Genomic DNA, 70,531 nt, shown 5'->3' on the forward strand with positions numbered 1-70,531 from the left:
ATTTAGATTCTCAGGCTTTTTCCCTGTAACAACCTTTTTCAAGCCATTTTGAACTAGAATTGCCATCATCCGAACTTGCCACAGATTGAAATTTGTCTCACCATCGAACTTCTCAATTTCAAACCTTGTTGCTGCCATCTCTGACCGGGCTGATCTATGAAAGTTAAACTAGCTCTGATACCACTTGTTAGGATCGTCCCGAATAAGCAACGAACAAGTAAAAATAGTAGAAGAAATTGAGAAGATGAACACACAAATTTAACATGGAAAACCCCTCAAAAGAGGATAAAAAACTACGGGCAAAGATAATTTTACTATAATGGCAAAAGAATGAATAGTACAAAAGATGGAGATAAAAACTAAACCCCGAAAACCCGAAAAACAAAGAACCCTCAAACGTAAACACAAAATTCTCTGAATGTGTTATGAGTTCTAATCTAATGGGTGTCTCTTAATTCTAAGATTGTAAAGGAGCCTATTTATAGGCTAAATTAGTAAGTCAAATAAACTATACTAATAAATGCTAAATATATTATACTAATAAATACTAAATCTTCTAGAAAGAATATATATCTTTGTTTAACTTGACTTGCAAGCAATCTCTTAGAATTTGGGTCACACAATTCTAACAGTAATTAAAAGTCCTTATAAAATTACAAGTTGTGCAATAAATAATTTTTTTTGGACAACTCCTACTTCTTCTTAGACTTCTCTTGTTTTTCTCAATATTTTTTTGAATTAATTGTATTTTATTATTTGATTTTAGTTTAATTTTTTAAAATCTAAATTATTATATTTTTTAAGAAATAATAAAATCAAAAAAATGTTATCTCACTTAGGGGTAAGCAAAATCTGATTCGATTCGAAAAATTCGATAAATTTTTCAAATTTTGAATTAAATAGTTCGAGTTATTTGAGTTAATCAAGTTATTTTGATCAACTAGAATAAAAAATTAAATTTTTTGGTTTAACTTGAATTGTGATATAAATTACACAATTCGAGCTATCCAAAAATTCAAATAAGAAAAGACAAAATTACGCCGTTTTGATAAATGTTTACATTTTTTAAAGTTAAAAGTCAAATCATTAAGTTAAAAGGTAAAACTACGTTGTTTTGATAAATGTTTACTCATTAAATTAAAAGGCAAAACCATTATATTGTTTATATAGTTAAATAACTTTGTACTCCGTTTATTAGTTAAATAATCAGTTTATGTAAACGCAACATTGAGTACAAATAATAGAATTCGTTAACTCGACTCGACTTGACTCGAACTTTTTTGACTCGATTCGATCTGATTAAAAAAAAAATCAAATTGAGTTCGGTTGCTAAAATAGGATTCGTTAACTCGACTAATTCAAAATTTTTTGATTCAATTCATTTCGACTCGACTCAATCAAATACATAACCTTAATTTTCACTCTTAAAAAAAGAGAGCTTATTGGCAGAGAATTTGTGATGTTCGGGTTGTGTTTGCCCAAAATGTAGTCACATGCATATTTGAAACTTTAATGTGAGAAATTAGTATTGTGTGAAAGAACAATGCATATCTTTCTCCCCCGCACTGCTATTAATACACGATGCTGACAAAGAGTGTGACATACAATTAATGCTCCCCTTTTACTATTAATTTCTTTACTATAAAATATATTAAGCATAGTGGGTATTGTCGAAGTCCTTTTGGATAGGGATAACTATAGAGTTAAACAATGTTTGAATTTTGTTACCCCTTTTTTATTAAATGTTGAAAGCGTTGCTTTCATAACCATATCACTTCACCTCTGTTCTTTTATTAACTATACACTACAATTTGTGTATATTTGTGATCTATGTGAGAAATTTATGTAACAATTATTTTTACTAAAATTTTATATACAACTTAATTGATGCTTTGATTATAATTAGACTTGGTTTTGAATCGAGTCACCCATAGATCTAATGGTCTGTTTAAAATGGAGAAGGGTTTGGATAAAATTATAGACTTGAAAAATGAGTTTGGACAAAAAATAATATCCGTTTTTATTTGGCTCGGGTTTGGGCCTAAAATTTTGTATTGACCTAGTCCAAACCCGACCCAAGCCATGATCAGGTCTAATTGTAATGGTAAAATTAATTGTTTATCATGCATAGTGTTTGCAGTTTAAATCTCATTATGATTAAATTGTTTATTTATTTATTATATATAAAGACAAAAACACCCTATAAAAATATAACTTAATTGTACTAAATATAGCTTTTTAGTAATTTCATAACTGAGTTGGTACTCAATTGGTTCATGATGCCAATTCAGTAGAACACTTAAAATAAATATAAAGTATATATAATATACCCCCTCACACACATATATGTTAATATATATTTAGTATTATACTCTGAAACTATATAAGATACAAATAAAATATTTTAATTTAAAATAAACTATACAATCAAATCACTTAACTATTAGCATGTTCTTGTTTCGAGCACAGAACTACGAAAATTTTCATTATTGTTATTAACATTATCGTTTGTTTATATTTTGGTCACCCTTCGTTAAATCATTAGCGAAAATGATGACAGTTTTTTAATTAGTATAATTACACATTTAGTCCTCAATACTTACATATTGTATCAATTTAATTCTAATTCTAAATAAATCGATAAATTTAACCTTCCATATTTACAAATTTAATCAATTTGTAAGATGGGAAGGCAAAGACTACATACTTATTCATCTTTAGACCTTTGAATTTAGACACATGTTGAGACTATAAATAATACTTTATAAATCAAACAAGGAGAAGAAAGAGAATATAATAAAGGGATAGAAGAGTAAATTCGATCTTTGAGGGTTTTCCTTGTGGGTGATGAGAATCAAGGGAAAAGAAGAACAAACGATTGCGAATGAAGTACGAAAGCTGTTTGTGGCGCAAACTAGGTGACGACAAAGGGCAATAGAGAAGGCGCTCATAGCAACAATGGCACTGAAAAAGGATAACAACGGCAACAATGAGAACAAGAATAAGAAACGATGAGCATAGGGGGTCAATAAGAAGTTAGCTGTCATGGTGGCTAGTGAAGCAACAAATAGGGAGGAGGAGAATAGAACCAAATTGGTAAAAATTGTAAATATGAAAGATTAAATTGGTTGAATTATTTAGAATTATGATTAAATTAATAGAATGTGTTAAGTGTTAAGAATTAAACGTGTAATTATATCAATTAAAAAAATTACGTCATTATTTTTATTAATTCTTAATAGAAGATGACCAAAATAAAAACAAATGATAACATATTAGTGATGAAAATGAAAATTTTTATAGTTTAACGACTAAAATATAGATATACTGATAATTAAGTGACTAATTATACTATTTACAGATAATTTTAAAAGTGAATTTGGTAATGTTCCTTAATACACAAGCTAAAATTTGCCGAATTTTGGGTACCCTACCCTAATCTGGAGATAGGGTTGGGAGTTGGGTTATGGAGATAGAAAGGCAACACATTAATGTCCACAACTAATCAAATGTCAACAAACACTTTGTTAAAGGGTTCAACCACTTTTCCTCCCCCAAAATGTGGACAAACTTTCACTTTCCCAGCCTCAAATAAATATGGCCTTTCAAATGTTGTAATAGTTCCACGAGATTTCATGGCTCTCAAAGCTTCCGTATGCCTTCCGAGCATCACTAATATATAAATGAAAAAAAATACATCATTCCACTGCTTTTTATATCATTAATCGACAAATTTTCACTTTCGATGATTAAAAAATATCTCCTTAGTTAAAGATTATTCCAAGCTTGAGGAGGTCAGCTTACTGTCGGCAATTAAAAATCCAGGCGGCTCAGCCTGGGCAAGATATGAACTGCCAAGGGTTCCAACTCCGCCGGCCTTTGGACTGTCCAGAATTTGGGTGGCGCCGCCACCACATCGATGACTAGAATCTCCCCATCGCCACAAATAACGCATAATCTTCCTCCAGCGGCGGCCATTTGGCATGCCCCTCTAAGATTCTCTACCTCCATTATCACCTCCCAATTATCGCTGTCTTGGTTATACCTCGTGAGTAATCCCTTATCTTCGTCCACAGCATATAGAACTTCCTCATCCATGGCGGCAACGGGTCCTCTCCAACCACCCACCATCCCCTCCGGCATCTGTTCCCATATGTCATTAGTGACGTCGTAAAGAGTCCCTTGTTTAGCCACGTTCACCATACAAAGCTTCTGTCGCCAACCAACGGCGTGGATGGCGTCTGTGCTGAATCTCCCATCTTTCAGTTGTCTCATCTTCTTCCATCTGAAATCATCCATTTCATCCTCCTCCCACAAGTCCCACTTCTCCAAAGATCTCGCCACGTCGGTGGAGAAGTTAGACCCAATCCCACTGGCAACGTAAACGGTTGGACCCGATGCCCCCGCTGCACACCAGCGGCGCGGAGTCGCCATTGGAGGACCCAAACTCCATGAACAAGATAGTGGAGAGAATATGAGGGGGCGAGAAATGGCTGGATTGAAATTGGGGGCAGTTCCTGCTAAAAGAACAAGATTACCCGACACGGAAATGGATTGAACAGGGAGATTCCGGCATAAAAAAGAGGGGTGATGAACAAGGAGACGAAGAGGGTTAGGGGGCGGAGGAACCGTTTCCCACCTAGACGACATCGGATCGAAGCTCAACAACTGGATTTCATTATCTGACGATGAAAAGAATAGAGCGTAGAAAGAGCGGAAAGGAGGGAAAAAGGGACAGTAGATTAAGCGACGCCATGAACGGCAAACGGAGTAAAGCAAAGAAGGGTGAACACGAGAGAGGCAGAGCTCTGCCACGTGGTCCGGCAGGCCTGGTATTAGAGGCTGTTCTTGGAGGTGGCGGTGGTCGTAGTGGGCTATCAGCTTTTGACGTTTGCTGGGGTTGAGGGATTTGCCCATGTATGAATGGTAGAGCTTGAAAGCAAGGGGAAGTAATTGGGTACAAATTTGGGAACTTAAAATGGGAGGGGTTTTATTATTATTACTCATTACATTATTATTATCCTGTTGGGGAAGTCTCTTTTTATTTTTAGTTTTTATTTTAATATTCTAATCCTAGAAACATTAAGATAAGAGTCATCAATCGGGAAGTTGTCAATTTGTCGTTTTATATTCCTCATTGTCCACCTCTAATAAACTTTAAAAGTTGGGTTTTGGCCATTTGGACTTTTTCCTTTTTATGTTTGAAAGGTGACATAATTTTAAATTTTTATTAATCATCATTAAAACAATATATATTTTTATGTTTAGTTGGATTGATATAAAAATTATTATTAATATAAAAATGTATATGAATTCGAGTAGATTAAAACGTATATTTTTCTTATTTATGCCTATGAGAATATTAATACAATTTATGAGTTTAAAAAGAAATTCACCTATCAATTACATATATATTTTATAAAAAATTCAGCACAAACTTTTGTAATGGACCATCTATTTAAATCTTAGCTTTTAAACTTTCTTGACTTGTAAACTTGACAACATCAACTACATAGGTAGGTTTTTCTCTTTAACTTTTGGTTCACTCTTGGGGTATCACGTGGGAATATAAAGACATACTAAAATTAACAAATATAAAGCATTTACCCAACTGATAATTAAACTATATATATCCACTTATCCTATTTTAATTTTTAATTTTAATATTGTCATCATTGAAAAATTAATATATTATTTTAATTAATGTCAACTCTTATAATTCGTTTTTTTATGTATATTTTTATATCACGTTTTTTTATTTCTCTTTTATTTATAAATCAATTTTCATGAAATAATCTTTAACTATTAATGATGGTGAAGATGAAGCTTGACAAATCAATTTAGGTGAAATCGTTTTGACATTTACGAATAAAAATTGTTTAGCTAATTGTTTTTGACACTTAATATTACAATTTACTCGCGAGTGTTCGATATCATATCAATAGTGTGACAATAAAAACTTTAAACAAAACGCTTTATTATTCAATATTACCATATGAGGAGAGGATTGTTGACGGTAAATCATGAACCTTTAGCAACCACTTATTATTGATACATAGGTTAGAAGTGGGGCAAGATGCAATGCTAATCCCTCTTTATTTTGCCTATTTTTGGTTGCAAATACATGAACCACTAAGCGGCCCCATGTTTGAGGCTATGGAAACGCAAGTCGACAACTTCGTAGGTGCTTCTGTAGGATATGATGCAAAATCAGTGTCTAATGACTTTAAAGGTTATACGAGGGTCATAGTATGGTTGGATGTGAGAAATTCTTTAAAGCAGGAAAAGAATATTGTTGTTACAAAATAATCATGTTTATGCTTGCTTTAATTATGAACGTCTTACACTATTTTGTTTTTTATGTGAACATCTTATCTACTTGAAAAACATTTGTCCGATTCGAGCAATTCCTACAATTAATGGGAAAAAGGAATTGCCGATGAATTAGGGAATTAAATTATTAAACCGAAGGTTGTTGATCAGCGTTCAACTTCCACGACTAGCCATTGGCTCAGGGAAGGAAGTGAGTTTGCGATTTCACAATTGAAGGGGATAAGGATGGAAGGTGAGGATGTTCAAAGGATACTGTTGAATTTGCATTTTGTTAACCAAATTAGGGCTATTCTTTGCGTTAATTTGGAAGGAAATTCAAATAAAGAAGGTTGGCAACATAGGCTAAAGTAGTGGGTTGATGGACTCAGGAGAGGGCAAAGAGAATGAGGAGTGGTCGATTGAGATAGTAGACAGTAAGAAGAGGCCTGTAACAGTTTTTTCTCTACTTCTAAAGTTTGTGCATGTTAGTAAGGTGAAATTGGTTTGATGGAAGTGCCAGTTTTTGCATGTTACTGAGCTTAGTGTTAGTGATACTTGTGGTGGGTGATCAATGATCTAGAGACAAAATTGTGTTGTTGATTTATGAAGCTTTTCAGCTAGCCACATCCACGTTGATGTTCTAGATGGAAATAGATGGCGACTAGCGGAATTTTATGGCAATCTTGAAAAAAGAAGATGACATAATCGAAATGAACAAAATTGAAAATGTGGTTTAGGTATGAGATTGGTTATAGTATCCACCAATTGCATTTGCGTTGGTAAGACAGTATTTGTTGTATGTAATGTAAACTTGTACTAATAATTTTAAAGGATAAAACATCCTTAATGAACATGTGGTGGCTTTAATTTTGGGATTGATTGGAAGATTCTCTTTAGATAGGCGATGTGTTTATTTATGATTAGCATAAAAATAATAATAACGATGATATTACATATTATAATAATAAGATAAAAAAATTAAAACATTCCCTAAAAAATAAATGTCTATAAAAAAATCTTAAAATATAAAGTAGTGGATCACTTTAATTTTAGATTTGGGTTTTAATTGGATAGAGGACATATGACTAAGTGAAAATGATTGAAACAATTGAAATGATGTATGGTTTTGATTTGAATGATGCAAATGTAAAAAGAAGAAGAAGCAGGGGCGTAGCTAAGGGGCGGTTGCATGGGCCTCGACCCCCTCAAAATGTAAAATTACATTTTAAGCCCTTAAATTTTTTTAAAAATTTTAAATTAGTAAAGGTAAAATTATACTTTGGCCCCCTTAAAATTATAAAAATTTAATTTAATCTTTTACAAATTATAAAGATATAAACTATAAAAAATTAAAATTTCTTCCATCCCTCTAAAAAAAATTTTTTGGGTTCACGCTTGAGAAGAAGAAGAAGTTGGAATAAATAATGGCTAACTGCTTATGCTATTGAATAATGCAGTGCAATGATCCACAGGAATGCCATTTGGCAAATGATGAAGATGCATATGCATACAATGACGGGATGTATAATAATAGTTATAATAATAATTTCTATCAAAATAGCTTACAAAGGCCGATCACAGCCGGTGGCCCACTATAAACTGGATCCAGCCTAATGCTAAGACAGACAACATTACAGTAATCGAAAAGAGAAAAAAAGTAAAAATTCTCGAACAAAGAATAGAACAGCCAACAAAAATAAATTTCCAGTGTGCTCTTGCAATTTCAAGCTTTAGAGGTAGAAAAGAGATATTTGGAAATTCTATTTCACCCTTTAATTTTATGAAATTATTATTTTAGTTTTTTACTTAATTTTTAGTTTCTTTTTTTTAAAATTTGTATTATCTATCAAATCGTTCAAAATGGATAAAAATTAATGTTTATTAATTTTACTGACGTGACATTCACGGAGTAATCTACGTGTATGTCATGTTAACAAATAATTAATCTTTTAAAAATTAAAAATATATATTTAAAAATTAAAAAAATAATTAATTATTAATATGACATTCACATGACAATCCAAGTCAATATTAATAAACATTAATTTTTCATTCATTTTGAGGTGATTTGACAAACAACACAAGTTTAAAGGTTAATAATAAGAGAAAAATTAAATAAAAAACCAAAATACTTTTTTTTGTAAAAATTAGAAAACTAAATAAATCATCATATCTTTTAAAATAAAATTTATTTTGTTCAACCCACAATATTATTTAAAAATAATAAAATATAATTTATATAAATGTTTATATGTATTGTAATTAAATTTAAATAAAATATTTTAAAAAAAATCAAATTGTTTAAATGTAGATCAATGCACAATAATTCGATACCAGATCTGATCTGGTCAACTTATGATAATTCAAATTAGCGTGTTAAACTTAGAAAAATATTTGTAAACCCTTAGAGAGTAGGGCACAATATTTCCAACATTTTGTATACATAAATATAAAAATAATGGTTCAATCGTTTTAGAGATCCCATGGTTTGTGAGCTCCTTATTTTAGGATTTATATGCCTTTATTGGTTTTTTGCGGAGATCGTGCCCTCAGTTTCTCATGTCCATGGGCTTCGCCGCGTTGGGTTCCTACATAACTCCTTTTTGCTTCCTCTCATTAATCAGGCGCATCTCTTTTATTATTAAAAATAGGTTAAAATATGGAAATAGTCCTTATATTTTTGAAACTATGGAATTTAGTCTCTATATTTATATTTTTAGATTTTAAATTTAGGTCTAATTATTAATATTTTTATTTTTATTTTGTTAAGTTTAGGTTAATTATATCATATTTTTTAATTACACGACTATCAAGTGGATAGTTTTTTTAATTTTAAAATATCATTGCAACAAATTTAATAAAAAAATAACACTGTTAATAATTGAATTTAAATTTTAAAATTTGAAAAGCGAAAAGATTAAATTCTTAGAATTTAAAAAGTATACGAAACATTTTATGTTTAAAAAAATAAATAGATATCTGTAATAATAATTCAACTAAAAGATGATTCCAAATTACAATCTTATAGGGAATTAAATTAAGGATGAGGAAATGGATGAAGCAATACGTATCTTCATAATTAACTCAAAAGTTATTATATATTATTATTTTATTTAATCCTATTTTTACCAAATTTATACTATGGATGGAATGATGTCGGTTTTATCTTATTTCAGACAAGACCACAATGTCAATGCCAATGAATTATCAAATCAAAAGTCAAAAGTTAGCTTCATGTATGGAACCGGAATTATAATTTATTTGGATAGCGGATATTTTCTTTCTTTTTTAATATAGTAATAAATTAATGTGGGTTTTCGCAGTTGATTTTGGTAAGCTTCCCACAGCAAAAAGAGAAAACCTTTAGTTTATAAATAACCATGTTCCCTTTCCTTCATTTTCTCCTTTAGTAAGCTAACACGCCATTAGAAAACAGCGATTGTTTTATCTTTTTGATGGGTGGGAAAATGGAGTTAGAGCAACCCGTGGTTATAGAAACAAGTGAAGCAGCCACTAAAGTGAAGCCTGCAAATGATCATAGTAAGAATATGTCGTCGTCACCATCAGCATCAGCATGGTCCCATGTTTCAAGCAGATTGTGCCATGGCTCGGAATCATTCAGGAACCTAGAGATGGGGGTACCTAAAGTTAACTCAAATGACAAGAAGCTGTCATGGTTACGATCCCAAATCATTGGTGGCGATGCCGAGTTTGAATCTCCTTTTGGAACCAGGAAACTCACTTACGCTGATAACACTGCATCGGGTCGTTGTCTTCACTATATCGAAAATTTCATCATTAACAATGTTCTTCCCTTTTACGGTAATAAAGAGATCTCTCCAGTTTTTGTTTTTTTTTTTTTTTAGTGATTTGATGATAAGTGATGGAAGCTTTTGTCGTGTGTTTTTAGGCAATATCCATACGTGTGACAGCTATGTGGGGCAAAGGACGACTAAAATGGTGCATGAAGCATCGAACTACATAAAAAGATGCATGGGAGGCGGCGAAGATGATGCAATCCTGTTTTGTGGGTCAGGAACTACGGCGGCCATTAAGAAGCTACAAGAAGTTATGGGCATCACAGTGCCATCAATTATGAGGGACAAAGTAATAAAGTGCTTAAGCAATGAGGAGAGATGGGTGGTTTTCGTTGGGCCATATGAACACCACTCCAACTTGCTCTCATGGCGTCAAAGCCTTGCTGAAGTTGTGGAGATTGGTTTAAACGAGGATGGGTTGATCGATATTGAATCACTAAAACAACAGCTCGAGTTGTTTAAATACAGGAATAGGCCTTTGCTTGGTACCTTTTCAGCTTGCAGTAATGTCACTGGGATTCAATCAAATACACGAGAGATTGCTAAACTTATGCACCAATATGGAGGTTTTGTTTGCTTTGATTTTGCCGCAAGGTGACTACAACTCGCCATTAATTTTTATAAATTAATCAATTGAATTAAATTTTGAATATTTGGTTATTTATGAATAGTGGTCCATACGTGGCAATGGATATGAAGTCGGGGGAGATTGATGGATATGATGGTATGTTCCTAGGCCCACATAAGTTTATAGGTGGACCTGGATCACCCGGCATCCTTTTAATGAGCAAAGCTCTGTACCAGCTGGGAAATTCTCCTCCATCAACTTGTGGGGGTGGAACTGTTGATTATGTCAATGGTTTTGATGAAAAGGTACTTGATTGATTACTCTTCTATTGCCTTTTAAATTCATGTTTAATTATATATATCCATTGAAGGAGATGAGGAGGGTTTGGCAGGCTAATCCATTAGGCATTTTTCTTGGCTCATAATTTAGAGGTACACTGCTGGTTTACATCTTTGATACTGACTACCGAGTGAATGGAAAAGTGTCTTTAAAATGGACAGATTTTTATGTATTTATGCCACGTGCTATATGATAAAATTTTATTTATGGGATATCGATGTGAACCAACCGAGAGCAGACCATTTTTATTCCTTTAAAAATAATTTTTAATTTATATACAGTTCTAGACATTTATATAGTCTTGATTTAAAAAAGAAAAAAGAAAAGGTAATTTAATATAATGTTTTTCATTATTAAGTGCAGGTTTGATGACATGATCAAATTTAATGTTTAGAATGTGAATTTTAAAGATAATATTTTCATAAATTTAATGTTTAGAAAGTGAAAGTTATTTAAAATGATTATAAAATCAAATTTTAATATTTATAAAAAAATAAAAATCTTGTATTTAATACTTGGAATGTATTTAGCAACATTGCCATCAAATGAAGACAAAAGCTTTTTGAAACAGTTAAGTTTAGAGTTTATTTTATTATTATAAAACGAAAAGGGAATGACGGCGTTTGAATTTGTATTATCTAGATGAGAATTCTAATAATTCTTTCAAATAATTTTGACTATTATAAGAATTATTAATAAATTGTTGAAATTAATATTCATCATTTAGTTATTACATGTAATGCGTGTAATAAATAGATCTCTTTTTTACTAAATATGATTAAGTTATTAAGTATGTGACAAATGCAGGACACATTATATTTAAGTGACATAGAAGAAAGGGAAAATGGAGGGACTCCTCAAATAATACAGATGATAAGAGCAGCCTTGGCATTTTGGGTGAAAGAATATATTGGTTATCAAGTGATTGCAAAGCAAGAGAAGTCATACATACAACAAGCTTTAAACAGGCTTCTCCCCAATCAAAACATAAAGGTTTTAGGGAATACAAGCAGCCACACAAAGAGACAAGCCATTTTGTCTTTCCTCATTTACTCCACAACCAACTCTGCCCCCATTAGTAACCAAGAAGATGAGCTTTTCATGTGGGGTGAGACTGGGAATAAGAGGGATAAGCCCCTCCATGGACCATTTGTTGCCACTCTCCTAAATGACCTTTTTGGCATCCAAGCTCGAGGTGGGTGTGCTTGTGCTGGACCTTATGGTCACTGCTTGCTTGGTATCGACCAGACTCAGTCCCTTGCCATTAGAGAAGCTATTAAAAAGGTATTTCTACTCTGCACTCAACACCCCCCATTGGGGTTTAAGTACTATAACATTGATTAGGTTCATAATCACTATAAATACGATGCAACTGAAAATGCGTTGACTTTTTCTAAGAGACTGCGATATTTGATTTTGCAGGGCTATGTTGGAGCAAAACCTGGGCATACAAGAGTTGGGTTTCCTTACTACATGTCAAATGAGGAGTTTGAATACATTGTAGCTGCATTGGAGTTTGTCGCCTTGTATGGGCAACGATTTCTTCCTCTTTACCATTTTGACCTAAGAACAGGCAACTGGACATTCAAGAACAAGGCACTCATCAAGGACACCTGTGATGATGGCATCCCTGTCCTAGATTTGGCTACTGCTTTTCAGGCGATAAACACGGATCGTGAGAGAGACAAAATCGATGCCAGAAAAAAGGACAATTCTTCTATCGTTCTCAAGTATGCATCGTATTTGGAAAGTGCTAAAAGGATTGCTGCTTTACTTCCCAAGTTTCCATCTCAACGGAGGTTTCACGAAGACTTTGACGTTGAACTCTATTTCAGGGTTTAGTATGTAAACCCTGAACCATACTAATTAAAGAATTCATTCCACTTCATAATCATATACTATTATTTAATTTTTATCTCACGATGGAATGGAATGTTCTCACAACGCATATGCAGAAAATAAAATTAAATTATTGCTCAAACATGGTATGTTAGGTACACAAGGAAGATGGCAGAAGCTATACCTGGTGAGATGCAACTTGAATACCCTATGAAAAATATTAAAACACACGCAAATACAACAAGATCATTCAGGTATATACGAATATATTAAAATTGGTATAAGTTGAATTATTTACATGTCAAAATCTTTATGCTAAGTATATCACATGCTAATACTTTAAAAGCGATTATGGTAGAACATGACATGTACTCATGAAATGCCATGTTAGCAGACATTCCAATTACGCGAAATCCAGAAACTCAATTTGTTTAAACCAGTCTAACAATGGCCTCACTGTGTGAAAATAAAGGCGAGCGACAGGATATGAATGGCAAAAACAATACCAGTAAACTTTCAGTTACTTTTATAACTAAACAGATACAAAATAAAAGAATTTCCATTTGGATCACTCACAAAATTCATTTAGAATTCTACAGCTAGCAGCAATGATTCTATTTTGAATGCTTTGAAAGGTCAGGCCAGCTCTACATGCAATGGTGTGCTGTATATCTCTCTTGTAATAAAAGTATACAAACGACTGAGCTCGGGAAAAAATCTGCCCATTGACCAGATATCTAGCAGATGTAGAAAATGAGGATGGCTCAATTGATTAACAGTATGCAATCAAGGGATTTTGCAGAGAAGCAAAATTTGCCTTCACTGAGCATAGATCATGCAGAAACGTTAACTCTCTAGCAGATAATGTAAGACCAGGATAAAGCCCATTGTAACTTTTCAGCAAAACTGTTTGGTATTCCCCAAAAAGAAAAGGATCTACAGTTAAATTCAACATATAAGAATGCTTTACAACATAGACTAATACCATTTATGTTGCAAAAGAATTTCGAGAGAGAGAGAGAAAAAAGAAAAGGAACAACTCAAATTGAAATATTACTCATGACTAAGAAGAAAAACATTACCATGATTTCAAAGGAAATGACTGGCCATCAAAAGTTGTGGCTTTTCCTTCTCTTCTTCAACCTCCATTGAAGCTTCAGCTTTTATTTCTTCAACCCTCTTATCCCAAATATTATCTATAAGCTTCCACGTTTCATCACTAACCGTTTGAGTCTGTACAAATAAAATCAAAAAGCATTTTTGTCAGAACTCAGAAATGAGATATATGATAAAACTAAGTCTTGTCCAACTTGCCTCCTTGGGACGTGGTGCGCCAAAAGTTGAAAACCCAGAATTTCCAGGTGCAAACGTTACCCTCCCTGGGAGTGTGATCCCATGGATTCCCCATCGCCCAGCATAAATTAGGGCTCCATATTCGTCAACTGGATTGACAGTAGGCTGCACAATGGGCAAAAGCATCAATCATGCATTTCATTAAAAATAATGAACTAGTAGTCATTAATCAATAAGCATTCCACCATTTAAAACTGCACCTCTATAGCTTAAACATACAACTCTGACATGTAATGCTCAAATAGCAAATCAAAACAATCATACAAAACCAGAATCAGAGTCATATCAATACCCAGGTACAGTTATTTCAAAGGTCGGCTCATATTCAAGAAAATTATTATGGATTCTCTTATGTATTTTCTTAATGTAACTTGATTTTCCCTAAAACGACTGCCATGAGATATTATCAAGAGACTATCATATGTTAACCTTTCGGACTCCCACAAGATATACAGTCAATTGTGATACTAGTTCTAAAACTAGTCTCATGCAAAGTAATTATGCCCAGAACGGTTAAAAAGAATGGTTCAAGATGGAATATCCTAATTGAGAGAATATTTTGGTGCTTTATACTAATTATTATTTTACTTCTTTTCCAAGTATTAGGGTTTTAACAGTTATAATTTGGTATTTGCATTTTATTAGGTTTCAGGTTTAGTTATAAACATTTATGCTATTTTAGTATTAAGGTTTTGAATCATGAATTTAGATAGTTTGGTATACTGACATATTGATTATTGAGATTTTCTCCACATTGCTTCTGTGGTTTTCTCCCTCTAGTTTCTATGTTTCTCCCCTAGTTTCCTCTATTCCTTCCTAATTGCTCCTGTCTTATCCTGCTTTTCTCTTTGTAGTTATATCATTTCCCCATACTTGCTCTTATATCAAACAAGCAGTATATCAGTGGGGAAAAAGGTTATATTTTAATTGAAAACAACCAGATCAAAGAGAATGTGTATAGAATATCTGTCAATAAATAATTGCAAATGTTCATAAATTTCCACATTAGATTCATCTAAGAAAGCATAGCACCTTTTCACAAAAAAGAATGTACAAACCGAAGCTAGGACAACCATAATAGAATAATAATTATTGAATCCTAAGCTATAGAGCCTTTTTGCATTTAGATTTTCTCTAAACATGCCATTCCTTGAATCAAAAACTACCTGAGGTATTCGAGGTGCTCTATTGTATATATCCCAGATTTCCTCTGCTTTAATCTCTCCCTTTTCAAGTAAAATATCTGCAAAATGTAAAACATAGAATCAAGCATTTAAGTACTTTGTTGTACATGGTCCATTTGTTTCAAAAATTCAAAATTTCTCAGTACAATTAAGATAACTGAAATAATTGTGTTAGCCCAAAAATTTTATGCAATATAGGAATTAGTTTAAAGAATAATGAATGGACTATGTATAAAAACAATTAACCTGTGATTGTCTCTACAGCTGAATAGAACTCCCTCAGCACAGATGCACATTTTTCCACAGAAAAACGCATGTATTCGTCACGAAGTGCTTCAAGTTTCGCCGCAAGCTAAACATGAAGTTAATAATGCAATCTATGTCAATTCATAAAACATCTTCATGAAGTGCTATAAAGATTTAACAGCTACATACTGCAAACATACATTCGGCACAAGATCATTTTGATTTCTGTAGTAAGCTTTTCCAAAAGCTGTCATCCCTGTCTGCAAAATTAAAAACTCTGCAAGCCTAGAAGCTTCTAATGTAGCTTTTGCTGAGATCCAACACATGTTATCAACCCCAAACATCTCCTCCTCAATTACTCTAGCTGCAAATTTCAGCTACCAGTCAGCCAGACTGTACTTATTGTCGGAGGGGAGAAATAACAAAGTACTGTAAGGGAAGTTATCGAGATTAGCATTTGATAACATGTAAGACCAGACAGGATTAGGGACCAACATACAGCAGCAAGGAACCTTACTTAAGCAGGTTGAGGAGGGTGGGAGACTTAACCATCTTGTTTTCAAATATAAACTATAAAGAGCTCTATTCTTAGAGTCAAGCTTACTACCATGGAATTGGAAACTACATGACACAGAGTTCAATTACAATCTTCACTTTCTAGGGCAGATTTACTTTCCCCTTATTTTTACACAACAAGGTGGAAAGTGGACATTTCAACTTCAAATGCACTTAACTTCATGGAAATCAAAGACACGAATAATACACAAAATTCAGCTAGTAAACTAATAAAAAACTCAATTATGATGATAATGGATAAAAGTTTTCATTACTTACGAGCACATGCACGCACTATAGAGCTTATGTAATCTGATTTTCTCAAGAAAACCTTGCCCGAAAATTCAGCATAGCGCATATTTGGCTGGCTACGGATGGACTTTATATCCGTCTGTAGGAGATAAACATGAAGATTTGATCAATAACTGTCAAAACACGCTGAGCAAAAGAATAAAAACTGTGAAAACAGTAAATATCACAGAAGCAAATGGTACTACAAATATATGAACAGGTGATGTTATCTTAACGCAGTGACCTCTGTGAATGGGCGGTAGGGATCTGGAAAGTAGCATGCGAGAACAGCAACAGCTGCTTCTCGATATGCTAATCTCAACTTCAACTCCTCTGGAATTTCTGTACTATCTTCTTGGCCTGTTTCAAATGTGCCCTTTTGCTGGAAAGTAAAATTATGAACAAAGTGAGAAAGTGACAATCAATATGTTGAATCAATAGCCATATGTAAGGAATGTAGCCTAACCCTCTTCAAAGCCTCTAGAAGTTCTTCACGTCCAATGTAATCAAGATCTTTTCTGGCAGTCAAAATTCCAGCCTCATTCCTATCATCCCAGTTTGGAAAACATTAGTCCTCCCAAATGTTAAGTGGTATAATTAAAAAGTAATGAGATATATAGTTATGTACAATATATTTTGAAGCTCAGCCCCAGTGAAATCTTCTGTAAGCATTGCAATTTCCTCCAGGAGAGCCTCTTTATCCTCTTCAGACCGAAAAAATTTATTTCTAGCATGGACCTGTGGGATACAAAAATGAAATAATATAATAAGACACAAAAGCATACATGAGAACATAAAGGCTTTTATTACAATCACATTAAACAAATACCTTCAATATGGCCAATCTGCCATCTTTAGATGGCAACCCAACTCTTATTATCTTGTCAAACCGACCCTTTCTCAGGAGAGCAGGATCAAGAATATCCAGTCTATTTGTTGCACCTATGACCAACACCTGACAAGCCCAAATTTAGGATTGCATCAGAAAAGTCCACTTGAAATCCAAGTAAATACAAAATTTAATACCTGTGATGTAGAAACTTTAAATCCATCCATCTCAGTCAGTATCTGAAGCAGACCCTGTTCCCTTTCTGCACCACCCTATATAGAAAAATTACATTCACAAAACCATAGAGCAAAGTCAGACATTAATACGAGAGCCAATAGGTGATAATACAAGGCTAAGTTAGGACATTGCTATGACAAAAGAGCTTTATAGCCACATCTATCCCAACAATATTTTATACTAATATGGCAACAAAAAGATCAAAGGTTCAAAAAGCAATTTGTGTGGCAATCCATTTGAATTAAGAAGCCTAGCATGAGCTCTTTAGTTGGCTGTCGAGAATATGTGGATAGAAAAGATCCCATTGCAAAGTTTTATGATAATGTTACATGCATTGTCTGACATCAAAATCAAGAAGCTAATTTCCAAGGATACATGCAAAGTTTTTTTGTGTGTATGCTATACTCAAGCTAAAACTTTTCATTGAAAATGGAAGTAAAGGAAACACTAGCAAGTGAAAGATTAATTATGATAATATTTGATATCCGGACCAAACTAGACAATGCAATGAAGCAAACTCAATAATAAAATCATCTACTTTAAGATTATCAGCTATGATGAGAGAATTTTCTTTGCTTTATGTTATTTAACATACTTTAGGAAATAGTGCTTTACTTCACTACCTTTTTCTTTCTTGGATCTTCACCCTCAAGAAAAGTACAGATTCAATATACTTTCAGAAACTATTGTGATTATGATGATTAATAAGGAAAAAGTGATCTTAGTTTTGTCATCTTAACATTACATCTTTATCACACTACAGCTAAAAGTAAAAGGATTGGCCTTTTAATGTTATTAGCACTTAAGGGTGCCAGTTGCTCAAGTAGGAAATAGCACACCTCTGGCTGACCTTTAAGCTTTTCCCCAATAGATAAGAGAAAGAAGATAATAAAAGTGAGTTATCCATTGACAACAACAACAAATAAAAGGTAAATTGTCTTACACCACCGATATCAGGCCCCCCACGCTTACTACCGATAGCATCAATCTCATCAATAAAAATTATGGAAGGTGCAAATGATCTTGCATTGGCAAACAGGTCCTTCACACGTGATGCAGCGACTCCAACAAACATCTGGCAAGTTATATCACTATATCAGCCAGATTTCCAGTTCCAACAATTTCAGATAGGCGACAATAAAAAAGAAATAAATTACAACATGAAAATAAAATTCAATGATATACCCTGACTATGAGACTTTAAAAAATTCAGGGCCATTAGGGAGGCAACATGAAAAAAGTTACTAAACGATGCATGAACATTGAGATTTTAAAGTAGCAGAACTCGAGGCACATTGCATTAAACAGACTAGAGGAATTGTGCGGTTAAACAAGGCTTCAACAGATGAACATTTATATATGTGTAAAGGTTAAAACAAAAGAATAAACAAGAGAAATTACCCAGAGTCAGTGCAAAAAGTAGTGGGATGACACAATTAAGGTATGGATTAAAGTAAAGAGAACAGCTATAGACAAGATGAATGATCAGACCCATTCAAGATTTCCCTATCTATGACCCTTTAAAATAAATATAGCAACCGGATTTAAAAGCAACCAAGAATGAAGAAGTAAACGAACAGAAAAAGAAAGAGTAAACAGTTTCAGGGGGGAAAGGCAATTAAAATTTCTCTTCCAATTTCACTAGATTTAAGGCCATAATTTTCCAAAGATGTTTAGGATAAAGCCTAAATATAAAGCATCTGAAAAATCCAAAAGATAACTCAGATAAATTAAAAGAAATGAATTTTTTGTGAAGAAACCAGCCTTCACCTCTACGAAATCAGTGCCATTTGCTGCAAAGAATGGTAGTCCTGCTTCACCAGCAATAGCTTTGGCCAGCAGTGTTTTACCAGTCCCAGGAGGCCCATGAAGCAAAACACCTTTAGGGCAGTAAATACCTTTGTTTTGGAACTCCTCATCATTTTTTAAAATTCGTACAATCTCTTGTAATTCTCTCTTGATATATTCTTGGCCAGCGAAATCGTCAAAAGTAACACCAGTTCTTTCCTCTGCTGATATAAATTTTGCACTGGTTAAAGGCAGTAAAGTTAGAGCCTGGTAGAATGATTTTGTTATACACCACCCAAAACTACATTCACAACATAATCACCTAAAACTCATTCTAACCCAACAATAAAAAACCTTATGGAAAGAATGTAGGCATTACTAAATATTCGTGAAACAATTGAATGTGAAGTGGAAAATATATCTTTTGAAGGACTAAACAAATTAAAATCTTAAAATTCAGCAGTTTTCAACCATCATTTAAATTGTAGTTTAGAGTGATTACACTATTTATCTAGATTATAACAATGCCTCCTTACCTGGAACATTAAAGATGCAGACAAAGCAACTTCAGAAAAAGATAGTTCAATAGTATTAATATGCAAAAAAGCAGGTTTCTTGCTATAATGTATAGACAAACAAAAATAATGCAATAACTCTAGAAATTCAAAACTTTGATAAAATTCCCACGATGAAACAACAATTATAACAACTAGAGAGCAATGAAGAAAAGACACATGCATTTAATATTATAAAACAGAGGGAAATAAAATAAAGAGAACAGAATATATAAAAGGAACGGAGAACTGCAAAAACAAGATTCTATCCAGCACTCAAGGGACACTTTGAATATTACGGGTATCATACTGTTTGATACTAGATCCCAAGTCAAAGTTAACATTTAACAAGCACAAGAATATGGACACAGGTGGAAAGGTATCTTGAGTCAGAATCAAGTAAATAGCGAGGCTGACAACCTTTCCTTGCCCAACTAAATATCTTTCTTCATGCAACACTACCTCAACATTTTAATCTAGGTAAAAGAGTGAAGAACATATTCTAAAGATTGAGCAAGCGGCATGACTAAAACCATTGAGCTGAACATTGGTAAAAAAGGTCACTGGCCTCGAAAATGTAGCCAGGTTTCACTCAATCTACTAATGACTTGAAAAACACAAAGCAGTTAATTAACTAAATAAAACCAAACTTCAATTAGGGGGCACTTTAGAAAGAGAGCACCTAATGTTCATCTGTCATGAATTAATAGAAACAGTAAACAAGCTAGGTGATATCATAGGCTACCATACAGCAGAATAAAAAATAACTTATCAACAACTAACCCAATGAAATCATTGTTTGCTTACCGACTCTGGCCTAATGATCCAAGGGCACGGCGCTTGAGTGGTTGTCTAATTTTTTTGTTAGGAGCTCCCAAATCACAAGGTATTAGCTTTGCATAAATGGGCCTCATCATATTATCAATCCAGAGATATAGTGCAATTGACAAGGCAAGTCGCATAGACCATATTACTGCAGTTGCAACAGACGAGTAGACCTCTGCAGGTACAGTATCAACATTCAAGACATCAACATTCACAATTTGTTGGTGAAGCTTCTGCCAAACATCATTCCAACAATCAATAGGCATGCGATCCACCACATGGCGCCGAAAAACTATTTCATTCTTTGAATTCCCCCCTGTTCCGTCCACTTTATTATCTTTGTAGTATGGCAAAATCACTGCAGGAAGCTCAACAGAGTTCATGAAAAAGAAAAAGAACAAGTAACTATAGACTTTGGCAATCTGCAGGATGATGCAACAATGGTTCAATCAGGCCAACCCAAGTCAATCCAGTGAAAGCTCCAGTGAATGGTTAATGAATGACATAACTAACATACATATACACAACCACCATGTGGATCAACCAAATTAACAAATAACATTTAGTTCAAGCCATTGAGAGTAAGAAAGCAAGTGGTTCAAATCAAATATCATATAACCAAACATGCCTGAGATATGCAATAGAACATGAAAAGATGATCTATGTCACTCAGACTCGGGGGATAAATGTAAGATAAAACTATGCGTTTGGCACAGGGACATTCAGTTTTAATTTTTATTATACTTTGGGAGGGTCAGACCTCCATACCCATGTCTATCAAATATGTGTTTGACATGATTACTTGAAGAAAAATGGAGATATGGATCACTTAGGCTACAATGTTATTGAATGAAGTAAGCAAAAGAAAACCTTTAGGATGTAAAAATATGAAACAAGCTTAACAAATACCCAACAGAAAGATCAATGTCTCAGTCCAAAACCATATACCCAGAACTCATGATGATACCTAAGGGTACTGATCTAGAATCATAGGGTACAAATTGAGTATACAATATTTAGATCACTTCATTCCAGTTATTCAATAGGCATCCTAAACTTCAGGTACCAATAGCAATCCCAGGGTCAGTAAAATAGAAAAACTTTGTTAGCTTTGATAACTGAGATAAAAAGCAGTATACCTAAGTCTACAGTTTGCTTCCATCATTTGGTTCACAATAAATAAAATGATATCCAAGTTCTTTGAAAGGCTTTAGATCTGATGGTTGTTACTCAAGTTCATTTTGGATTTAGGACAATGCGATTCTTCAATCTGATTTACTGATGTGCTACAATCTTAAAATTGAAGAAATGAACAACAATAGTTTAAGTGAGGAGCAGAGTTCTAAAGGTTCAATGTAAACAACAAAACTTCATTACCTGAAACTGTCTGACCATAATTCGAATACTCCATAAATTGGACATTGTTTGAGTTAAGAAGTCCCATAAAGTCACTGAAGTCAATTCTGTGTGAATTCTCAGGATCCCACTCTGTCCCCTTCAACTTTCCACGCAAGGTCAACAGGGCTCTGCTCCAACAGGAAGCCATGACAAGCTGTCTTTCTAACTGCAAGTCAGCCTTCCTCTCAAGCTCTTCCAGTTTATTTATTCTTTGCCTCTCTGCATCTTTTAATTTCTGGAGTATTGTTGAAATCAACAAAAGTTAATAATAGATAAGGGCAATGTAATTCTACAGTCCATGGCCCTAGCTCCTTAAAGTGTAAATTCTGGAGGGAAAAATGCCAACACATTAAGTATTTGATTCAAGCAAGTTTGAACTATACTTTTGCGAGAACAAAATTCTATGAGATAGAGAGTGGTTTTACTTGCAATGTTCAGATACCACATTGTAGCATCATATTTATACATAACAAAAGGGAAGCACCCATATCAACTCGGATATACCATTTTACTGTTCCAACGAATAGATGTAATAATTAAAGAACTTAATTCTTATTCCATTTGAAGAAAAAGGTTCCCATATAATTAGGAAATTTTGTCCATCAGTGCAAAAACATAGAGCTGATAAGATGTAATACTGGCTATTCTTAGATTAATAATTACAGAAGTATCCATGTTAACATAGGATGAAACTTCATATATATCCACTGTAATAATTAAAAACCATACAAATAGATGAAGTATCCCACATATACGAAATCAAAAAGCATTTCATAATCCTGAACAAACTACACAACCTATTCAGATTCTTTAATTTGCATTAAATATCATTAGACTTATGTCGCTAAATATAAGGTAAAGAACTTAAATTCTTTTTCCATTCAAAGAAAACCATTACTATATGATTAGGAAATAATATTTTGTTCATTAGTGTGAAAACATAGAGCCGTAAAAGTGTTCCATATGAAAGTAACACATGTTGTTGCATTTCCTACTTGCTCTTAATTGCTCTCTCACCTCCAGACCTAAGTGTCCCATATGAAAGCAAAACGAAGCCTATCATCATAAACAAAATCTAAACTTTTAACTTCTAATCTTTCAAAATTACGTTTTGATTTCCACTTTCCGCACCCAACATTATTTTCTCATTGAGAAAACGGACTATATCGTTAGTAAACAAAGAAAACTGGAAATGAGGAAATTTTAAAAAGAGAAAAAGAAACCTCGAATAATTGAGTGGACTCAGCATCTTCTTCCTCGACAATGTTGGAAGCGACAGCTGAGTCGGAACTCGAACAGGAAGTGGAATGGTTGGAAACATCAATAGTGATGTTTTCGCGTTTAATAAAGCTTAATTTAGGTTTGAGAGTGTTCTTACGGAGTGGTTTATTGCGAGAAGAGGAATAATAGGGGAATTTATCGAGAAGAGGTTTAGATGAGTTGCAGAAGACTGTTGGAGCTTCGACGAAAGTAATTGGTTTAGAAAGATAAGAATTCATTTCCTTTTCTAAAAAAAGGAAAATTATGCTTCACTTTCTCTCACTTTCTAGTGCGGGAAAATGCGGGAGAAAATGTTGGGACTTTATCTTTGCCTCGTCAAAGCATGCTGGGAACTGGAGTTGATTTTTTGGGTTTTGGGAGAAGATCAAAACGCTGAGTTTTCTATATAGGCCTCTTTTAAAATAAAAATAAGAATCATTAAGAAACTCATGATTCAGTTGGGTAATATTTGGGGCGGGGCCCAAACATACTGGTACTTATTTTGCTTCTTGTTTATCTTTTACTTTTTACTCTAAGGTGAATAATTTTACTAATTTTCTATATACAATAAATTTTATTTATTCTTGAATAATTTCACTAATATTCTATTCACCCCCAGAACTTCTTCGTAGTGGCTCCGTTCCATGCCTCATTTCATAGGGAACCTCAAAGTGGCTCTATTTCATTATATTTCATCCAGATCCCAATTCTATTTTTATATTTTCATTGACATGACATAAGAGATATCGGTTGTCGAAACCATTTTTAACCGTGTGAAAAAAAAGGGGATCGACTTTAAAATAAGGTATGGAGTTGCCACCGACCTTTTTTGAGGTGTAATCGGATCACCTTGAGACTGATCATTTTAATAAAACATTTGACTTATTAAAATAATAATTTTAGGTCTACGAAAATTGAGAAAAAGGGTTCGGGGGTCGATTACGCACGAGGAAGGATTAGCACCCTCGTGACGCTCAAAATTGGTACCGATTGATTATTGAATGTCCTACCGTTGAAAATTTGAAGGGGAAAAAAATTAAAATACGATTCCTTTAAAAATGTATGAACAATTCGAATCGGATTTTAAAATTCACTCGTTCCAAAGAAATAAAATACCACATCCAGCACGTTAGGACACGATATCTTAAACCTCCAAAACTGAGATCACCTCACGCAATGAAACCTTAAAAGGGTATTCCATTATTTGGCCAAACGGAAAAAATGAAACCCAACACGTTAGGGCACGATTTCTCGAATTTCTAAACACAAAACATTGCCTTGTTTTGAGGAGTTTCTAAATAAGCAATTATATAAAACCAGCACAAAGTACATTTGTTGGGTTTGATTAAAGGTAAAAAACAATTGATATTGGGAAAAATTTTGAAATTTAAAGTCTGATAAAAAAAATCATACAAGCGTTGATAATAATAAAAAATGTAACCATAATATTACATGAATAATAAAAAGAAAATACAAAGAAACAAGTTACATGCAATAGCAACATATCATATACTAAATAAATACAAACACTAATATCCAAAGGCTAAATTTAGAAGAAATTCCAAGTAAATTATACAAATGAAATATCGAGTTTTAAAACAATAAAAAGAATAATAGAGAGGAAAGTAAATTTAAAAACATTACTATACGACAATACAAAGATTTTAAAACAAATCATAAATACAAGAAATTAAAATAAGGAGGGAAAAATATAAATAAGTAATATATTAAATAGTAATATGCAAGTGAATTTCTAAAATAAATGTCATAAAGTAAATAATTTACATGAGAATTTGAGATGTATCAAAAAAAAATAATATAATAATGCATACATGAAATTTCAAAATGAATGATATATAAAAGGTTAAGTAATATGCAAAGTAATATATATACAACATTTAAATAAATAATATACGAAATGGAAAAACCTAATATAGATAATATATATATAGAGAGAGAGAGAAATATAATAGTATATGAAAGTGTTTGAGACAAATAAATATGCACATGAAAATTAAAATAAAAAAAAAGATGAAATCAACTAAATAATACAAAATAATATGTTAAAATAATATGCTCCTTTTTTAAAAAAAATGAATAAAAACTTAATTGAAAAAAGTTAAAATCAAAAGAATAATTTGTAAACCAAAAAAACCTAAGACCAAAACGCGAGGCGCGTAAATAAATAGGGACCAAAAAACAAATAAACCAAACGTCCAAAATAAAATATTTAAGTGCGGACTGATTTGTAATGGCGCGCAAATTTCAGAGATAATTTAAAAACAAAAAAAATATAAAAAAAGCTTAATCAAAAGTCAGCGCGAAAGGGAAGGGACCAAACGTGCAAATCTACCATTCAAAGTGAAAAGGCGCACATCCCCCCTTTCCCAAACAGTACCGTTTTATTATGCATAAAAAAACAAAAGAAACAATTGAAGTCCATTTGCCCTTTTTCTGAAAAGATTAAAACAAATCCCTAACCCCCATGTTCTCTCATTTAGGGATTCAGCCGCACCTATGCTAGAAGTTTAGAGGGAATTTCTCCATCCGAAGGCCAACTTCGACGACAAAAGGAGAGTTGCCGACAATGGAGGAGCGAGTCAACTCAGGTATTCCTCTCTCTCTTTTTTTTTTTTACACACAAATAAAATGAATAAAAAAATTAAAAGAACAAAGCAATCGAAAAGAAAAACTAAAAACACCTTCAAGATTTGATTTATATTTGTATATTTGCCTTTGTTTTCGTGTGTATTCCTTTTGCTAATGTATTTGTAAAAAAAAAAAAGAAAACGACCCCCCATACAATGCAAAATTGACAGCTTTTATAGCCAAATACAAGTGGTTTCCTGTCGTTTTCTTGCTCAAAATGCAGGTTGTGAAGACATGGGAGCGAAGCACACGAACGTGGGGTGTACAACGCGTAAACCAGGGTCGTGCGTGGAGCGTGAGTGGGGCTGCTGCGCAAAAGGGAAACTTAGGGTTTCTGAAACCCTAAAAATTTAGGCTTATCGGGCCGTTGTAAAATTTTGGGCTTGTAAACCAAACTTATCTGGTGGACTGTTTAATTTTTGTATTTGATTTTGGTTTCCCTATGGGCCGGGCAAAATTCGGGTCTTACAGCTGCCCCTCTTTGCTCGTTCTCGTGTAACGAGAATGAAGCAAAAACCACAAAAAGGCCAATTTTGCCCAGTCTTGCCACATATCGATTCCTTTATGCTCACCTTCTTCAAGTATCCCCATTCCAACCCATTGCATCTTCAGGGGTATAAGAATTGTACTCGCTTCACTCTGCTCCACTCTATGTAACACCCTTTGCCCGCATCTGACGCCGGGACGGGGTTCGAGGTGCTATCTGACTTTTACTAACACTTTCATACTAAACAAGGCCATGAAATCTTAAATAATTAAAAACTTTTCTTTTCACATGCAATCTGTCCCTTATGCGAGCTTACGAGGCCCAATACATGCATTCGGGGCGGTTCGGGACCCAATCGAGAACTCATGAAAAACTTAGAAAAATCTCTTGCGTTAAGGCTTCACATGCCCATGTGTTCAGGCTGTGTGGCCAGAAATAGGCTAATTATCAAGCCTTTTGTCACTCTCACACCACATGCATAGATACATACTTATCCAATAACATACAACGTGGCATAAATGAGCTCTTAAACATCTACAAACATGTTATGCTCAAGTTATTTTCTTATGCAATAAATATTATAGAATTTGCCCATATCATTACCACATACTAGACATAATTATCATACATCACAAACCATTCATGAAGCATTATTAACTATTTACCAATCACTTAATCTTGCATTAGTTACTAGCTCATCAATGAATCTCAATTCAATCTCTACGCATACATGTTGTAAGCCACATCACAAGAGATAATAACATACATGCATAAGAATAATCATATGGGCCCATAGCGTCATTAGTCGACATAGGCCAATTTACATGACTAATACTACCTTAATAACAAGCCAATGTCTTTGGCTAAATCATAATATTACATACTCACATTAAAACCCTATACATGCCATAGACTCGAATAACTTGAGTTTACTTACTCCGATAACGTTAACTCGATAGGGTGATAATATCTCTAACGACCTCCAACCTGAGCTAACCTGGAAACTCTAGAAAACATGGGAAAGAAGGGGGGTACGCTTTCGCTTAGTAAGTTCATATGAAAACAATAAGCAACTCATTAACTTGTTTTATCAATGTTTACAACATATTCTCAAGTTCACTACAAGCTGTCTTCCTGAGCAACAGTCACTAAATTATTTATATCTGGAGCTACGAAACTCCAAATTAAGTTCCGTTAATTTTACCTGAAACTAGACTCATTTATATTTATTTCATAAAATTTCCAGAATTTTTTACTTAGCCAGTTAGTACAGTTTATTCCTCAAGTTTGCTCCTGATTCACTGTCTGACAGTTTCAACCCTTCTGCACTAAAGTTCAATTATCTCATAGTACAGGATTCGAATAATGTTCTCGTCTATTTCTCCTGAAACTAGACTTATATGTCTACTAATTAATTTTTTTCTAGAATTTTTGGTCAAACCATTTAGTACATTTTATTAGTTAAAGTTTCCCCTGTTTCAGGGTATGACTACTCTGACCCCTGTGCACTACGAATCGAATTTCTCCATGTACAGAATTCCAATGACCATGCCGTTTGTTTCCTTTAAAAATAGACTCAATAAGGAATCTATGTAGGTAAGGTATGACTCTTAATAATTTTTTTACAATTTACGGTGAATTTGTAAAATCAGAACAGGGGATCTCAAATTCATCAGACCCTATTTCACAAGAACTTAAATATCACACAATATAGAATTCTTTTTCTTCCTATATTTCTTTCATGTGAAAATAGACTCATTAAGCTTTAATCCCATATTTTATTCTGCCTCTAACTTATTTTTCACTATTTTTAGTGTATTTTCAAAGTTACACTACTGCAATAACTCAAATCTGTCAAGGCTAAGTTACTCATTCATGGTCATTGTTCATAATATTAATACAACACCATTTTATCCATCATGGTAAGAACACATATTATGCATCATAGATCATCACATATCAAGGCATTCTCATAGGATTAGTATACATACTTGCACGACTCGTAACATAACTCGAGTGCATAATCACCAATGACTTACCTCTTTGGGACCATCATCAACTCTTTCCTTGGATTGCCCGTTGAACACTTGGAATACTAATTGGATACTCGGAAAAGCCTTTGCACATAAGTGCCTCAATTGTAGCTAAAGCTACCTCATATCTCATTACATTTCAATGCTCACTCTCGAGCTAGTCATCTAGACTCATAATTCCTAGTGACATGTCACTCGTATCCTATTCTATTCCTAAGGTTCAAACGGGATTTTTTCTCGTCTATTAAGGCTTTGTCTTATCATATTTCTATTAATCACATACACATTAATATATGTACAATTCATGTAATGATAACATTTAAATACATGTATAGCATGGTATTGTTTACATACGAACTTACCTCGATACCACAAAGGTGAAAAGGGCATACTCGTCCATAAATCGATTTCTTTCCATTCTAGGTCCAAGTCTCAATTTTCATCATCTATAACATCACATTTAGCCTACCAATCAGTCACAATATTCATATGGGTCTAAAAATCATATTTTTACAAATTTTCATTTTGACCCCTAAACTTTACATATTTGCACTTTTGCCCCAATGCTCGTAAATTAATTTTTATCACATTTATTTACTCAGTGAGTCTAGATGAACCATTTTCATAACTATAGCAACTCATAATTTCAACTATTTTACACATTTACAACTCATTTTACAACTTAGCAATTTACCCATTTTTAAGGTATTTTCATGCAATTTCTTTCACAAAAGTTGTTTATTAGACAACTAGGACTCATAATCTTCCATAAAAACACAGCAAACAACACATTTACTCTCATGGTAAAACCCTAGACTCTTCATCATTTTGCAAAATAATCCCCCCTTATGAAAACTTATGCTTTAGGGGTTCAAAAAATACAAAAATCATCAAGGAAAGACATTAAAATCACTTACAAGCAAGGGAAATATGTTGCTGAAATTTTCCAGCTTCAAAACCCTTTCTTTGCCGCATATTTCGGTGAAGGGGAAGAGAAAAATGATAGCTTTTTCTTTTTCTTTTTTTTTTATTTGTTAATAATAAAACTATTTTGTCTAATTTTGACTTTTCAACTATTTTGTCTCCCATGGCCGGCCATCACACTTTCAATGGCCTAATTTCACTTTAAAGACCCCCAATTTAAGATACAATGCAATTTAACACCTTTAGGTATTAAAACACAACTTTTACTTTTTACGCGATTTAGTCCTTTTTCGAAATTGGACTAGAAATCGCTAAAATTAATATACCAAAATTAACATGCACTTATAAAATCATATTATAACACATAAAATAATACTAAAATAATTTTCTCTGGCCTCGGAATAGTGATCTCGAAACCACTGTTCCGACTAGGCCCAAAATCGGGCTGTTACACTCTACATCCTCAGTCTGCTCTATTGCGACTTGAGGAAGATAAAATTTGTAATTTCGAGCCTGCTCCACTGCCACTTCAGGGAGATGAGACTCACCATTTTCGATCTTCTCTATAGCCGATACATGGAGATAAGATCTGTAATTTTTAGTCTGCTTCCTGCAACTTCAGAAAGATAAGACTTGCTATCTTCAACTTGCTCTTTTGCTACCTCAGAGAGATAAGGCTGGTGGCTAAAATCTAATCCATAGCCGATACATGGAGATAAGACTCGCCATTTTCGATCTGCTCCATAGCCGATACATGGAGATAAGATCCGTAATTTTCAGTCTGCTTCCTGCAACTTCAGGAAGATAAGACTTGTATCTTCAACCTGCTCCACTGCAACTTCAGAGAGATAAGGCTGGTAGCTAAAATCTGCTCCATAGCCGATACATGGAGATAAGACTCGCCATTTCCGATCTGCTCCATAGCCGATACATGGAGATAAGAAAACGACAGGAAACCACTTGTATTTGGCTATAAAAGCTGTCAAATTTGCATTGTATGGGGGTCGTTTTCTTTGTTTTTACGAATACATTAGCAAAAGGAATACACACGAAAATAGAGGCAAATATACGAATATAAATCAAATCTTGAAGGTGTTTTCAATTTTTCTTTTCGATTGCTTTGTTCTTTTAATTTTTTTATTCCCTTTATTTGTGTGTAAAAAACAAAAAAAAAAGAGAAAAGAGAGAGGAATACCTGAGTTGACTCGCTCCTCCATCGTCGGCAACTCTCCTTCTGTCGTCGAAGTTGGCATTTGGAGGGAGAAATTCCCTCTAAACTTCTAGCATAGGTGCGGTTGAAACCCCAAATGAGAGAACATGGGGGTTAGGAATTTGTTTTAATCTTTTCAGAAAAAGGGCAAATGAACTTCAATTGTTTCTTCTTCTTCTTTTTTTTTTATGCATAATAAAATGGTATTGTTTGGGAAAGGGGGGGGATGTGCACCTTTTCACTTTAAATGGTCGATTTGCGCGTTTGGTCCCTTCCCTTTCGCGCTGACTTTTGATTAAGCTTTTTTTATATTTTCTTTGTTTTTAAATTGTCCCTGGAATTTGCATGCCATTACAAATCAAATATTTTATTTTGGACGTTTGGTTTATTTGTTTTTTGGTCCCTATTGATTTACGTCTCGCATTTTGGTCTTAATTTTTTTGGTTTACAAATTATCCTTTTGATTTTAACTTTTTTCAATTAAGTTTTTATTCATTTTTTTTTAAAAAGGAGCATATTATTTTAACATATTATTTTGTATTATTTGGTTGATTTCATACTTTTTTTATTTTAATTTTCATGTGCATATTTATTTGTCTCAAACACTTTCATATACTATTATATTTCTCTCTCTCTCTCTCTATATATATATATTATCTATATTAGGTTTTTCCATTTTGTATTTATTTATTTAAATGTTGTATATATATTACTTTGCATATTACTTAACCTTTTATATATCATTCATTTTGAAATTTCATGTATGCATTATTATATTATCTATTTTTTTTGATACATCTCAAATTCTCATGTAAATTATTTACTTTATGACATTTATTTTAGAAATTCACTTGCATATTACTATTTAATATATTATTTATTTATACTTTTCCCTCCTTATTTTAATTTCTTGTATTTATGATTTATTTTAAAATCTTTGTATTGTCGTATAGTAATGTTTTTAAATTTACTTTCATCTCTATTATTCTTTTTATTGTTTTAAAACTCGATATTTCATTTGTATAATTTGCTTGGAATTTCTTCTAAATTTAGCCTTTGGATATTAGTGTTTTTATTTATTTAGTATATGATATGTTGCTATTGCGTGTAACTTTGTTTCTTTGTATTTTCTTTTTTATTATTCATGTAATATTATGGTTACGTTTTTTATTATTATCAAAGCTTGTATGATTTTTTTATCGGACTTTAAATTTCAAAATTGTTCCCAATATCAATTGTTTTTTACCTTTAATCAAACCCAACAAATGTACTTTGTGCTGGTTTTATAATTGCTTATTTAGAAACCCCTCAAAACAAGGCAATGTTTCGTGTTTAGAAATTCGAGAAATCGTGCCCTAACGTGCTGGGTTTCGTTTTTTTTTTGGCCAAATAACGGAATACCCTTCTAAGGTTTCATTGCGTGAGGTGATCTCAGTTTTGGAGGTTTAAAATATCGTGTCCTAACGTGCTGGATGTGGTATTTTATTTCTTTGGAACGAGTGAATTTTAAAATCCGATTTGAATTGTTCATACATTTTTAAAGGAATCATATTTTAATTTTTCCCCCCTTCAAATTTTCAACGGTAGGACATTCAATAATCAATCGGTATCAATTTTGGGCGTCACGAGGGTGCTAACTCTTCCTCGTGCGTATCGACTCCCGAACCCTTTTTCTCAATTTTCGTAGACCTAAAATTATTATTTTAATAAATCAAATGTTTTATTAAAATGATCAGTCTCAAGGTGATCCGATTACACCTCAAAAAAGGTCGGTGGCGACTCCATACCTTGTTTTAAAGTCGATCCCCATTTTTTTTTCAAGCGGTTAAAAATGGTTTCGATAGCTCAACGCGCAAACCAGGGTCGTGCGTGGAGTGTAAGTGGGGCTGCTGCGCAAAAGGGAAACTTAGGGTTTCTGAAACCCTAAAAATTTAGGCTTATCGGGCCGTTGTAAAATTTTGGGCTTGTAAACCAAACTTATCTGATGGACTGTTTAATTTTTGTATTTGATGTTGGTTTCCCTATGGGCTGGGCAAAATTCGGGTATTACATCGATTATAGTCTATCTTTTTTTATTTCTATATATGTATATGGCAAGTTCAAAAATCATCATAAAATAATCCAGAAATAGATAAGAAAAAAGAGAGGTTAATGATGATTTTAAAATCTTTTATACTAGGGAATCTAATATCCTTATACTTGACGATAATCAATTCAGTCGTTATGGTCTGACTCTATTATGGATTTCTGACCACAGTATCCATAGGTCCCTCTTATATCTTCCTTCTACGAGCTCGGGTTATGGAAAAAGGAGAAGAAGGAACCGAGAAGAGAGTATCAGCAACAACTGGGTTTATTGCAGGCCAGCTCATGATATTCATATCAATCTACTATGTACCTCTGCATTTAGCATTGGGTAAACGTCATACAATAACTGTCCTAGCTCTACCGTATCTTTTGTTTCATTTCTTCTGAAACAATCACAAAGACTTTTTTGATCATAGACGTCCTACTATAAATTCAATGCGTAATCTTAGCATTCAATGTGTATTCTTGAATAATCTCATTATTCAATTATTCAACCATTTCATTTTACCAAGTTCAATGTTAGCCAGATTAGTCAACATCTATATATTTCGATGCAACAACAATATGTTATTTGTAACAAGTAGTTTTATTGGTTGGTTAATTGGTCATATTTTATTGATGAAATGGGTTGGGTTGGTATTAGTCTGGATACAACAAAATAAATTAATTATGTCTAATGTACTTATTCGATCTAATAAGTATCTTGTATCAAAATTTAGAAATTCTATGGCTCGAATCTTTAGTATTCTGTTATTTATTACCTGTGTTTACTATTTAAGCAGAATACTGTCATCCATTCTAACTAAGAAACGGAAAGGAATCTCCGAAACGGAAGAAGTGGGGAAAAGTGAGGAAGAAAGAAACATAGAAATAGAAACTATTTCCGAAGGGGGAAGGGTTAACCAAAGTCAGGGGACCGAAGAAAATACTTCTTCTTCCCCTTTTTTGGAGGAAGAGGTGGATCCGAGCAAAATCGACGAAACAGAAAAGCTACGAGTGACTGGAAAGAAAAAAATAATAATAAAGGGCGGACTCCACTTTCGCCGGTTTATGAAACTTCTTATCTGGATGGGAATCAAGAAAGTTCGAAGTTAGAAATATTAAAAAAAAAAAAGATAAATATTTTTTATGGATTGAAAAACCTCTTGTGACACTTCTTTTTTATTCTAAACGATGGAATCGACCTTTGCGATATATAAAAAATGACCGGGTTGAAAATGCTATAAAAAATGAAATGTCACAATTTTTTTATACATTACTATTAAATTAAATTAATTTTTTTATGATTAATATTTTAACAATTTAATTATAATCAATTATATATTTTATGCTTCATTCATCTGTATATTAAGTTTACTATAAATTAAAATTTTATAATTATTTATTGTACATAAAAAAATTTCAAAAATTTATATTAATACAGACATGGATTCGAAAATTTACTTTAAATAAAATATTTGTTAACATTGTAAACTATATAAATGCATTGGAATTCATCAAAAATGGAGTAATTAATTATTTACTATTAAAATTAAAATTAAAATCTTAATTAACCTAGCAAGTTTCATATCAATCCTTGGCAAAATTCAAAATAATAATGTAAAAAGGAAAAATCCTAAACAATGGCTTCTTGAAGTTGATCTTCCTTTTTTTTTTTTCTTGTTAAAAAAGGATAAGATTTCTTTCCAAATTGATGGAAAGAAATTTAAGAAACTTCCTTTTTTTAACATTATAACATTTTAAGAAATTTAATATTAATATTTTCAATAAAAAAAGATTAGAACTACTGAATTAAATTAAAAAAAAACTCAACAAACAACTAACTTACAACATTAAAATAATTTTAGTAGTAATAAAACGTTTGTTACTTTAGATTTAATAAAATTTAAAATTATGTAAGTATTAATTTAAGATCATTCCTAATGATATAAGATTATTTTGATGCAATCATTTCTGTTCTACGTGCATTAAGGGAATACTAATCGTTCCCAATGATACAATATATATTCTTTAAAATTTAATTTAATTATTTTAATTACTATTTATAATTCATCCAATTTTTAAATAGGAAGATAAATGCGTTTCCGTTCAAATCTATATCCTCCTTCAATATCAACCGAGTTAGTACTCAATCCACAATTCTATTTTTCTTTTCTTTTTTAATATTAAATAAAAATATAGATTAATTAATTTAGATGGCCAATTACATTATTGGTAGAGGCTCTATACTTTCTTTTTTTTTTTATAACAGTATATCACATAGCTTTAGAAAAGATGAGTTAGATGATTTCTTACGCAAAATCAATTAATCTTTTTACGATATTCCAATTTTTTGGAAAATTAATCATGAAGAGTTAAAATTTGATTGAAGTAAAATACTTCACTTTTATTTTTGTGGGAAAAAGCTAGTTCATTTTAGAAAAAAGCATAGTACTAACTCTTTTTTTTTCTTCATATGAAAGTATAAACATACTGTATTATATCTAATATTATATAATATACATTTATGATAATATAAAAATTTTAAAAAAAATATTACTTTATTCGATCTCCTTTTAAAGATGTCTGCATAAAAATATAATTTTTTTGTTCTAAAAACTTAGTGTCTGTAATTGATTGAGTCTTTAACTCGATTAACATCGACATTGTTATTAGTGTAAGAGAATGTGATTTCAAGTGTGTTGAAACGTATTATCCTTCTGTTTAAGGGTATGAGAGAGATTATAAATAATTTTAAGTATTATATACAAAATAACAAATATGATAACATTTTTAGCAAAATCTGATAACTATAAAAGATGTATATAAGACCAAGAAAAACCGACATGAAAACATTAAACAAAGCAAACAACCAAACATTTGACACTGTTCATCACATAACACAACAGATTGGAAATCATGAAATTCCAATTGTTCTTTTCCACGGTCAGTAAAATAAATTGCTTAACACAGACAGATGACATACAAACATAAAGCAAACTAACAGTAAATTAAAAACCAGGCGCTCCAAGAAACACCCTTTATTTTGTTGTTCACTTGTTCATTTTCTCAGTAACAACCTTTTTAATGTCATCAGCAATGGCGGATGCATCCATGGACACACCAAACAGTCCCCTCCTTGATAATCCACAGCAGTACAAGTTCTTTTCTCCTTTCCAATGGTGTGGGAAGTCATTTTTAGGCATCCCGGTTTCATTCAGAACATGTTTAAAATCCTGCGTATGAAAATGTGGTTATTAATGATACAACTTGTAAATAATTTGCATTATCAAAGAAGATTTCATCATATGAGTAACTAATTATTTAGTCTGAGTTTAGGTTAATTTTACTAGAAACTAATCACAAATGAATAAATATTAAATTGGTCACACGAGCACAGAAAATCAATTATATATGAACACGTGACTTATAATAAATAGATATCGACAAAACAGTTGTTCAACAGTTTCATATTAAATTGAAACCGACAAAAGAATTAAACCGTGAATTAACTAAAAATTCAACAATTTCATATTAAATAAAAATCGACAAAACATAGATTGACTAAGAATTTAACGGTTTCATTAAACTCAGGCTAAGTCAATCGAAAAGAATAGCAAGATAGATAAAGTTGAACAAATTTAATAGCATTAGCCAAATTAACCCTCAGAAAAAAATAATTAGATGAGAATTCTTTAGTAATGGGTCTGAATGTTTAGGGTTTAAAGTTGTTTTAATTGTTGAGATAGATAAAGTTTCACCATCTAATCTATAGTGAATTCTTTAGTTATGATTCTAAATGTTTGATCTTTAGATTGTAACTATTTATTTGTTTTATATAGTATCAAGATTCGTATGTCATTCATGCCATCCGAGACTTGTTGCGCTAAAGTTGGAATATTAATATTAGGCATTTACATCAAGAATACAATACGATGATTGATTGTTTAGCAAATGTTGCAGAAGAATGGTTATTAGTTTTTACTCTTAATCTCAACTTCTTGATTTTGCTTTGAATGTGCTGCATGAGGATATTACTAGTTTATATTTTCCTAGATTAATTGCTATGTAATAGTTTTTACCCTCCTTAATAGAAAAAAAAAAAGGAGTTTGGGACTTTTTCTTTTTACCTTAAGCCAGTTATTAGCTACACTTCGATAGCCAGTTGCAAAAACAATCACATCGAATTCTCTTTCAGCACCATCTTCAAACAACACCTTCTTCCCATCAATACTTGATATCGCTGGAACAACCTACGTACATAGCATCACAAAAAAAAAAAAAAAAACATGACAGTCAGAAATCATTTGAAGGGGTTATATTTAATTTCAATTAAGATTGTTATAATAAAGATATAAAATTATTTTTTTACACTTTCAAACATATTTAAGAACACTACAAAATTCTAAATGCTTTCCTTTCACTAATTCACAAATAGAATAAATCTCTTATATAACATGTTTATATAGAAAATTGATGTTGTCTTTCATTAAAAAGTGTTTAGTGATTTGAATTAATTAGTGCAAAATGAAATCAAACAAGGATTTCTATATGGATTCACCCACCGCAACACAAATAAATGGTAAGAACAAAATAAGTGTTAAAAAAAGGAGAGCATTCAGCACAATTTAAGCCAAAATTTGTTCATAGTATTGTTGGGAATTTTGATTTAATTGACCTTAATCTCTTTAGACTTGATTTTGGCGACAGTTCCAACATCAATAACAGGAGCTCTCCCCGCTGTCGCTTTCAGATAAAAAGGACCTTTGGTTGGCCTACGGATCCCATAGTTGGATAGATCGCCATATAATATTTTCGACATCAATACGGCCATTATATCCACTATAAAAATGGGGAGATACTTGGAGAATATCATCCCTACCCTCACAGTTTCTTTGGTCACCACATGAACCTGCAACCCAAAAAAAGCTAGATTTCAGTTTTTTTTTTCTCTTATTTAGACAAAATATAAGAAACTGAAGTATTGAATGTCTCAATCCTTACAGGGTTTCTAATAACAATGGCAGTTTGAACTCCGTAATTTGATAGATCATAAGCTATCTCCATACCAGAATTACCACAACCAACGACCAAGACCTCCTTGTTTTCATACTTGGCACCCGATTTGTACTCGCTGGAATGGAGGGTTTCACCGCTAAAGCTATCCAACCCCGGCAGCTCCGGGATGTATTTGCCACTGTTTTCGCCTGAAGCCACCACCAAGAACTCAGCAACATAAACTTCAACACCCCCTGTCAGTACATTCTTGGCCTCGATCCGCCATTTCCCATCAGCTTCATCGTAAGAAGCCGATTCAACATGTCGTTGATATTTAGGCTGGATGTTAAACGTCTTGACGTAGTCATCGAGATAGTCGACGAACATGTCTTTGGGTATGTAAGTAGGGCTATCGGGTGAATGGGGTTTGAACGGCAAGGAACAAAATTCTTTGGCTAAATGGAGTTTCAACCGATCATAAGCTCTTTTCTTCCAAAGGGAAGCATAAATATCTTCTTTTTCAAGGATGATATGAGGGATGGAATGAACTGATAAGCATGCAGAAGTTGCAAGACCAGAAGGTCCAGCACCAACAATCAGTACCACAATTTCTTCCATTCTTTTTTTCTTCTCTCTGGGGCGATTTCTTTGGTGTTTGTAAGGAAAAAAAAAAACTCTCTTTGGAGTTCAAATAATGAGTCTAAAATCTCTTCACTTTGTTAAATAAGGCAGTCACTGAAGAGGAACACTGAATAGTGACAATGTAGGGTTCTTACAGTATTTAATGAGGATGGCAACAGAAATCTGCGTTTCGTTTCAATTTTTTACTTTTAATTGATTTTCCATTGTAGCTGATTTTGTGTAAATCTTGTAGAAAGGATTTCAACGATAGTAACGTGATTTTGGCGTGGTTATTTTCTGCATTTGTTTTTCTTTTCATTTATTTTTACTGGGATAACAGGCGTTTTGGCTCATCAACTTTTAACATTTTTTTATAATTTTTTATTCTGGAATTACATTCTCATGTTTTCCTGAGTTTAGTGGCGAAATTAGGGGCACCTGCCACCCCTAAAATTTTTTAAAAATTTCCTATGAATACTTTAAAATTTTTAAAATTTAAAATTAGTAAAAGTAAAATTACTTAATTCTCTTAAAAATATAAATATTTATTTTAATTCTTTAAAATTTATAAAAATAAATCATTAAAATAATAAAATTATATTTTTTATCGTAAAAATTATAATTCAATTTTCACCCCTAAAATATTTTTCTAATTTCACCTTACCTGAATTACTAGCATGATAGTATTAACTGTATCAAAATTTAGTGATAAAAGATATAATTGCAATGCCACCTATATTATATTTGACTAATGTGACATTCTTTTACTATTTTACCCATTATTTTAATGATTTAATCCATTATGCTTAAACCAAAATGATATAATAATAAAAAAGCTAATGAATTAAAAATTCTCATATATTCTTTTAGTAACATTTCAAAAAAAATAAAATTTAGTTTATTAGATTATGCATTTATTTAATAAAATAAAATACTATAAGCCTTCTCTAGTAAAAAATTAAAATAAATAAATTTTTAAAAAATAATTTAATAAAATGTATTTTTAGATAATTTTTATATATTATCAATCAAATTAATAAAAAAATTACATTTTAACCAAATTAACTAACAAGGTAATATAAATATGGAGTAATATGAATAAACCCCCTTAGTTGAATTGGCAAGTATGAATAAATATTTTATTTATAAATTTGTAACCTTATATAGATATTGATGTTGTTGAATTAAGTTTTCATTTTTCAACTTGATAAAAATAAAACTAGTAAGAAAATGGAAACATATATAAATAACATATCAATAAAAAATTTTCTTCCTTCTGTTAACTCTGTAAATTATTTGAATTTAACTATGAGAAACACAAAATTTTTTTATTAAACATTGAATCGGATAAGATCAATGTGGTTCTACAAGTAAAGAATATTTCGAATATACCGGTCCATATTACCATCTAATGTATATGAATCTTTTTTTCTTTTTCTTTTTTTTTTTCTAAATTTCTTCATCAGCATTAGTACATTTGTATTTTGTTTTTAGTATTACCAAGTTTTCATATAAATATTAAATGATAAAATTTCTAATTCGAAATTAATATAAACTTATTTAATTTGTTTTGTAATTTGTACCTGTCATAGAAATAATTAGTACAAACAATTAATATCTTATAAGTGAAACTACACTGGCGTGACTAAAATGGATACTTTAGCTCATAATTTACATTTTTTTCATTTATGCTCAATGCATGAATACCTCACAAATTTTGTTACAATTATATTTTAGTAATTAATATTGTGTAAAATTTATACTTTATATTAGTGAAATATATAATGTAACTTCATTAAATTTAATAAACTAATATCATATAATACATATGAATTTATATAGTATTGAATATAAACCCTAATAAGATTAACACTCTAAAGATGGATATAATGCATAAAAGAAAAAGTAAATAAAAGAGAGAAAAAGATTAATTTATCTTTTAATAACGGTGCGGGGCTAATGCAAAATATAAAATTAAATATAGTTAATTGTACGTAAATACCAAAATTGGCAATGGCATTAACTTTTTGTTTTAATGAATGTTCCATATTTGGCCTTTTATTACCAAATTATAAATAATTACCAAATCACAATCTAATTGGGGGTAGGTAGGCAAACTTTTCTTTGACTTCCTTTGACCAAACCAGCAACTGACAAGGTAGCTTAAACCATGGTTTAGTGCTAGATTTATACCAAAGTCAAGCAGAATTATCCACCTGACTCGACCAAAATTACCTTGGATAAAGTGATTTTAGTTCAAATCATGCCCACCAAATAAAATTTTAATAACACTGTCCACTATAATAAAAAAAAAACCACAAAATATCATTTTATTAAGTTCAAGAAGTATTTGTTTTATTAAAATTAAAATTAAAATTTATTTTGTAGTTTTTTTTAATTAATAAAATTATGTTTACCATATGTGTTAATCAGTTAATTCGAATTCAAAATAAGATAAAATTGAATTGCGTTGTTAATGGAGTTTTGACGTTATTGGTTAAAGCAAAAATCTTAGGTTTTTAAGTATTTAGTTTCAAATTTTATTATGTACAATTAAGATTAGAGAGTTTCCAATCCCACTACGTGCATTTACTATGTTTAAATTTTATCTGCTTTTTCATCCCTTATATTTTATTTTGTGTTTGTACTGAGAAAACTTTCAAAAATAAAAAATTCAAGGACCATACTTACTAAATTGGGTCAATTTTACTTATTGAGTGTAATATTTTTTCCTTTTTTGGTCTTATTAAAATTTTGAGAATCTGAAATGGATTTGTTTATTTAATTTGTAACTTATACTAATGTCTAAATCCAGGTGCACCATAAGTGCCAAAAAGGAGGAGAGAAACGTTACCATTGTTTGAAAGCTTTGGTGTAACGCATGAATGGCAATTTCCCATTGCCAAATGCCAAAGAAACAAAGCTAAAACCTAAGAAGCACCGCCATTTATATGCTTTGCTTTGCATGCAACAAGTTCCAACACACCATTTCCTTAATTTATTCATTTCATCTTTATCCACAAATTCAAATATTCTATCTCATTGCATTTAGATGCAATTATTTGTAATATATAGGTTTTAAAGTTAAATCGTGTTTACATGTTTTATGCTTTATTATTTTATTCGTAAATTGAATTGATATGATCAATATTTTGAAAAGTACATGAAATAAGAAGGTTATAATAATTTTAAGAATACAAATTTCAATTTAGATGATGAAGAAATTGATCAAGGGCAAATAATAAAGAGTATATATGTTAGATGTTATAGATATGAAAGCAATTAGATAAAATACATATGATGTTTATTTGTTCTTGTTACTTTTATTAGTAATTGTATCATTGATTACTTCTTTGGACTAACATATTACATACAATAATTTGATATTATTATTTTTTTTACTTTTTCAGATATTTTTTTTGAAATATTATTGATAATTTTTTATAGTAATTAATATTTTAAAAGAAATTTAAATCATGTAATATATACAATCTGATGCATTACAATATAATTAATTACACTCTATCAACCAAATACATCTAGAAAATTACATTTTATTATAATTATAAAAGGGTTGATTAATAATTCAAAAAATTAATTAAATTATTATTCTTTTTAAATAACTTTTATAAAAAGTCAGCAAAGCCCAAGAGCTATACTTAAATTATTATTTTTAAGGAAGTTTAAGCAGCCTCGTATGTAGTTTCTTTTTCACGCAGGAAGATGTTTAGTGCAATAATTCGAGTAATATACGGACTTCTTAAAGCATCCTCGAAAAAACTAAGATCCAACTTTAAAACTAGCTAAAGACTGCCTAAAAGCTCTTGAAATATCTTAATTTTGAAACCTCAAGCTGAGCTTGTGAACATGCCTCATGTCAGAAGGATTGAAATTTGACATATGCCATTCTCCTCAAGCACGTTCATTACTAACAAAATAAAATATTTATATTCATTCATTCATGCACTACAAAATTTCTATCAGAACGAGAACAATGATTGGAAGCTATACTCAGAAAGCTTCAAGCCCAGTTCCATTTGAATGCACTGGGAACACCTCCAAATCATATTAGGACACTCGTGCAGACCTTCCTCGCATGCATGGCCACCAATACTCTCGTGTGTACCGCTGCCACTCTTGGGTCTCACACGCTGGCCATGACACAGCACACTGTAGATAGTGGAGAGGGGAAAGAAAAGCAATGTAAACAATTAACTATTCAACCGCCAAGGCTGAGTTACATGTTGCCCTTCTCTCTATTAACAGGTATCAGGTTGAAGAAATCCTCTTAACTATGCATCACCACTCCAAACTCAAAAGGCAAAACCAGGATGCATGGCACAAGCACTCTGTATTAACACCACACACCTCCGCAAATGCATAAAAAAATAGTCAGCAAGGCTAATTTAGGGGGATTTCCAATCAAATTGAAGGTTACTAAACCCATTTACGGCTCCAAGCCCATTCAGTAATCTGTTAGCTAATTCTTGCTGCTGATGGTTCATAGCATCTTGAGGCATCAATGGCATGCTCACCCTTCCAGTGTAATTCATAGAGTTGTTCCCCATGGTAGATCTCATAGCAGTTGGATTGGGAGAAAGACCCACCCCTCCATTCATATTCCCAAATCCTCCTCCACTTCCGATGCCTGAATTGTTGTTAACAAACCCATTCCCCATCAAGCAGCTGCCGCTCACCTGTGGAAGCCCATTGTTGTTATTCAAGTCATTCTCCATAAAGCCAACACTGACCATGCTACCAGTCTCACTGAACTGTGATGAAATCATCATTTCTTGAATGATTTTCTCGACAGAGCTCTGAGATTCATTTGGGTCAACCTCACTTGTCTGAGATGACTGCTGTGGTGGAATCTGTGCAGATGGATTCGCTGAATTGACACTCTTTGCTGTAGTTGAAGTACCCAAGGCATTATGAGAACTTTGGGGAGGGAGACTAGACGAGGATGGCATTGGAGAAGAGAATGGTGAAGAAGGATTGGGCTGAGTTAGTGGCAAAGAAGTAGAGGACCCTGCTGATGGGATTGGAACCGGGGTTCCGGCATAGGGACTGTTCGGATTGTTCATCTGGTTTTCAATCCTCGAATTCATGGAATTCTGTCGAAGAAGCCCCACAATGGTGGAAGCAGATGAAGTGGATTTTGCACACTGGGAGTTGTTCACACTGGCAACAGCATTGCTTGTATAAGGCTGCAGAACAGTTGATTGTATTGAATGAGGATCATTATTTGCATTTTCTCTAGTAACATGCTGTTGCTCCTCAGTTTGCGGAGCTGAACTATGCTGTGCAGATGATGGGGAACTCCTTGTTGGGAACTTGGCCAGACTTTCTGAAAATGAATAAAGAAAAATTACCAATGTCTCGAGGCAAAAAGAGAAAAGAGACAAGATCAATGATAATGCTACTTGGGACATTTCAAGCTTTCCAGGATAAATTTGATTCCTTAACATATTATAAGTTAAAGGCAACCTTCTTGAACACTATAAAGCTATGTTACTTGAACAGTATGGTTAGATTTTTCTAAGTTTCTCCATGAATTTGGAGGATCCTTAGAGGTCATATCTTCATATCCATGTGTCAAAGATAAGTGTTGGACCCAGGTGGGGATCATTTCGTGCCTCCATTTACTGAGGGTCTTTTGGATTTTTGCAGGGGGATTACAACCAGAGATAATGTCTTCCCAGGTCTCTTGCTGCACTACCTAATTATTAGGGCTCATATAGGCCAGGAAGATGGATAGCATCAGCACACCACCAATTGATCAAAGAGAATGCTTTTCTTAATAAGCAGTGAACATTAATAATGATCATAAATGTTGAAATATCAAAATTTATGAACTATACCTATTGGCCCCATCCTTGTCTCACGGCTATAATCAATCAAATCCTTCATGCTATTAACGACCTCTGATATCTGCAATTCGAGAATACCAGTCAGATAATGTATGTATAACATAAAGTTCCTCTTAAGCCAAGCTGCAAATCAGCTATCCAGCCATCAACTATTTGTGCTTCATGTAAGATGACATGAGAACCGAGAAAACACCAGCCACAGAAGGTAAATTTGTGGACTAGGATTAAAGTAGGATAACAAGAAAGAATAATAATCTTGTCTAAAATCTCATAGAACAGTAACGGCCTTATGGACAACCACCCATGTAAGAATTTGTTTTTTGGAGGGGGTTTTAAAGATGATAAACTAGTATCTAATGATAAATGATCATTGCAACATAGCATGTATATATATAAAGATTTTTGCAGCTAATCATTTCCATTGATTGAAAGGCCTATAAATCCCATCCAATTTAAACCCCATTATGGTAAGACTCATTTTTTTTAGTAATTTGTTTTTCAATTATGTTCCTATAAATGACAAGAAATGACTAATAAACATCACCAACAATATACACATATATATGTAATGATTAAGGTTTAAGCATGCACTTAGTCCCATTATTGATTCCATCCCTATACTCCACACTTTGTTCAGATCATTCCCTGCACATAAATAAATGAAAAACACATTGTTGTACTCTCAAACTTGTGGATTCCAGCAAAATTACTCATACAGACCACTCTGCTTCTATGTACAACTAAGGGTACTGATTACCAGTACTACCACAGGCGTTTTTAGAACTTATGAACTTTTTTTATGCCATTTATTTTCCAAAAGGGAATCCTAGAATTCAAGCCAAGTGACCACAAAGGGCCATTCTACTACGTTAAATGTTCAGTCCCCTCTAGTTCCATGTTATAGAATTCCGTACAATCAAGTAAAATCACCAACCCCGTGAATCTCAAACCACTAAGTCTCTCTATCTTTTAAAAACTAGTTACCTGTCTCTAAAACAGGACAGAAAGAGGTATCAAAGCTTGATTCAGTTGTCACATTTACTCATTCAATTATTAGATCTTGTTTAACTACCGGCTTTGGATTAAATAACAAAAAGAAAACGTACATAAGATAAAGATAGCAATAATACAACAAAAAGAGAAGACAAAAGACCACAATATTTCTAGACATAAAAGAATTTTATTTAAAAAAATAGATAAAAGAAAGAACAATAATACGATACTTTGTGCATTTTGATCTTTCACGTGTTAATGTCATACAATACCATGTGACAGGCTTTGCCACAAGAAAAGGTAAATAAATTATATGGCAAAACTTGTCCTATATTTGAACTAAAATCATTAGAGTAGCATGTAGTTTGAACTAAATTTTATTTAATTCATAATGATTGGAAATAATATTTAAGTCTCTAGTACCTGAAGGCACCGTACATATCTCTTTGTGTACCCTAAATCATTAACTAAAGGGACATCCAAGGCTTTTGCCAATTGACGAGCAGATGCAACAAACCTGCAAGAATCACGTGTTACTGGCAAACAAACTAAGGTGAAACCAAATAGTATGCATATGTACAAAAGGTCATGCATGAAATATGTGAATGAGGTAAAGATGAAATGGTCTTTTAGCAAGAACACCACTTCTACATCAACATCAGTTGGATGCTTCAGTACACCACTTTACATGCCATTCAGTAACACAACAGAGGAATAATTCCAAACATGTTCGAGCCATCACCTACATTCAACCCTACCAAGTCTTTTAAAAAGTTCCAAAAAGTTTACTTATTTTCTTTAGCCTACTTGATCTAAGGTTATACCCCTGAAAGATCCAAAGATGTGACTCCTGTCCTTTCTCATCAATTCCCCAACATCATCCTTTACATACCTTTAATCCGTCCTAATTGAACCAAATCGCCTATGGGAGCATGAGAACATCCAGGTCTTTGTTGCACGAGTAAAGCATTTATGTTATCTTCTTTTAATTCACTTTATTTCACACTACCCACCCATTCTTGTGGATATTTAGCTTTTCTTAAATGAAATTTCTATTTCTCCATTCCAGCTAGACTGATCTTATGGATGTGTTATCCTCTAACTACCCTACAGAAACCAATAACATAGAGCATTATATGGCCTTGCCAATGCATCATACTTCACTTCAAACTGGCAGGCATCTGTATAGTATTTCTACATTTCACAGATAACACCTTATACCCTCAATACTTAGTACTACCAAAAAGATTTGCAATAAAGAATTCCTGATTTTCAATTCAGAACCAGTCTAGGAAGCATGAATAGGCACAGCCCCCATTCCTCAGGCATGCCTCATAACAGTTGCAAATAAATAATTAACATATTACCGAGACTGCTCTAATAAGAGTATAAAACTCACATGTTACAGTTAGTCTGTAAGTCCGGTGCAGATAAGTTGGATGATGAATTCTGTGCAGATGCTTGGTACTTCTGTGCAGCAGCTCCAAGTTGACTTACCTGGAATTTATTTTAGTTAGCTATACTAGTCTAGGAAAATGCAGCTTTACTCCAACACATATCAGGTAAAGGCTTCATTGAATCTATAAAAGAATGCTCTTCAGAGTATAAGGCAAAGAAATCACAGAAAGACCAGAGGGGAAAATTTAAATGACATGCTCAAGTTCGCTCAAGTTCTCTCCAAACATATACTCCGCCCTAAAGAAGGAAACAGAGAGTTTTCCTTTTCAGGATCCGGAATGGAGAAAGGAGAGAGGAAGGGGGATTCTTAAACATCTTCCTTCACCTTCTACTACTTGTATCCCTGTTTCTAAAATCTATGTTCTTTTAGAGTGGAGACGAGAGGAACTTGTTCAGCAATAAATTATGGTTTTTAATGTGCCAGCACGATAGTAAGGAGAAATAAAGTCAAGTTAACTTACATTCATAAATACTCCATGAAAGGATGCTGCAAGACTACTACTTAAGCACATAAATCTACATCTGACATATAAAGCATCCTTTTGTATACCTGAGGTATTATCAATCTCCGAGGGATAAGCTCCTCATGACGCCGTGCACAAAACTCCCAAGAGCAAATCTAGAATGTATAAACAAGATAAGAAAAAACAAAATGTCAACCAAACAGATGTTCCTGCAGTTATACTTACTTTAGCACATGGAATTTAACATCTCCAAACCTTTAGATCTGGAGAGAAAACAATACGAAGTTGACCATCCCGAACTACACGAAGATGCTCGAAAACACTCTCCTGTATTGCTTTTGCATAATCGAGGACAATTTGACCATTTCCATTAAGATATTCACGCGGCATATCAACATAAAGAAGCTCCTCCAAAGTGCCACTATCATATTTGATTTTAAATAATCTGGGCAGAACCTCAACAGTTGTCTCTGAAAGCGCAAATAGAGAGTGTGTTAGAAAAGCAAGAATTTGACATTTACTCTCTCTTCATGTGTAAATTTGTGCAACCTGGGACATGTTATATTAAAACCTTTTCCCCACATAGTCACAAGTTGTATTCTTCATCAAAGAAGACAAATGAAATTCTACTTAGATTTCAGCTGCTTAGAAATTAAAGATAGATATTTGAATGCTTCAGTATGAACCACTTATTTCATTGAAAGCCAAACTCCTCATTAAAAAGAGATAAACTTTTGCACCATGGATGAAAATAACATATTCTACAAGCTTTATAACATTCAGTTTCCTGTTGGAAGCAACTTCAAGGAGTCAAAGAAAATAGACTTCTACCTTACAATCACTGATCATTTTACTTTGAATAGTACTACCGGTCTACTCCTTCCTTTTATATTCGTAAAACTTTTACATAAGGGGGATAGAAAAGTTAAAGAAGCAAAGCAACATTGCATTACCTACAACTGATTCATAGTATAAGAACGTTTCATGGCAGTTCAAGTGCAATCGAAGTAAAAGAAATCTATTAATCCACCTGAGAGTGACCTGATAGGGAAGCCTAGTGTCTCTGATGCATTTAGACTCAGACAAAGAGCAGAGATTGAAGATGCAACTTATCCTGAATCCGTGCTCTAAATGAAGCCCATGCACCTAGATATGATGCATATCCAAAGAGACAATCACTAGGAAGGTAGCATGCACCATTTCATTTTGTAGAGTGTCTTCTTTCATGCAAAGCAGGCCCGGATATTGAATAAAGCAGGTATCAGAAGTATATGTCAAAGGATTGCATTCAGATGCAAATTCTTTATGTATAAGCAGGAGATGTGAGCTTTGCCACTAATTGTTTGCCAAAGGACAGAAAACAAACAGACATTGAATCATAATAATTTCCAAGATTTTCCTACAATCCATAGATGCAGAACTAGATAAAACATTAATTAGGAAGCAAGGACCATTTACATAAAATATAGAATACTTTCTTCACTTAATGGCAAGATGTACATAGCTCCATATTTAACGTGATAAAATACAATCAGCTACTAAAGCAGGAATGATTAGATTACCATAAAATATCAAGTTGAAGAGGTAAAAGACATAACATACCAAAACCACGACCTGGTTTGCGGTTGCATATTTCACAGTGCCATATATCCTGCAAAATCTGCAATTAAATTTCTAATATTTCCTCACAGTGGCAAAACATCAAAGCTTAGACTTCGCAGAGCATTCTAGAATGTAGGAACTAGAAAGTATCATTTTATTTGGCCAAAAATCCAATGAGATAAAAAAAAAATTGGCAAACAAGATCCTAGCAAACTCCTCTGTCAGTCTGCAAGATACTACTAAATTTTCTAACAATAAAATTAAGCTTTCTCCAAGCATATAAATTCAAATCTTAACATCCATAAGAAAATTATCATCACATCCCAACCCAACCTTCTAAAACTGTCAGCTTGGGATCATACAAAGTCGTTCAAAAATCATATAAATTTTAGCACTAGACCTACATATCTCACAAGGAGAACCAAATTCTTCGTACTTATCCTTGAGTAAGGTCAGGGCTATAATGGAAGGTGCAGCACCTTATCTAATAGTTTTCTTCTTCTTTTTTCTGAGTCTCACTGCTCTCTAGAATAGCATAAGCTATTGACATTTTGCACCTCAAACAACAAACAGTGTTCCTCAAAGACATCATTTAGCAAAGCTAGAATTCCCAGAAGGGAGTGTGCCAAGGGTGTTCCATGCCAACCACTGCCCCTCTCTCTTTCCTCTCACTAGGGACACTAAAGTGCAAGTCAATTTTTTTAAACAACATACCTGAGGAAAAACACCATTAGTCTGCCGACTATTTCCATATAACGAAACACACCACCTTTTCTTTGAATTAGGAGCAAAATATTCGGCAACAAATTTTCGCCAGAATTCAATATTGTTATCCTACATCAACAACATGTGTTACTACCAAGGAAAACAGCAAAACCACCAGAAGAACAATTAATCCCACAAGTGAAATTATCTTACATTAGGCCTACACTGTTGCTGATACATGTATTGAGTCAAACGCCGAGCACAAGTGCCAGGTTCATAAGCTGGTCTAACAGCAGATCTTATAGGCAAATTCTGCTGCAGAAACTGTGGCTGTAGTTGAGGCCTTTGTTGAGGAAGTGACTTCAACAATTGGTGGTGATATTGCATCTGCAACATACGCTGTTGTTGCAAAAGATTCATCTGTGCAAGAGCAGCTTGAGAAGACTGCCTGGACAATTGGAGGAACTGCTGCTGCTGCTGCTGCTGTTGTTGTTGTTGCTGCTGCTGCAAAAGCATTGCCTGGTCAGACTGTTGACGTTCCAACTTTACAGGTCCTATGCCTCTTCCACCTTGGTTCTGTTGAGGCTCTAGCTTCACTGGTCCAACATTCCGGAATGACTGCAACTGTTGCTGGGGACCAACCTGATCATTTATAGTCTGAGGTTCCAACTTGACTGCACTTTTGGCCCCTAACTCTCCTCGGGTTGATTGAAATTGCTGAAGTGATTGACTCTGTGAAAGAGGGAACTGCTGCATTGACTGCTGACCCTCATGAAACTTTTGCGGCTCAAATTGTCTAACTTGAGATTGCTGTTGATCTAACATTTCAGGGTTTCCAGCATAGTTTGTAATTTGCTGATTTGGAATTTGGCCTGATGACCCAAAATTTGCAATGGTTGATGGTGTGAACGATGAAGGAGGTGCATTAAAACCAATCTCATTTGCTACAGCGGTGAGAGGATCAGACTCAGCAGTGGCATCAAAACCTCTCTGTTGCAAACAACTAGCACCAGAGAGATCAGAGTTAGAACCCCCATTTCCGAAAGTCTGATTGTGAAGTGATGAAACGTTTGCTGTGCTACCTAGCAAATTCATGTTATACTGCACTCTTGGTGAGACAAGTGATGAAAATGTAGCTTGTTGAGGCATTGAACCACCTTGAGATCCCAAAATAGCAGAATTCGATCGCATTAGTGCAGGAGAACCAGATTGAGCGCCACCAATTGAATTTCCAGGCCTAGAAGGTACCATTTCCCAAGAATTACTGCAACTGCTCAAAAAATTCACCAAAAAGAACTACTACATCTCGAATTCACCATCCAGTTGAGCTTCCCTGGGCACCTCGACAAAGAAAGGCCATAATTATATTCAACCAAGAAGCAAAATCAGGCCATACTTAGAACTAGATACTCCAGCTTGTCAACATCTCAGAAAAGAAGTCACAACAGCTTCCATTTGTGACTACTAAAACCTGAAACATAGAAAATAAAGCATTAATTTCCGGCAAGAAGATAGACCTCTATTAAAAAAAATTTAGAACCAGTTCACAAATAAGAACTTCACTGAGAAGCTGAAACCATTTAGTAAAAATTCTAATTAGATTAGAACAATGAAACCATAGAACACAAAATCACAAAACCAAAGCCAAAACCCACCATCAAATGAGTCGACTCAGTTTCGCACAAATTTATGGTTTAAGCTAACGTAATTCTATAAAAAGAGAATGAAAGTAACATATACTAAGTGAAAATATGAAATAAAAGCAAACCCAAATTCAAAACCAAAATATATGAAGCCTTTTGTAATCTAAATATGGTTGCAAACAAAATAAAGGAAAAAGAAAGAAAATACATGGATTGAAGGCTAAAATTACAATATAAATCTCTCTTAAATTTGAACCCTTTTTTCTCATTCTGAAATAATAATAAAAAAGAAGATAGCAACACCGACACCCACAAAAAAAAAAAGAAAAAGAAAAAAGTAGAAGTATATAAAATGAAGCTGGATAACAATGAAAACCCACATATTAAGAAAAACACGCGGACACGCACACACACACACAAAATTCACAAACAAATTGAAAACCCAAAGACTGAGAAGAGAAAGATAGAAGAAAAGTGAAGTACTCTTTGTTCTTCACTCAAAACAAAGAAAATCCACTGGCAAAAAGAAAAGGGAGAGAGAACTTACAATGTGAAGTGGCACTGTTGTTGAGAGGTAAAAGAAATTTTTTATCATTGCCTATCCACAAAAAGGAAAAAACCCAAAAAGAAACCAAACACAACTTCAAACAAAGCCGAATATAATATCTGGGGGAAAAAAATATTTTGTTCTTAAAAGTTCTTTCCCTTCTTTCCCATTGTATTCGGAAGTAAAATGCGATATTAAAAATATTATCGTCATCGTATTTCAGTAAAATCTTTTATTTAATTTCCAATAGTATTTTATGTTTTCCTTTGTTGGGTATTTTATCGAGTCTCTGCTCTTTCTATGCCTTTTCGTTTCACTGTTTTGTTTCGTTTATTTAGAAAGAAGAGTATTGAGGTTATATGTGTGTTCTTCCGGACGTCAAAATCCCTTCGAATTGGATTTAATTTTTGCTTTTTAGGATTTTTTCTATTTTTATAATCGGGTAAATTACACCAAGCTCACTTAATTAATAGTAACTTTATATTTTAGTCACTCAATTTTAAAAAGTTACAAATTAATCATTGAACTATTAATAAATTTACAAATTTAAACTTTAAACACTCAATCTTTGCACCATTACTCCTTAACTCGATAATCCAAACGATACTAACAACTCAACTCAAGCTCCAACCTTTAGCAAAGCCATTATCAACCCATTCTCAAACCAAATCAACTAAGCAAGTTCCCCCTTCAATTAAAATCATAATTGAAGAAAATCAATAATCAAATTATTCACATACTCTTGGAACCAACAACCAAATATACGGTAAACAAATATACCGGAAACAAATAAACAAGGGAAGCAAGTTTCATGTTTCAACAAAACCCAAACAAGACCCACAAAAGCAGAAGAACAAAAAAACTCAAAAGAAAAATAATCAAAATATTAAAAAATTATCAGTTAAATATACCATATTCAATTAGGAGTTGCTTCAAGAGTGCCATGCAATGATGGTTCAATCCAAATAATTATTATTTTTAACCTCATCAAATAAAATCTCACCACCCATCCGAAAAAACCTAAGTCACCCGTAATCACATAATTCATGGTTTTGTTATTGTCATCACCGAGAGCCATGCAGAACAAACAAAATGAACAAAGAAATGGACTAAAACAAGGAAAGACAGACTGACTTTTGGACTAAATCCAAAAACAAAAGACTTAAAGAATGGTATTGCTTAACTCCCAGGATATATGGTTATAAATAGGAGCAAAAAGTTTCACTCAAATGACAACTCTTTTATCCTTTTTATGGAAAATCGGAGATTTTTCGAAAAGAAAAAACCCAAGACTTCTACCATTAACTCGTGTTAGAAATATTGATAAATCGTTAAATATTTTAATAAAAAAATTATAACCTTGTTTTTAGTGAAATTCATATTTGATGTTTTCAAAATCAAAATTTTCCTTTTCCCATTTAACCATTAGAAGACATGCTTAACTCAAATTTAGAATATAACAATATAACATAGCACATGCCATGTTTAGATAAAATAAAGGTTTGAATATATGTATTTCGGTAATTTCATATCTAAATACATTCATTTAAAGTTTCGAGAGTCAAAATTAAATAAAATTTCATAAAATTTAAAGGAGTTAAACTATTAATGTATCGATATTGAAGGGTCGAAAAGTAATCTTACCACCATATTAACTTAAAATATTTACATTTTTTTATAGGTTAAACTAAATTTATCATTTTAAAGAGGACCAATTACCTAGCTTGTTTTTGTTGATGCCATCCCGATGTCGCATGATTAATCAAAGTACCACTATTCATATAAGATGATTTGTTATCGCAAATCAAAAATTTATTTTATACAATTATCATGTTATTTAAATAAATAATTTTGTAGATAATTTTTACATATTTCCATAAACAATTTAATAAATTCAAAAGGTAAAACTGTTAAAAAACAGTTATTTTAACATTGTCAATATTTTGGGAATATTATTAGTTAATATTTTTCGAAAAACATACTACAATTTTTTAGTAAAAATTTATAGAAATTTAAAATTATTAACATGATGTTTTCAAATTATTTAAAACTATTTATATTTATAATTTTTTTCAATAAAATAGCTTTTTTAAACTAATTTAAATTTAAAATCCTATATAAAATGTATTTAAAATATTATACAAAGAATTATGTTTAAAATAAAATTTAAGTAGTTTAATAAATAATCATTTTGAATTCTTTTTAAAAATTTAAACCAATATTCATTTAAAATATCACAATAAAAATTACAAAATAATTAAATATTATTTTAATTAAATTATACATATAATATCCTCGAACTATCATCACTAGCGTATAATCGGCATGCATGCGCGCTACATATACCATCTAATTTCCCTATTTTTATATTATTTCTACTTATATTGTAATTTACCACACTCATAAGATGAAAATAATATTTAATATATGAATTCTATATTTTGAAAAGTAATATAGTGCGATAACTTTCTAATGATGCTAAGTTAAGTGGAATATAATGGGTAAATTAATCAAGAGTTTGATTGCTAAGTGGGTAGTTTTGAAATGTAACTCACTAATTATTCATGGTTTTTTTTTAATTATTTAGTGATATTTTAATAATTTTTATGTCATTCATACATAATTTTTAGATTTTTTATATTTAATCTTAAACTCTAAACCTTAAAATCCAAACTCTAAATCATAAATCTTAAACATTAAACCTTAAATTCCAAACATCGAATCTTGAACCATATATGAACACTAAATATTGAACCCTAATCCCCAAATTATGAACCCTAAACCAAGGGGTACAAGGTTTGGGTTTCAAGTTCAGGGGCTATTTAGGATTTAAGATTCAAGGTTCGGGATTTAAAATTTTAGGTTTGGAGTAAAAATTATCAAAATTTTGTATCAATAACATGAAAATAATTACAAAATATCATTAAATAATTAAAAAGAAACCACAGATAATGTGGTGGAAAAGGTTCATAAATAATTTATCGGCTTTGAAAATGTTTTTCTGTATAATTAAAATATTTTTGTATTCACTTGGTTGAAAGTTAGATGAAACACAATTAACAAATTTACAATAATAAGCATTCAAATAAAATGTTATAATCGGGTATCCAAAAACACGGAAAAATATACTAATTAAACTACTAAATTGATCGCATGGAAAAAATATAATACATTGAAATGCCCAAAGTAGAATCCTGAAGAATGAACTAAATATTAAAAAAATAGAAATATTGTTTGATGCTAAATATTGCAAGGGAAATGGCAGATTCAATGGTGCTACAAACTTAGGTATTAGGATCAATCTATCAAATAATAGAAAATAAATAAAGAAAAGTTAAGATTAAAGTATTAGGGGTACATTTGTAGTAAGATATTTTCTAGTTCGATTTAATTATTGTGAACTGCTCCCATAAAATGGAACAGAATAATTTAGAAAAGCTGCCTAAATTATGTGATGCCTTTCTTCTTTTTTTTTTTTTATTAGCAAAGTATGTGATGCTTTCGACCAAAAGATTTATTCTTGCAAAATTATTTTAATGCTTTAAAAAAAAAGGGGGGAATGGCACAAAATAAAGCTGCCAATGAAATTCTACTTCCAAATCAATTAAGAATAAAAAGTTCACCTTAAAAAAAATAATAATAAAATTCAGTAATGCTATAATCCAACACTGATTCTACTTAGACATACAAAAGGCTAACTGGAATTTGGATGGATTGGAATTCTAGATTTAAAAGTCAAATATAATCAGTTTTCTTTGGTGACCATGTCCGGCGATGGATAAGCTCGTCGTCGGATTGAGATGTGCTATGCGGTGATCCAGTCAATTCATGTTGGGATGACCCAATATACTGTTGAATCACTAGCACAGATACGGTGGACGAAAAATCCGACTCCGCTAGAATATCTCCGATCGCACCGAGCTCCGGACACTCACTCCAATCGGTAGGGCCGGTTGTTAATGGCGACATCACGCCATGTCCTCTCCCAACAATGAGCAAATCATGGTAGTTGTCTAATTTCCTAATCGCTGCAACAGTCTCCTCGCTACTGTTTACCACATTCTCAGTGTATACGATAGATTCATCATCATCATTCTTGCTTCTGAAATCGTTTATGTATTCATCATCAAGCCCATTTTCCCAGCTGTTGGTTGCTTCCACTGTTAACACATTCGGGTTGTCTGGGTCATCAGTAGGCAGCATCGTTGAGAGTGTTGCATTGGCACCTGGAACGAATCGTAGCACAGTGAGAGAAATCCCTGGATTTTCACACATTCTCCACCCATAAGCAAGAGCTTCTCTATCGTCTGGACCACCGAAAAACAGGACACAAACTTGGCGAGACACTTCGTTTGCAGCAACCCGAGCTGACCCACTTAGGCCCCGGTCGACTAAAATGCCCACCGAGCAAGGCGCCTTGGCTAGTAAATTCTGGTTAACTGATCCGAACGCTGGGTTTGTCCCTTCCATCCCTCCATCCACCGTTTGTTGTTTATGGAAAGGGATGATTACGAGGGCTACACGTTTGTCCTCGGCCACGCTACATATATCTTCGTGAATGGAGTTGTAAGGGGAAATGGCGGTGCGTGGGTGAATGGAGACAAAGCTCGAATGTTGCTCAAAGCTTTCGAAAGCATTGATTATGTTGTCCGATTGAGCTTGAGTTCGGTTCTTCGCTGTGGGAACGTATTTGGACTTGCGGGCGTTATGGACGATGAGCATCCCTGATGCATGACCAGTGAGTTCAACGAGATGGAGCACGTAGATACATAATGGAGATTTGGCGGTGGGGTTTGAGGCTTCAAGTAGGTTGATTATTGCGGGGACATTGCGATGGGTGTGGATGCATACAAGCAGTCGCAGCTCTCCATCATGCAGTGCTCGTTGAAGTGTTCGACGTTCGTATGACACGGAACTCCTTGTTGGCTTGTACATGGTTGCCACAATGGGTGATATGATGGCAGTCATAACCACCGCTACAATCACCATGACTGAAAATGATTCATCATCGAAGACCTGCAAATCAGTGTTTCTTTTTCAATTGTTATGATGGATCAACCGATAAAGCTCTCATTTCCTTAAATAGTCATGTTCATAATTTGTCAAATGGACTCCTAAAAAGGATAATATGGAACTGTGAGCATGAAGTGGCTGAAGGAATTATGAGAGTGGCTTGCCGGTGTGACATTGGTGATCAATGAAAGGGAAAACATACAAGTACACTACCTTCCGATCTTTGCCAATGTTAAGAACAATCAATTCAACGAGTCCTTTGGCATTCATGAGTACTCCAAGTATAAATCCATCATTATATGGCACCCGGAGAAACATTGTTATAAGCATAGTTCCGGCTATCTTGCCGGCGCAAGAGAGGAAGGTAATGAATGCTAAGACGCCCAATGTTCGAGCGCTATCGATAGAAGCAAAATTGGCCTTCAGCCCGCTGATAGCAAAGAAGAGAGGGAGTAAAAGTCCGTAAACAAAGTCCTCAACCTTTTCTAATAAAACTACTCCAAGGGCTCCATTGGGAATTACGAGACCAAACACAAAAGCTCCAAAAACAGCATGTGTCCCAATGGCATCCGTAATGAAACCTGAGATCATAGCCCCCGTTAGAATGACGCATATAGTAAATTCGCTCAAGAGTTCCCCTTCTGAGGTTGTTCCAACCATCCATGTAATTGCTGGCCTAACAAAAACAATGCAAACCACAACGAAACCTACACTGGCAAGAAGCACCCAAAGCAAAGCAAAGGACTTTGCATCATTATCCGCAGTTGCAATGGCAAATGCTAAAAGAATCCAAGCGCACATGACGTTAAGAAGAGCCGAAGACATTGCCAATTTGCCGATTTCTGAGTTAATCAGTTTCAGTTCGAAGAGGATTCGAGCTAGCACTGGAAACGCGGTGACCGAGAGTGTGACACCAAGCAAGAGGATGTAGGTGGCTGTGTTTAAAGATTTTGGTTTTCTGTCATGGAGAACAATAGTGAAACAGATGCCAACTACAAAGGGCAATATCATGCCGCCAATAGCAACTGCCAATGCCCTTTTTCCTGTCTTACGAAGCACCGTTAGGTCCATTTCAACACCAACGAGGAAGAGGAAGTAAACCAGACCAACGTTTGCCATTGTTTCAAGCACCATCACACTCCTTGAGGGAAAAATTGTGCTGGCAAATCCTTGAACCCTTCCTAGCACCGATGGACCTAATATTACTCCGCCCTGTTCAAATCAAGTTAAAGTTAAACATAACCAACGCAAAATCTAGGATGAATTTGAGCGGTGGAACTTAAAGTAACCTACGAGAATCTCGGAAACGACTCGAGGTTGGCGCAGGGGTTTGAGGACGAACACCATGATGCGAGTGGTGGCAACGACGATTGTCATCTGCAAGATGAAGAGAGGAATGGAATAATCCAAAGGGTTGTCACCTTTCCATATGCCCTTTGCAGTTACCATTTTCGGTGAATAGCAAACTATCAAATCTTCTGCTCTAGTCGTCGCCATTGCCATTCTTCTTCTTTTTTTTTCTTGCCTTTAATTTGCTGTTCTTGCACCCTGAAAACCCTACACTTTTTTCAATTCATATATCCGACTGATATACATGCACACTATGTATTTATTATTTCCACTATTGGTTATGGTTTTTCATTTCAAAAAAACTATTTCCTAATTCTTTTAGCTGTACAAAGCAATGACTTTGGGTTTTTCCTTTTATGAATTTCCTTGTTGCAGAGAAGAAAGGAACCTGGGAGAAAAGGAGAGAAATTAGACGGTTGCCCGCCCCATTTGGTGAAATGTCTTCACCTTTATGGTCTACAAAAAGCCCTCTATTTTTAGAACAATTTTATACCGCAATGTACCCTCGCCAAGTAAAATCAATTAATGCCTCACACTTTGTAATCCCTCTTAAATCAGTCCTCGATCGACATAGTTAATTCTGCTTGAAAAGATTTTGATTTCAAATTATCAAATGAATACAAATCAAAATATTTATATACACCAACTTTTATCACTGTCAATATATATATTGATATTTAGAAGATATTTAGGATAATTTCTTAAAATTTGCTGAGTAATTTTTGTCTTTTATCTTATCAATAGGAGCCTATTTATACTATTGCAGCTCGGAACTTGACCTTATACTATTTTGTTTTAACTCCATCGTTTCTAAAACTGACATTTCGTGTGGGCTTTAGGTCTGCTGGACACGTGTTTCATTCTGGGTCGCTTGCAAAATATGTAATCTCCTTTCTATGAGCGCCTTGGGCCTTTAGCGAGCACCTTGCGTATATGCGGACTTGGGTTGCGGTCGTTGCTCGGATTGTGCGAGCTGGACCTGCAAGTTGGATTCGCGAACTCCCTTGTTATCCTCTTGTTGTTCGCCTTGCACTCGATTGTTCGGTGGTACCTATTCAGGTCGCGGGTGACAAACACGAGTCTTATCTAGGACTCGAGTTGACTATTACTGATGTATAACAAAACTAATGATAATTTTTTTAAGAGAATATTTTTTAAAATGAGATAATTTTTTAAACATTAGTTTAAGTTATTTTAATTAAGCATAATGATAAATTTAGCCATTGATATTTACATAGTTTGAGTTACATGTTAGTAATATACTTTTTTATAAAAAAATATGCAATGGTTATCATGAAATAAAATAAAATTATATTAAGTGAACGAATTTAATTTAAAAATATTATAAAATATGTCTTATAAAGGTAACACTCTAATAAAAGGAGAGTTCGATTATACTACTTTTAACGGATTGACTTTATCACTAAATAATATTGTAATTAATAAAAGAAAAGTTAGAACTTAATTACAAATTATTTGAGCCCTAGTCATATATATGTTTCAATCGATTCTTTCATTAGCTCAACACAATCCCATACAAACTGATACATTGAATAAATGAAAACGACGAATAAAGAAATATCTTGCATGTATCACTATCTGCAATGAATACATTTTTCACAAAAAAAATAAAAATATTTAGTAATTAATTTAATTTATTTGAAGGGTTATATTTGAAGTTCAAAATGAATTTTTTTCTTATATAAATAAATTTTCTTTATTTTTTCTCATTTAATTAATTTTATGCTTTCATTACTTTCTTTTCCCCGTTTCTCCTCCTTTAATTTTTCTCATTTAATTAATCTTTTCTCGTTTAAAAATTTGACCTAACTTCAAAATTCGTACAGTGATTGTCTGGTTAATTTTTTTAGAATCCAAACAATACGGATTTTTAATATTTGGATCTGATCCAACTTGAAATATTACATATTTTATTAAATTTTATAAAATAAATTAAAATAAATTATAAAATATTTAAAAATCAATCTTAATTTAAAACAAGTAATCAAAATCAAAGTAAACTCTCACAAAACCACAAATTCAAAATAATAAAATCTATAACTTTTTATTTTTCAGTGACTAATATTTCATGTCATTTACTTTAATTATATTCCCTTAAATATTTGTTGTTTTTTGGCCTAAATTTCTAACATATTTTCTCAAATTGGTATATTTACTAGAGGAAAGATGTGAGGCAAATAATTGCTTAAAACAAATGTTGTCACTTCTATTAAATTTTACATTATTTTTCTAGTTATTTGTAATTTCATTTATTTTTTATTTTTATAATAATTCATCATAATAATTATTAAGTATTAAATAAATTGTAACTTGACGATGATAATTAATTTGCAATTCAAATATTTATTATAAATTTAAATATTTATTATAATTTTAATATTTTTATAGTTATTATAAATATTTGAAAAACCACATTCAAATTCAAATAATTACTAAACATTTATTATTTTTTAAGGATTGCTTTGCCATGTCAATTTGAGGTACATATGGTTCCCTACTTGGTCCACCAACTACGTCATTATTTAACTGTAAAATTGGATGTAATTTTTAATAAAATGACAATTTTTTGTTTAATCTAACATATAAGAGCTAATTTATCTTCTTCTTCTTTTTTTTTAATAAATGATACAAAATACAATTCGAGCCTTAGCATAAGGGCCTCCATTATATTTTTACCCCTAATAATATTAAGGGTAAACAATAGAAATAATCATTCAACTATAAGCATGTTTTTATTTTGATCACCGACATTTAAAATTTTCTATTTTAGTCACTAACATTATCAAAAAACAATACTCTGGTGACTCTTTTATTAAATCACTAATATAATATTGCATGACCTTTTCTATTAGCATAATAACAAATTTAGCCCTCCAATATTTTTCAGATTTTATATATTTTGTCCCATTTCTAAAATAAAAAATCAAAAAATTCAACTCTCAACTTTACATATTCTATTAATTTAGTAATTAGTCTTGATTATTAAAAAATTAAAATTAAAAATTTTAAAAAACTTTAAAAATATTTAAAAGTTTAATTTTTGATAAAAATATATACAAAATTATACAAATATGTATAAATAATTGAATACCTATCTTCTCATGTTCTAACATGATATCTATTTATTAAAAGAATAATTTTATAAATAAAATAATTTAAGGAAAAAAACATGAAAACGACTTAGGTAGAAGTTGGGTTAACATTAACGATAACCAAATTCATATTAGGTCAAAAACTACAACATAAGGTCGAAAAGAGTAAGAATTAATGTCTTTAGGTTGTTGTTCATAATAAGTTTGTTGCATCTGAAGTTGTGCTTGCAAGCAAAATTGGAAATATAGAAGTGAGGATGTATTGGAGACCTAATAGGTGAAAGGCCATAGCAGCAGCTCCACAACCTATTCTTTGTTTGATGACATAAAGATGTATGATATGAAAATTGAAAAATTCAAAATAAGGGTTATTGATACCGTTGGTTGTGGGCGAAGGTGATGCCTAACGTTTGACAGACTTAACGAAGACTAAGGGATAAAGCCAAAAATAAATTATTATTTATAAAATAAAACTAAAAAATATGAAAATTTTGAATATTGTTTAAGACTTTTTTTTAATATTTCATTTATAAAATTATTATTTTAATAAATAAATTTCATGTTAGAAAAAAATAAGGTATTCATTTATTTATAATTTTATATGTATTTTTATCGAAAAATATATTTTTAAATATTTTTTTTATTTTTAAAGTTTTTTTAAATTTTTAAGAACCAAGATTAAATTGATAGAATGTGTAAAGTTAAGGGTTAAATTTGTTGAATTTTTAGAATTAGGATCAAATTGATAGAATTAATAAAATTTAGAGGACTAAGTTTAATATTATATCAATAAGAAAAAGTCACACCCAACATTCCACAAATGATCTAATGGATAAGTCACCAAAATATTAATTTATGATAACACTAGTGACTAAAATAAAAATTTCAATATAAAAATGATTAAAACAGAAATAGACTAATAATTTGGTGACTATATAGAGAGTTTTCCCTAATATAAAAGAGCATGTATTATTTATTAATTTTTTGAAAATTGTTGAGAGGAAACAAAGGGAGCCTAATTAACCCGCTATTTTGGCGGGCATTCCGCTTCCCACTTCCTTTCCCGTGGCCGACTCTTTCTCTTGGTGTTGCATCGTTCACCACTCCCCTCTTCCCCTTTTTATCTCTCATTTGTTTTTGCTTTGAATATATAATCTCTAAATTTTACACCATTAAACCAACTAGAAAGGAAGGAAGAAAAAACTCTTAATTCCAGCGTTAGCTAAAAGCTGGAATTCTCTGTTATATGTATATATTTACAAAAGAAATAAATCAGCATCATTCTGCCGTTGCTTAATGCAGAAACAATCAATAACGACTTTTAAAGCTCTCTTCTTTGCTTCAGATCTTTCCATTTTTGTTTTCAGGTATATTTCTTTTGTTTCCGAGTTAGATTTCTTTGTTTTGTTGTTGATCTAGTGTAATAAGAGTCTTGAACTTGTATCGGCTTATCTCTTCCATCTGTGTTGAGCTAAATTTTGAACAATTTTTTATATGATATCAATTGTTGTTTATTGGTTCAAAATTATTAAATTTATTTAGAAAAAAATTATTTTAAAATGTGATAGCGGTTTCTTTCTTGTTTTCCAAGGCATAGATTGTTTTCCTAGATCTTGATGTTCGAACTGTATAATTCTTTGCAATTTCAATTATATGATCCGTTGCTTTATTATTCACACACACACACATATATATATATGAAGAGAGGTATACCTGCACTTGTATAAATTTAGATTTAATATTTTTTAGTGTATGCGAGTAAAATTTAATTTAGTTTTACTATAAGTGGATTTATTTGAATTTCTTAGATATGTTGAATTTTTCAATGATGTATTAGCCTAGTTATGATGTTTGTTTTCATAAACATTTCAGGTTTGTATTTTTGAAGATTTGATTGGAAAAGGAGGGAAATAGTTGCCATGGCTTTAGGAAGATACAATAGGGTAGATAATAATAACAATAAGTCTTCGAGTTATTGTTCCACCGTCACCATTGTGATTTTCATGGGATTATGTTTAGTTGGGATTTGGATGATAACTTCGTCCTGGGTTGTCCCGGTCCAAAACGGGGATGACCCGGCTGAAGAAAAGAAAAATCAGCTCAAGGATCAGGTTGAGACGGTAATCGTGGATAGCAATGACAGAGACAATAAGCCGCAGTTTGAAGATAAGCGTAATGATCTACATAAAGATGGCCCAGAAAAGGATTTAGACGTGAGTCTGGATAAATATAAAGGTAAAGCCAACTTAGCTGCAGAAGAAAATCAGGAGAAAACTGAAGAGACTAAGTGGGTCAAGTCTAAGAAGGATAATCAGCAATTCAATTCTGTAGGTGGAGAGAAAAACGTTTACAACAGTGAGAATCTGGGTGGACAAGGGTCTGAAAATGCTGAAAAGAAATCTCATTCTAATAAGGATGACAAGAAATCTGGTTCTGATAATGCTGAAAAGAAAGGAGATGAAAGCACTTCCAGGACTTATGGGGATAAGGTTGATAAAAATGATGACAAGGTGTCGGATAAACGCTCAGCTGATCAGGTGAAAAAGAAGAGTTCAAATGAAGATTCCCCAAAAGGAGATAAGGTGTTTGATAAAAGCTTTGATGATCAGGTGAAAAAGAGCTCAAATGAAGTTTTCCCTAAAGGGGATAAGGTTGACAAAAATAATGACAATGGGTTCGATAAAAGCTCTGATAGTCAAGTGAAAAAGAGTTCAAATGAAGATGCCCCAAAAGGAGATAAGGTGTTTGATAATAGCTTTGATGATCAGGTGAAAAAGAGCTCAAATGAAGTTTTCCCTAAAGTGGATAAGGTTGACAAAAATAATGACAATGTGTTCGATAAAAGCTCTGATAGTCAAGTGAAAAAGAGTTCAAATGAAGATGCCCCAAAAGGCGATAAGGTGTTTGATAAAAGCTCTGATGATCAGGTGAAAAAGAGCTCAAAAGAAGTTTTCCCTAAAGGGGATAAGGTTGACAAAAGTAATGCCAATGTGTTCGATAAAAGCTCTGGTAGTCAAGTGAAAAAGAGCTCAAATGAAGTTTTCCCATCTGTTGCTCAATCTGAGCTTTTGAATGAAACCATGATTCACAATGGATCATTCACTACTCAAGCGGCAGAATCAAATAAAGAAAAAAATGCTCAGTCATCATCAAACTCATCATCAAAGGATTACATTTGGAAGCTTTGCAATTCCACTGCCGGGCCTGATTTTATCCCATGCCTTGACAATTGGGAAGCCATCAGGAATCTTCCTACTAACATACATTATGAGCATCGAGAAAGGCACTGTCCAGAAGTGCCACCAACCTGCCTTGTTCCTCTTCCTGAAGGATACAAATTCCCAATAGAGTGGCCGAAAAGTAGGGACAAGGTACTTGAACTTAATATGTTCTGGTTTAAGTTTTCACTTTGGTTTTGTGACTGATAAGATGAATTAACAAAAGCTTTCCTCCTTCAGATTTGGTACAAAAATGTTCCCCACTCCAAGCTAGTAGAATTTAAGGGGGGTCAGAATTGGTTGAAAATTACTGGGGATTACTTAACATTTCCTGGTGGTGGAACCCAGTTTAGGAGAGGTGCACTTCATTATATCGACTTTATACAAAAGGTGAGTGCTCGAAGTGAACGTATATCTTTGAATTTCTTTATTATATCATACAATTTATTACTGTGTTTCACTCCTTCTGGTGTGGTCACTACTTGTTGAATATTCATTCTAGTCTTTCAATTTGTTAACTATTATTACAGTGGTAAACTTATATAACACATGATAAAAGCTTTGATATGAATGTCATTTGTTCTGAAGCTATAGCTTAAAATGACATTTCGGTACCTTAAAGTGAAACACAATAGCTATTGTTTATCAGTTCCTTCGATTTCCATTATGAGCCAACCGTGATTGTTTTGATAGTAATCTGAATTCTACGAATACAACATATCATCCATGTCAATATTATGCTTACCTATAATGCATTGGCTTAAAATCTGTGTTACAACCAAACTGTTCATTAAGGTCTATTGAGATTTTAATGAGTGCATATTTCCTAATAAGTTAATACTTCCTGTAATTACAAGTTGTAGAAAAAGCCTATCTACCGTAAAAGAAGCAATTTAGTGGATTTTAACTTAGAAACCCTATAGGCAGCTAGCAGAGGCAAACATAATGAGTACTTCCAAGCAGATTTTTATTTTAATAGGTATGTTAAACCCACAATTTTACGTTCCATGAAAGAGGTCGCGAGCTTATACTTGAAGCCTTTCCTAGATGTGAAATTTTTTGTTTTTATTGGAGCATTTCTTCCAATAAGTTGAAATTGATTCATCAAATCCTCATTTCTAATTGCTTATTAATGGGAGTAGGGATTGGAGTATTCATGAATAAGTTTTGTAGTTAACAGGCATGCCCGTAAGGAGAGTCAAGAAGTTCATAGTATCTCAATTCTGGACACATGTTGATATATGTTTTAATGAATGCTTATGTGTGCATATGATATATCTGTTTCATTTCTCTCGAGGCGTTCATCCGCAACTTTGATTGCGTGAATCTTTCTACAAATATTTGATGCTTTAAAAGAATGTTTGTTTACCACGTCTGGAATTATCTGTTGCATTCCGATAATGATGACAATAAGCAAAAAATTACTTTTATTCATGGTCAATATTTTCCTCTCCTGCATATGTTATATCAACTTGCGCTTGATGTTTGATTATTCATGCAGGCTGTGCCTGATATAGCATGGGGAAAACGCTCTCGTGTAATATTGGACGTCGGATGTGGGGTTGCCAGCTTTGGAGGTTATCTTTTTGAAAGAAATGTGCTGGCCATGTCCCTAGCACCAAAAGATGAACATGAAGCTCAAGTACAATTTGCACTTGAAAGGGGGATTCCTGCTGTGTCTGCTGTGATGGGTACTAAAAGACTTCCCTACCCTGGCACTGTATTTGATATTATTCATTGTGCACGATGTAGAGTGCCATGGCACATAGAAGGTATATTTCAACCTACTTCACAAAATTTTAATTATGGGATTGGCTGTGCTTGAATATTTGTTGGTCTTAGCAATATGCAGGTGGTAAACTCCTCTTGGAGCTCAATCGTTTGCTGCGACCCGGTGGTTTCTTTTTGTGGTCTGCTACTCCTGTTTATCAGTTAAAAGCTCAGGATGTTGAAATCTGGAAGGGTATATAATTCCATTGTACCGTCTTTGGCCTTGTATGAGAACTATTTTGTGTCTTACTGCTGCCTAATTTATGTGTGGATTTTGTACAGCTATGATTGAACAAACAAAAGCTATGTGCTGGGAGCTTGTAAACAAAACTTCTAAAGAACCAATAAATAAGGTGGCCATAGCAACATTTAGAAAGCCTACATCTAATGAGTGCTATAAGCAAAGGTCACAACAAGAACCTCCACTATGTCTCGAGTCCGATGATCCAAACGCGGCTTGGTAATATTTTTTTTCCCTCTAACTTGGATGTAAAAAGTATATTCCGGCTAAAACTATTCTAGCACTTCTTTATAAGATGACACCAGAAATATCCACTGCACGGTAAGCAAGATAACATGCATTCTTTGACTAAGCTACGGAAATACTCTTTTTCTAAGTTCAGCACAACTATCTGATTGACCTGTAGGAACAAAACGCATATCACTAATCCAAAGAATCTCGTTGCTCTTTCCACTGGTACTTTAGAATAAATATGGATCTCTTGCAATATAGCTATCCAAAGAGCCATTCGTTTTATTTCTTATCGACAGGAATGTGCCACTTCAAACATGCATGCACAAAGTGCCTCTAGATCCATCAGAACGTGGGTCTAAGTGGCCTGAGGAATGGCCAGCAAGGTTGGAAAAATCACCTTATTGGTTGTTGAGTTCCCAAGTTGGAGTTTATGGCAAAGCAGCACCAGAAGATCTTGCTGCAGACAATGAGCATTGGAAACAGGTGGTAACCAAGTCATACATGCAAGGAATGGGAATAAATTGGTCATCAGTCAGAAATGTCATGGACATGAAAGCTGTTTATGGAGGGTAAGCAACAATTTCCTTTTTCCCTATGAAGTAGGAAGGAAATAACGGTTTGACAGGCTTCCCTTTTAGTTATTCTGACTGTGGTATGCGCACAGATTTGCTGCGGCACTCAAAGATATGAATTTATGGGTCATGAATGTGATCCCAGTTGACTCTCCAGATACACTTCCCATAATATATGAAAGAGGTCTGTTTGGCATATATCATGATTGGTGTGAATCATTTAGCACCTATCCAAGATCTTACGATCTTCTCCATGCCGACCATATATTCTCCAGGGTTAAAAAGAGGTTTGTATTTTTCATATTTCTTTGAGTCATAGTTCTATAACCTGTTCTTTTAATAAATAAAAATTCCATTTACCTTTTCATCATGTATGGTTTAGAACCAGAATCCCTATTTCCAGTGTAAGCCATAATATGCTATTAATCATCTGCTTCACCCTTTAACTTTGCCATTGTTTACGAACACGTAGGTGCAATTTCGTGGCTGTGGTTGCCGAGGTGGATCGTATTTTAAGACCGGGAGGAAAGCTTATTGCTCGGGATGATGTCGAAACCATTACCGAGCTGGAGAATATGGTACGGTCCATGCATTGGGAAGTCCGGTTGAGTTACTCTAAGGACAAGGAAGGCTTGCTGTGTGTCCAGAAATCCATGTGGCGACCTACAGAGGTGGAGACGCTCACATATGCCATTGCTTAGGCATGCTATCTCCTATCATCACATTCTCGTTTTTGCCACATTTTGCAATTTTTGGTGATTAGTTCTCTATGTTATAGCCTTTGTAGGCTTGTATCATGTTAAGTAGGCCTTTAGTTTATTATTATTATTATTATTATTATTATTTTATTCCTTTAAACTCTAAGCTTGGCGTTTCCAAGTTTTCCTGTAATATCATACTGTGAGTTCTTCAATGGAAAATAATGTTCAGGCATTCATGGCTGGAACATTTATAGAAACTAAAGCTGGCAATAATGTTACAAAAACCACTACTAATGAAAGTTATTAAACTAACTATTCCAGTAATCTGGATAATCAATTTTACAATATACGATCAATTAAACGATAAAAAGCAATACATTACAAAATCTTTGAAATTTCAATACTGGAAAATTTTAAGCTTAAATTCAAGAGCTTATAAGAAACAAGAACGAAAATGGAAATATGATTCATTGTTACAATGTTTAACCACCATATATTACGAACAGCGTTAAAAAAAGAGATTATATAAGAAATTATTATTATTTTCTTTTTACGATTTTCTTTAGTCGCTCTTTCCTTTCTTTATATTTAATCTTTTAAATTATTTTTATAACACTTCATAATTCTATTTCTTGCATTGCCACATGTCTCGGCTGGGGTAGGGTATAACAATTGTCCCCCTTTAGTCGAGAGGTTTAGGGTAGCGGACTTAAAGACACTCGCGAACGACTCTTCATTTGGTATCATCCGACTGGTCACTCAATGATCAACCACCTGCATGCTTCATACTGCCTATAGGAAGGCCACCTATCTTTTGCACTAGCTGGCCCCTCTATTATTAGGACACCTACTTTTAGCAAGCCCCCCATTATGTCACTCGCTTTTACTAACATGCTCTTATCTTTAGAAGGGGACTACTAAGGCTTAACAACTTTGTATTACTTCAACAATTGAAATGTCAGAGTAGGCTCACGCAGTACCACACTGGGTGACAATTGACGTATAACAAACTTGCCACCTAGCCGATCATACCGATTGGCTACCATTCGTATTGTCAATGACATGGTACTATCAAGCAAGCGGACCTTCCCTTTATATATACCTCAACCCGCGATGAGTGAGGTTCACCTTATTACTCCCTTAAAACCCTAACTCTCTATAGCCTCTTCTCCTTATCTACTTACTCCTTCCTTCCTACTTCGATTTTTAACCAGTAATAGGTGAACTAACTTTCTAATCACCATATCATTTCCTCCCTATCTTCTTCTTAAATACTAGTATCAATAAGAGGTATACATGCAAAAAAAAAAGTAAAAAAATATTGACCTATTTATAATATTATTGGTGTTAATTATAATTATCTTTTTTATAAATTAATTTGTTTTTCATATTACAATTTATAAGATTATTTTAAATTACTTTTATTGTTATTGTTTTTATAATAATTTTTTTATTCTAATCGTTAATTATAATTGTTTTTCATAAATTTGTTTGTTAATACAAATTTTTATAATAAAAATATTACCATATTTATTAACTATAATTATTTTAATGAAACTTTTCAAATTTAAGAATAAACATATATTTAGTGAGGTCTGCCGTCCTTGGCACGCTACTGTCTGTCGCTCTAGCAAAGTGTTTAGGGTTTTTTTATTTGTTTTTTGGTTTAGTTCTGTGGAGGCGACGCTTTTTGGCTGTGATCTCTTGCGCACTGTTGATAGAAGGTATAGTTTGCAATTGGACCTGCAAAGATAGAAAACGAACTGGCTCAACTTTCAATTAATGATGAAGAAGATGAAGTTTTTCAAATACAACCAGATCTGAATAGAGAAGGAAGGGGGCGAGATTATCCAACTTGTGGGTTGTTTTCTTACTGCTAGCGTCATTCACTTTCCAGCAATGATGAGTACTTTGGCTAATTTGTGGTACCCGGTTTGGGGCGTTCAGATCCGAGATCTGGGAGAGAAAAGGTATTTGTTCCAATTTTTTCATATTATGGATCTGGAAAAGGTTATTAAGGGTTCTCCTTGGACCTTCAACAACCATTTGTTGCTTCTTTATAAATTGAATTGGAGAGAGGATCCACTACAAGTATCCTTAGTTATGACGCTGTTTTGGGTTCAAATACATGATTTCCCATTGGATTATTTTCTGAGAGTTTGGCTGTTCAAATGGGGAATTTTTTAGGGGTTTTTTTAGAGTATGATGGCTCTAACTTGGGTAAGGAGAATAGGAATTTTATAAGGATCAGAGTCCAAATTGATGTAAGATGTCCTTTAAAAAGGAAGAAGCAAATTCTGTTTTCTTGAAGAAGGTCATATTTCAATTTCAAATATGAACGATTATCTTTATTTTGTTTTTTCTGTGGAAGATTAGGCCATAGCGACTCTTTCTGTGAAGCAAATATGACACTTGGTGTGAAAGTAGCTAAAATGGGTTGGGATTTGTCTCTACGAGCCCAGACCCGTAGAGCGTTAGCAATGAAGAGTATATGGCTAACGGAGGATGGAGAAGGGAAATGGGAGATGATGGGGGACATATTGTAGGAGAAGGGAAGGGGTTTTAGAGGAAGGAAGATAAAAGAAGTTACGTAAAACTTGTGGACCCAGTTCTTGGATTTAATTTAAAAGGGGGATCATCCAGTTCTAATCA

At 33.0% G+C, this 70,531-nt stretch overlaps 7 protein-coding genes, 2 long non-coding RNA genes and 1 pseudogene across 19 annotated transcripts; 4 read left to right on the top strand and 6 right to left on the bottom strand.

Annotated features, from left to right (window-relative positions):
* Positions 1-3,331: 3,331 nt before the first annotated feature.
* Positions 3,332-5,175, bottom strand: LOC107922989 (F-box/kelch-repeat protein SKIP25). The gene is made up of 2 exons (XM_016853189.2): positions 3,805-5,175; positions 3,332-3,672 (listed from the first exon to the last, which is right to left on the bottom strand). The coding sequence occupies exon 1, from the start codon at positions 5,005-5,007 to the stop codon at positions 3,814-3,816; it is 1,194 nt and encodes a 397-aa protein (XP_016708678.2). The 5' UTR covers positions 5,008-5,175; the 3' UTR covers positions 3,332-3,672; positions 3,805-3,813.
* A 4,432-nt stretch (positions 5,176-9,607) lies between these two features.
* Positions 9,608-13,018, top strand: LOC107924468 (probable cysteine desulfurase). The gene is made up of 5 exons (XM_016854929.2): positions 9,608-10,134; positions 10,223-10,724; positions 10,802-11,003; positions 11,845-12,321; positions 12,460-13,018. The coding sequence occupies exons 1-5, from the start codon at positions 9,768-9,770 to the stop codon at positions 12,877-12,879; spliced, it is 1,968 nt and encodes a 655-aa protein (XP_016710418.1). The 5' UTR covers positions 9,608-9,767; the 3' UTR covers positions 12,880-13,018.
* Positions 13,019-13,279: 261 nt separating this feature from the next.
* LOC107924470 (probable inactive ATP-dependent zinc metalloprotease FTSHI 4, chloroplastic) lies at positions 13,280-23,828 on the bottom strand. Of its 2 annotated transcripts, none has more exons than XM_041080754.1 (17): positions 23,360-23,828; positions 22,116-22,371; positions 20,721-21,096; positions 19,342-19,600; positions 18,515-18,646; positions 17,532-17,606; positions 17,335-17,460; positions 17,134-17,243; positions 16,972-17,050; positions 16,750-16,887; positions 16,494-16,605; positions 15,860-16,023; positions 15,660-15,765; positions 15,396-15,472; positions 14,191-14,334; positions 13,959-14,109; positions 13,280-13,782 (listed from the first exon to the last, which is right to left on the bottom strand). In XM_041080754.1, the coding sequence occupies exons 1-16, from the start codon at positions 23,633-23,635 to the stop codon at positions 13,966-13,968; spliced, it is 2,574 nt and encodes an 857-aa protein (XP_040936688.1). In that variant the 5' UTR covers positions 23,636-23,828; the 3' UTR covers positions 13,280-13,782; positions 13,959-13,965. The 2 variants fall into 2 exon arrangements, with proteins under 2 accessions (XP_040936688.1, XP_016710419.2); XM_016854930.2 differs by having other exon boundaries at positions 13,280-13,812; positions 23,360-23,798.
* Positions 23,829-25,288: 1,460 nt separating this feature from the next.
* Positions 25,289-26,629, top strand: LOC107923014 (uncharacterized). Its single transcript, XR_001691496.2, has 2 exons — positions 25,289-26,005; positions 26,269-26,629. It is a non-coding gene; the product is annotated as an uncharacterized lncRNA (long non-coding RNA).
* Positions 26,630-27,080: 451 nt separating this feature from the next.
* On the bottom strand, positions 27,081-29,526 carry LOC121209678 (uncharacterized). The gene is made up of 3 exons (XR_005904767.1): positions 29,483-29,526; positions 28,928-29,011; positions 27,081-27,538 (listed from the first exon to the last, which is right to left on the bottom strand). It is a non-coding gene; the product is annotated as an uncharacterized lncRNA (long non-coding RNA).
* A 3,327-nt stretch (positions 29,527-32,853) lies between these two features.
* On the top strand, positions 32,854-33,882 carry LOC121209852 (protein TIC 214-like; annotated as a pseudogene).
* Positions 33,883-35,597: 1,715 nt separating this feature from the next.
* LOC107923724 (probable indole-3-pyruvate monooxygenase YUCCA10) lies at positions 35,598-38,518 on the bottom strand. The gene is made up of 4 exons (XM_016853894.2): positions 37,771-38,518; positions 37,445-37,678; positions 36,897-37,019; positions 35,598-36,002 (listed from the first exon to the last, which is right to left on the bottom strand). Exons 1-4 carry the CDS (start codon positions 38,380-38,382, stop codon positions 35,820-35,822), a joined length of 1,152 nt encoding a protein of 383 aa, XP_016709383.1. The 5' UTR covers positions 38,383-38,518; the 3' UTR covers positions 35,598-35,819.
* Positions 38,519-42,310: 3,792 nt separating this feature from the next.
* Positions 42,311-51,997, bottom strand: LOC107923985 (transcriptional corepressor SEUSS). 10 transcript variants are annotated; one of them, XM_016854221.2, is made up of 10 exons: positions 51,668-51,997; positions 49,691-50,948; positions 49,487-49,606; positions 48,773-48,821; positions 47,426-47,640; positions 47,257-47,325; positions 46,648-46,745; positions 45,672-45,765; positions 44,247-44,316; positions 42,311-43,732 (listed from the first exon to the last, which is right to left on the bottom strand). In XM_016854221.2, exons 2-10 carry the CDS (start codon positions 50,726-50,728, stop codon positions 42,792-42,794), a joined length of 2,694 nt encoding a protein of 897 aa, XP_016709710.1. In that variant the 5' UTR covers positions 50,729-50,948; positions 51,668-51,997; the 3' UTR covers positions 42,311-42,791. The 10 variants fall into 10 exon arrangements, with proteins under 10 accessions (XP_016709710.1, XP_016709707.1, XP_040936693.1 ...); XM_016854218.2 differs by having other exon boundaries at positions 48,773-48,830; XM_041080759.1 differs by lacking the exon at positions 51,668-51,997 and adding an exon at positions 51,604-51,660.
* A 3,270-nt stretch (positions 51,998-55,267) lies between these two features.
* LOC107923399 (cation/H(+) antiporter 15) lies at positions 55,268-58,296 on the bottom strand. Its single transcript, XM_016853607.2, has 3 exons — positions 57,974-58,296; positions 56,894-57,892; positions 55,268-56,683 (listed from the first exon to the last, which is right to left on the bottom strand). Exons 1-3 carry the CDS (start codon positions 58,181-58,183, stop codon positions 55,403-55,405), a joined length of 2,490 nt encoding a protein of 829 aa, XP_016709096.2. The 5' UTR covers positions 58,184-58,296; the 3' UTR covers positions 55,268-55,402.
* A 3,847-nt stretch (positions 58,297-62,143) lies between these two features.
* Positions 62,144-68,136, top strand: LOC107923108 (probable methyltransferase PMT26). The gene is made up of 9 exons (XM_016853319.2): positions 62,144-62,510; positions 63,016-64,514; positions 64,602-64,751; positions 65,863-66,133; positions 66,214-66,324; positions 66,414-66,591; positions 66,903-67,175; positions 67,271-67,465; positions 67,651-68,136. Exons 2-9 carry the CDS (start codon positions 63,063-63,065, stop codon positions 67,877-67,879), a joined length of 2,859 nt encoding a protein of 952 aa, XP_016708808.2. The 5' UTR covers positions 62,144-62,510; positions 63,016-63,062; the 3' UTR covers positions 67,880-68,136.
* The last annotated feature ends 2,395 nt before the right edge of the window (positions 68,137-70,531 follow it).

This window comes from Gossypium hirsutum, chromosome A11 (genome assembly GCF_007990345.1).
Source record: "Gossypium hirsutum isolate 1008001.06 chromosome A11, Gossypium_hirsutum_v2.1, whole genome shotgun sequence".
Classification (NCBI taxonomy): Eukaryota; Viridiplantae; Streptophyta; class Magnoliopsida; order Malvales; family Malvaceae; genus Gossypium; species Gossypium hirsutum.

Coding starts and splice junctions, on each gene's coding strand:
- LOC107923985 (XM_016854218.2), bottom strand. CDS start 50,728: ATGGTACCTTCTAGGCCTGGAAATTCAATTGGTGGCGCTCAATCTGGT. Junction 47,326..47,425: donor TTTTCTCTCCAGATCTAAAG/GTTTGGAGATGT, acceptor TATACATTCTAG/ATTTGCTCTTGGGAGTTTTG. Junction 44,317..45,671: donor GATATGTACGGTGCCTTCAG/GTACTAGAGACT, acceptor CTCGAATTGCAG/ATATCAGAGGTCGTTAATAG.
- LOC107923108 (XM_016853319.2), top strand. CDS start 63,063: ATGGCTTTAGGAAGATACAATAGGGTAGATAATAATAACAATAAGTCT. Junction 64,515..64,601: donor GGCCGAAAAGTAGGGACAAG/GTACTTGAACTT, acceptor TTCCTCCTTCAG/ATTTGGTACAAAAATGTTCC. Junction 67,466..67,650: donor TTCTCCAGGGTTAAAAAGAG/GTTTGTATTTTT, acceptor ACGAACACGTAG/GTGCAATTTCGTGGCTGTGG.
- LOC107922989 (XM_016853189.2), bottom strand. CDS start 5,007: ATGAGTAATAATAATAAAACCCCTCCCATTTTAAGTTCCCAAATTTGT.
- LOC107924470 (XM_041080754.1), bottom strand. CDS start 23,635: ATGAATTCTTATCTTTCTAAACCAATTACTTTCGTCGAAGCTCCAACA. Junction 21,097..22,115: donor TTATGGTCAGACAGTTTCAG/GTAATGAAGTTT, acceptor AGCTTCCTGCAG/TGATTTTGCCATACTACAAA. Junction 15,766..15,859: donor AAAATGATCTTGTGCCGAAT/GTATGTTTGCAG, acceptor CTTCATGTTTAG/CTTGCGGCGAAACTTGAAGC.
- LOC107924468 (XM_016854929.2), top strand. CDS start 9,768: ATGGGTGGGAAAATGGAGTTAGAGCAACCCGTGGTTATAGAAACAAGT. Junction 10,135..10,222: donor CAATGTTCTTCCCTTTTACG/GTAATAAAGAGA, acceptor GTGTGTTTTTAG/GCAATATCCATACGTGTGAC. Junction 12,322..12,459: donor TTAGAGAAGCTATTAAAAAG/GTATTTCTACTC, acceptor TTGATTTTGCAG/GGCTATGTTGGAGCAAAACC.
- LOC107923724 (XM_016853894.2), bottom strand. CDS start 38,382: ATGGAAGAAATTGTGGTACTGATTGTTGGTGCTGGACCTTCTGGTCTT. Junction 37,679..37,770: donor CCATTGTTATTAGAAACCCT/GTAAGGATTGAG, acceptor TTTGGGTTGCAG/GTTCATGTGGTGACCAAAGA. Junction 37,020..37,444: donor TCAAGTCTAAAGAGATTAAG/GTCAATTAAATC, acceptor CTATGTACGTAG/GTTGTTCCAGCGATATCAAG.
- LOC107923399 (XM_016853607.2), bottom strand. CDS start 58,183: ATGGCAATGGCGACGACTAGAGCAGAAGATTTGATAGTTTGCTATTCA. Junction 57,893..57,973: donor GAGTCGTTTCCGAGATTCTC/GTAGGTTACTTT, acceptor TGATTTGAACAG/GGCGGAGTAATATTAGGTCC. Junction 56,684..56,893: donor ACATTGGCAAAGATCGGAAG/GTAGTGTACTTG, acceptor ACTGATTTGCAG/GTCTTCGATGATGAATCATT.